At 37.9% G+C, this 72,089-nt stretch overlaps 2 protein-coding genes across 2 annotated transcripts; both read right to left on the bottom strand.

Moving 5' to 3' along the window:
• Positions 1 to 1,048: 1,048 nt before the first annotated feature.
• On the bottom strand, positions 1,049 to 20,380 carry LOC109557059 (guanylate-binding protein 6-like). The gene is made up of 10 exons (XM_019958394.2): positions 20,191 to 20,380; positions 18,243 to 18,370; positions 17,484 to 17,593; positions 17,107 to 17,303; positions 9,231 to 9,476; positions 8,232 to 8,512; positions 7,167 to 7,379; positions 3,405 to 3,507; positions 2,882 to 3,075; positions 1,049 to 1,879 (listed from the first exon to the last, which is right to left on the bottom strand). The coding sequence occupies exons 1-10, from the start codon at positions 20,378 to 20,380 to the stop codon at positions 1,658 to 1,660; spliced, it is 1,884 nt and encodes a 627-aa protein (XP_019813953.2). The 3' UTR covers positions 1,049 to 1,657.
• A 10,823-nt stretch (positions 20,381 to 31,203) lies between these two features.
• LOC109557058 (guanylate-binding protein 6-like) lies at positions 31,204 to 54,207 on the bottom strand. The gene is made up of 10 exons (XM_070781002.1): positions 54,018 to 54,207; positions 53,116 to 53,243; positions 42,217 to 42,326; positions 41,825 to 42,021; positions 40,027 to 40,272; positions 34,578 to 34,858; positions 33,683 to 33,895; positions 33,260 to 33,362; positions 32,705 to 32,898; positions 31,204 to 31,764 (listed from the first exon to the last, which is right to left on the bottom strand). The coding sequence occupies exons 1-10, from the start codon at positions 54,205 to 54,207 to the stop codon at positions 31,540 to 31,542; spliced, it is 1,887 nt and encodes a 628-aa protein (XP_070637103.1). The 3' UTR covers positions 31,204 to 31,539.
• Between the last annotated feature and the right edge of the window lie 17,882 nt (positions 54,208 to 72,089).

Below are 72,089 nucleotides of genomic sequence, written 5' to 3'. Positions count from 1 at the left end.
TAAGTAGACCATAAGAAGCATTATTATTAACAAAACTAGTGGAGATGATGGAATTTCTAGCTGAGCTATTTCAATTCTTAAAAGATGATGCTGTTAAAGTGCTGCACTCAATGCCCACAAATTTGGAAAACTCAGGAGTGGCCACAGGACTGGAAAAGGTTAGTTTTCATTACAATTGAAAAGAAAGGAAATGCCAAAGAGTGTTCAAACTACCACATAATTGCACTCATTTACACACTAGCAAGGTCATGCTCAACATCCTTCAAGCTAGGCTTCAATAGTACTTGAACTGAGAGTTTTCAGATGTACATGCTGGACTTAAAAAGGCAGAGGAACCAGAGATCAAATTGTTAACATGTATTGGATCACAGAATAATCAAGAGAATTCCAGAAAAACATCTACTTCTGCTTGATTGACTACACTAAAGCCTTTGACTGGTGTGGGTCACAACAAACTGTTGAAAATTCTTAAAGAGATGGGAATACCAGATACCTTACCTGCCTCCTGTGAAAACTGTATGCAGGTCAAGAAGCAACAGTTAGAACCAGACATGGAACCACAAACTGGTTAAGAATTGGGAAAGGAGTACGTCAAAGCTGTATATTATTACCCTGCTTATTTAACTTCTATGCATAGTACATCATGCAAAATGCCAGGCTGGATGAAGCACAAGCTGGAATCAAGATTGCAGGGAGAAATATCAATAACCTCAGATATGTAGATGACACTACCTTGATGGCAGAAAGCAAAGAGGAACTAAAGAGCCTCTTGATGAAAGTGAAAAAAGAAAGTAAAAAAACTGGCTTAAAACTCAACATTCAAAAAATTGAGATCATGGCATCCAGTCCTATCACTTCATGCCAAATAGATGGGGAAACAATGGAAACAGTGACAGACTTTATTTTATTGGTCTCCAAAATCGTTGCAGATCATGACTGCTGCCATGAAATTAAGACGCTTCTTGGTAGAAAAGGTTGACAGACATAGACATCATATTAAAAAGCAGAGATATCACTTTGCTGATAAAGGTCTATATAGTCAAAGCTATGGTTTTTCCAGTAGTCATGTATTGTGAGAATCGTACCCTAGAGAAGGCTGAGCACTGAAGATTAACGTTTTTGAACTATGGTGCTGGAGAAGACTCTTGAGAGTCCCTTGGACAGCAAGATCAAATGAGTCAATCCTAAAGCAAATAAACTCTAAATATTCATTGGAAGGACTGATGCTGAAGCTGAAGCTCCAAAAGGAGGAGAATGGGGCACCAGATGATGAGACGGTTGGATGGCATCATTGACTCAATAGACATGAGTTTGAGCAAACTCTGGAAGATAGTGAAGGACAGGGAAGTCTGATGTGCTGCAATCCATGAGGTTGCAAAGAGTCAAACATGAGTGAGCAACTGAACAACAACAAAACCAACATTTAGTCTATCTTAAGTATGTTAGATATGCTGCGATTCATGGGGTCACAAAGAGTCAGACACGACTGAGCGACTGATCTGATCTGATCTGATCTGAAGTATGTCAGGCAGTAATTTCATCTAGTAGGCACTTTTTATGCTTAAAAGCTTTCAGAATAAAACTAAAAAACATGCATACCAAAATTAGGGCAGAGCATATATCCACATTCTGTGATATACTTAAGTAAAAGCTAATGCTATTTAAACAGTGAGCTCAAGCCCTTCAGACCCCAACCAATTACTTTAGCGGGAAGAGACAGAATTGCAGTTGCTTCAGTGGCAAGTCCATCCAGAGTCTTTGAAATCCAAGAAGCTTTATCCTTTTTACTCTTCTCAATTATGTTTCTTAGGTGTTTTATCTCTGCTTTCATTTCCTCAGCTTTTCTACTAAATCCTTCAGTAAGCAGATCATTTTGAGCCTGAAATAAAGGAAGGTGGGGAGAGGAAACTGCAAACTTTTGAAAAACACATTTTTTCAAGAGTCAGACTTTGTATTTAAGAACTTTGTTAAATTGTCTCTATCTGACACATATGATTATTCTCTCTTATTAGATTATCAAAGGATAATGTTTGTGGCAGAGAATATCTTCTGAGTTAGACCTGGACAGTGAGAGGAAGAACAGTTCCCAACCTTACTAATGTTTACACACCATTAGGGTTGTGCTTGGCTGCTAAAGTCAAGCATGAGGACAAATGCATTTATATGTTCCAGCCAAAACTCTGGGTTGGAAGAGAACTATTAGTCCACTTGCACAAATTATCAGTTTCATTTGGGATGGCATGGTCACTTATATTGTGGAAATACGGGAACTTATAAGCCAATCAAGAAATTGCACATAAACATGTCTAGATGGGAAAGGAACACACCTCCCACACAAGCTATGTAGTGATTCAGGCAAGCTATTCACACCTGGAGACAACTACAGCAAGTTTAGAAGACATAACCTCCCCACATTTTTATGTCTGAACATATCAGATAGTTTTAGGTCAACATAGATCCAAATTAGAGTCTTTGTGCTTGTAAGGTTCCTGATCATTGACAGTAATCTTAGCAAAGTACCAAGTTGCTGCTAATATTAAAAACATCTGGATGGAATTGTTGTTTGATAATCCATGAAATCCCCATGAGATCATCCTAGAATCACAACTACATAGCACCTAAAACCTTGGAGATGATATTTATATTCTTTAAGTACTTAGGGGGACCAAAGTCATCATAGCCTCTCCAGGGTCTCAGTGTGGAGCAAAATTCAAAGGTCTTTTGAAAAGCCAGGATTCAAAACTTTGATTAAAGCAAATGTGGTAATGCCAGTAGTGCTTTTTCTTTTTCTTTTTTTTATTTTGCTTTAACTTTTACCCATTCGCTCTTGATGTGTCAGCTCAGTGTCTGTCAGGAACTGGTGAGACCATGCCAGACTTACCTTCAGCGTGTGTTCCAGTAGCCTTTCCTTCTCTTTCTCAAAGTTTTCTCTTTCTCTCTCCAGCTTCTCTCTCAGCTGGGCTATGTTTTCCCTGAGACTTCTGTCTTGAGCTTCCATCTGCTGTTGCTGCTCGTATTGTTTCTGTATTAGCAATTCGCGTTCCCTCTCAGTTGCCTCCTTCCTGGCTTGCTTCTCTGCCCAACAAAGGTTTCAGAAAGAGAAGCAAGTAACAGATTAGACTCAAACTCTACTTTCTTGAGATTAGAAACCAAATCAACTTTGAAAAGAGAGTGGGAAATCTCAGAATTCACCTGGTGCCACACATCAGGAGCAGATTTGAGAATATGATGGGAAAGGTCTTGACCATCTGGCTGATATCCAACCACAACTCTGTTATTTTCAGATTTAGCAGTGTGTATTCCACAGAAGAAGTGGAAGCTCATTATTTTGGAAAGATCTTTATTTGATCTGTTAAAGGGCATTGAATGAACATCCCCACCCTGCTAAGATATGAGCCCCATACCTGCTATGGCCTTTGCTGCATCAGTGAGGGCTTTATCTGACTGCAGGATGGATATCTCGATTGCCACCTGAGACTGCAGGAAGTTCTGGAGGACCTCATTTGTCTAAGGAATTAAGAAGAACCAAAGCACTTTAGATTCCTACCAAGGAGACTTGTTCTGTATAAATGAGTCCTTCTGTGTCATTTTCACTTTCTGCTTAAAATGTTCCAGGAGCTTCTTACAAAGCATTCAAGCTTCTGAGTGTCACCAGAGACTCTGCATGTCTCCTTTCAGTCCCCCGCCCAGTGCTATTTTCTTTTATCTGCCCCAGGTATCAAGCAGTCAGAATTAATTGCAGTTGTACAAACTCACAATCTCATATATTTGCATGTTTACCTGGGGCTCTTCCCTTTGGATAACATCTCAACCTAAACAACATACACAAATATTTCAACTGATATTCCCCTTCTTTTGCAGGAAATTTTCCTAAACTATATGTCCAATGTGATTGTCAGATTGTAATTCATGCTGCTGTTGTCTCCTGCTACTTGCTAGTGTGTAATCTTAGGCAATTTATTTAAGCAGTTTGTGCTTCCTAGTTCACATATAGAAAATGTGGATAATAAAACTAGATGCTTCAGAACAACTTTAGGAGGATTAAGTTTAAATTTCCAGAGAAAAAGCTTAACATTATGCCTATAGGCAATAACAGTTTTATATATATTATTTGTATTATTATTATGTTTATTATCACTACCAGTGAAGCCCAAGATCACAGGTTCATAAATGTTATCTTTCCATATTTGAGGGTCTGTTTATTTGACATCTGTCCACTTTGATCAGCCTTGAGTATAAGGATTCTGACTTTGCATCATAAATACTCAGCATGTGGCACATTAAATATCATGTTATAGGATAAAGAAAATGAATGACTTCCATTCTCTCTCTGATGGATATCAGAAATTGATACTCATTTTGGGGGAATGGCCATTTCTTCTCGAGAATAAATAACATGTAATAATGGAGTAGCTTTCATAGTAAACAAAAGAGTCCAAAATGCAGTACTTAGGTGTAATCTCAAAAATGACAGAATGATATGAGTTTGTTTCCAAGGCAAACTATTCAATACCACAATAATACAAATCTGTGCCCCAAACAATAATGCCAAAGAAGCTGAAATTGAACAGTTCTATGAAGATCTACAAGACCGTCTAGAACTAACACCAAAAGAAGATATCCTTTTCATCATAGGGGACTGGAATGCAAAAGTGAGAAGGCAAGAGATATCTAGAGTAACAGGCAAATTTGGCCTTGGAATAGAAAATGAAACAGGACAAAGGCTAATAGAATTTTGTCAAGAGAATTCAAGGTTCATAGCAAACACCCTTTTTCAACAACACAAAAGAAGACTCTACACATGGAACAATACTACCAGATGGTCAATACTGAAATCAGATTGATTATATTCTTTGCAGCCAAAGATGGAAAAGCTCTGTACAGTCAGTAAAAACAAGACTGGGAGCTGACTGTGGCTCAGATCATGAACTCCTTATTGCAAAATTTAAACTTCAATTGAAGAACATAGGGAAAACCAATAGACCATTCAGGTATGACCTAAATCAAATCCCTCATGATTATAGTGGAAGTTATGAATAGATTCAAAGGATTATATCTGATAAAGTGCCTGAAGAACTATGGACAGAGGATCGTGACACTGTACAGTAGGTGGTGATCCAAACCGTCCCCAAGAAGAAGAAGTGCAAAGAGGCAAAATGGTTGTCTGAGGAAGCCTTACAAATAGCTGAGAAAAAAGAGAAATTAAGTCAAAGGCAAAGGAGAAAAGGAAAGATATATCCATCTAAATGCAGAGTTTCAGAGAACAGCAAGGAGAAATAAGAAAGCCTTTTTAAGTGAACAATGCAAAGAAATAGAGGAAAACAATAGAATGGGAAAGACTAAAGATTTCTTCAAGAAAATGAGAGATACCAAGGGAACATTTCATGCAAAGATAGGCACAAATAAGGACAGAAATGGTAAGGACCTAATAGAAGAAGATATTAAGAAGAGGTGACAAGAATACACAGAAGAACTATACAAAAAAGATCTTAATGAACCAGATAAACATGATGGTATGATCACTCACCTAGAGCCAGACATCCCTGGAGTGTGAGGTTAAGTGGATCTCAGGAAGCATCTCCACAAACAAAGCTAGTGGAAGTATTGGAATTCCAGCTGAGCTATTTCAAATCTGAAAAGGAGATGCTGTAAAAGTGCTGCACTCAATATCCCAGCTAATTTGGAAAACTCACCATGGCCACAGGACTGGAAAAGGTCAGTTTTCATTACAATTCCAAAGAAGAGAAATGCCAAAGAATGTTCAAAGTACCACACAATTGCACTCATTTCACATGCTAGCAAGGTCATGCTCAAAATCCTTCAAGTTAAGTTTCAACAGTATGCAAACCAAGAACTTTCAGGTTTTCAAGCTAGATTTAGAAAAGGCAGAGGAACCAGAGATCAAATTGCCGACATATGTTGGATTACAGAATAATCAAGAGAATTCTAGAAAAACATCTACTTCTCTTCATTGACTACACTAAAGCTTTTGACTATGTGGGTCACAACAAACTGTGGAAAATTCTTAAAGAGATGGGAATACCAGATACCTTACCTGCCTCCTGTGAAACCTGTATGCAGGTCAAGAAGCAACAGTTAGAACTGGACATGGAACAACAGACTGGTTCAAAATTGGGAAAGGAATACATCAAGACTGTATATTATCACCATGCTTATTTAACTTCTATGCATAGTACATCATGCAAAATACCTGGCTGGCTGAAAAACAAGCTGGAATCAAGATTTCAGGGAGAAATATCAATAACCTCAGATATGTAGATGGCACCATCCTTTTATGGCAGAATGTGAAGAAGAATTTTAAAAACCTCTTGATAAAGGTGAAAGAGGAAAGTGAAAAAGTTGGCTTAAAACTCAACCTTCAAAACACTAAGATCAGGGCATCCAGTCCCATCACTTCATGGCAAATAAGTGGGGAAACAATGGAAACAGTGACAGACTTTATTTTCTTGGTCTCCAAAATCACTGCAGATGGTGACTTCAGCCATGATTTAAAGGACACTTGCTCCTTGGAAGAAAAGCAATGACAAACCTACATAGCATATTAAAAACCAGAGACACTGCTGACAAAGGTCTGTATCATCAAAGCTATGGTTTTTCTAGTAGTCATATATGGATGTGAGAGTTGGACAATAAAAATATCTGAGCACCAAAGAATTGATGCCTTCAAACTACAGTTCTGGAGAAGACTTTTGAGAGTCCCTTGGACAGCAATCAAATCAAATCAGTCAATCCTAAGGGAAATCAACCCTAAATATGCACTGGAAGGACTGATGCTGAAGCCAAAGCTCCAATAATTTGGCTCCCTGATGTGAAGAGCCTACTCAGTAGAAAAGACCCTGATGCTGAGAACAATTGAAGGCAGGAGGAGAAGGGAATGACAGAGGATGAAATGGTTGGATGGCATCACCAACTCAATGGACAGGAATTTGAACAAACTCCCAGAGTTGATGAAAGACAGGGAAGCCTGATGTGCTACAGTCTACAGTGTCACAGATTCAGACATAACTGAGAGACTGCACAACAACAAGGCTCTGAGCTGTCATGATATCCCCATGCTCTCTCTCACATGGTGTTTTGCTCTCAGATTTTCAGGAGACCCCCTGGACTCTATTCTGTAGGCTCCCCATGCTCCCCTTGTTCCTCACCTTCACTCCTTTCCTGGGCACATGGCAATAGTCCTGTTGTAATCTTTCCATTGCTTTCCTGTAGAGTTTGTGCCCTCCAGGAACAGAGAAACTCCCTGCTGAAATACTTTCCTTTAGGGTCTTCGAAATTTGATCAAGTTTAGTCTGGCAGTATTTAGCAGATGCCTCTTCATTCTGTTGCAAAAAACCTTCCTTCTTATTCTTTATGATTTCCTACAGGGTAAATGTAGAGATGTCACCAGAAGCATGGAACAGAGGAGATAAATTTTCAAGAAATCTAATAGAAAGATTGGTCTAAGGTGATCCTCATGAGAAAACCATTCTAGTGGAGCAACACAAGCAATGTAGCCAAAATACAGAGATTTTCTCCCAACTCTGAAACCTCTGTAAGACTATACAGAAGTTTCTTAATCTCCCTGAAATTCAGTTTCTTCTTTTGTGAAATCCCACTTTTGAATTAACTCTTCCCTAGTGGTTCAAGTTGGTAAAGAATCTGCCTGCATGCAGAAGACCTGGGTTTGATCCCTGTGTTGGGAAGATCCCCTAGAGAAGGAAATGGCAACCCACTCCAGTACTCTTGCCTGGAGAAAACCATGGACAGAGGAGCAGGGCAGGTTAGAGTCCATGGGATTGCAAAGAGTTGGAGACAACTGTGCGACTTTCACTTTCTTTTTTATTACTAGTAACTCTAACATCCTGTGGTTCTATCTTCAACAAAAGCAATAAGACAAATAAAAAAGAAACTAAATATAAAGAACAATCTTTGTTGAGAGAGTCTGCCCAGGGAAATCAAGAGCAATCATCTCAGGACTGAGTTAGGAGAGTTTTGAAATAATGTCACAATTCACTAAAGGAGAAATGAATGCTTGACTGATCTGTTGGATCTTGAACAAATTCCCCAAGGTTCAAAGAAAAAGGATATATGGTCCTTTAGGATTCTCTGTCCCATGAGAATCTGGGCAACTTTATCCTGAATAGGAGATAAACTATAGGATGAATATATACAATTCCAGACGTCATTCCAGAAGGGCATGAATTTGAAAGGACAAATGCTAAACACAGTACCAGGAGCTTCTTCTGGAAGTCCTGATTTTCATCCTTGAAAGACTGATTCATGAATACTACAGTGGCTTCCCTCTCACAGGCTGTGTGCACCTCCAGTAGCTCCTGGAGCGTGTCTGTGGGGAGGTTCAGTCGCTGGGTCATCTGCTCACTGTAGTAGTCAGCTGCCTTCTGCATGGCTGCTGAATTCTCCAGGTGGGCCAGAGTTGTCACTGCATTCTCCAAACAAGGAATTCCTCCACTGTTGATGGCATCTACATAGGTCACAACCAGAGTCCCCAGACCTGAGTAAAATAAGAAACATGAAAACATATCAATTTTTCACTCAGTGAGATCCAAGGTTTTGAAATTACCGTTCTAAAACCACACACACACACACACACACAAACTCACACATCTCAACTTCTACTCTCATCACTTTCATTTTTACATTTACTGTTTCATTTATTTGAGCCATAACTTTAAGGAAATGTCAAATACCTACCTTCATCCAACATAATTGGAGGTGTCTCAGAAAAATTGTTTCATAATAGCACAAATTAAGAGAATAATACTGACTACACAGGTAAACAGATTAGTAGAATAATTTAAATAATATTTGTTCCTAACTCCTAACTTTTTGATGGATTTTTCAGGGAGTCAGAAACTAATGTTTATTTTGGACTGGTTTAAACTCACTTCTAAGTAGTCTCCTTAAGAAGAACACTTGTAGTATAAGACTTCCTCTGAGAAGTATTTGATCATTTATTGACTTTTGTCATCAATGGTGGGGATCTTTTTAAATGTAGGAACCCCAGGTATCAGTTACAAGTGATTTTAGAAAGGAATTTACTAATCCCATGATGACAGATAATTTCTGAAACACATACATACTTATCTCTGGAGTATGAAAATGTAGAATTACATACTTCTTTATAAAATGAAACTACTGAAGAACATATAAATGAATGTTTAATTTATATCAGGCCATAAAGAAATACGATTTTGGAAAAGTAGACTCACGCTTCCCAGTGACCTTCACCCCTTCCCTGAGGATCTTGGTTCTTGCATGGGTAAAGATATATGAACAGAAAGTATCCGATTGTTCCTTGAATTTAGGATCCAGTTGACTTTCTAAAACTTCATCAAGATGGGCTAGGAGTTCCCTATCATTTACTGGCCGGTCAAAGACAAAACACTTCCGTTTTGGGAAAAAATGCCTGATACACTCCCTGGGTAGGTTGGCCTTTTTAACATTGGGATGTGAACCTGAGGAAGAGAGAAAACAGAAATACAATAAGCACAGTATTCAAATAAGTCAGCTAGAAATTTTAATGACTGGGGATTTTTAATTTTTGGAGTCTTCTCTGCTCATAGAACTTCTTTAATGCACTCACCCAAATTTAACTTATATGAATGACATCTCTGGAGAGAAATTTTAGGAAATATTTGTCTCAGGTAAATGTATTTTGCATCCACAGAACCAAATATACTGCCCACTTTACATGTGTGCTCAGTCACTCAGTCATGTCTGACTCTGCGACTCCATGTACTCCTCTGACCATGGAACCCTCCAGGTAAGAATACTAGAGTGGGTTGCCAGTATTATATCCAGAGGATCTTCCTGACCCAGGGATTGAACCCATGTCTCCTGCACCTCTCCTGCATTGCAGGTGGATTCTTTACCCCTAAGCCACAGAGGAAGCCTGCCTGCTTTATTGGATATTTATCAAATTTAATGAATTTAATGAATGATCAAATGTCCAGTTCAGGTAGAGTCCAACCAATGTTGGAAGTAAACTGTAGGAACATAATGAAAAGGAGCTACAAAGATAGTGGAGTAACAGTTAAAATAGGACATAAAAACTTCATTGACAGATGCAGTCAAAATTCACACACTACAAATAAGATTAGCTATTTTTCAGTAGAAACTCTGAATACTAAACGTGACTTAAATGTAATTTGAAGAATTCATGACTACTCCATAAACACATTGGTTTTCCCCAATAGTCACCAACCTAAATGTAATTCATTAAAATAATTTATTAACCCAAAATAATTATAATGAATAAATCTGTTAGAATAAAAATAATGATATGATGAGGAAAGTAAAATGAAGGATCTGTTATAAGAAATCATAAAAAAGTATGTACGCAGGTCAGGAAGCAACAGTTGGTTCAACTGTTCAACCAGCAACACACTGGTTCAAAATTGGGAAAGGAGTACATCAAGGCTGCACATTGTCACCCTGCTTATTTAACGTCTATGCAGAGTACATCATGTGAAATGCCAGGCTAGATGAAGCACAAGCTGGAATCAGGATTGCTGGGAGAAATATCAATAACTTCAGATACAGATGACACCACCCTTATGGCAGAATGCGAAGAGGAACTAAAGAGCCTCTTGATGAAGGTGAAAGAGGAGAGTGAAAAAGCTAGCTTAAAATTCAACATTCAGAAAACTAAGATCATGGCATCCAGTCCTATCACTTCATGGCAAATAGATGGGGAAACAATGGAAACAGTGACAGACTATTTTCTTGGGCTCCAAACTACTGCAAATGGTGACTGCAGCCATGAAATTAAAAGATGCTTGCTCCTTAGAAGAAAAGCTATGCCAAACCTAGACTGCATATTAAAAAGCAGAGACATTACTTTACCAACAAAGGTCCATATAGTCAAAGCTATGGTCTTTCCAGTAGTCATGTACAGATATGAGAGCTGGATGATAAATAAGGCTGAGCACCAAAGAATTGATGGCTTCGAACTGTGGTGCTGGAGAAGACTCTTGAGAGTCACTTGGACAGCAATCAAATCAAATCAGTCAATCCTAAAGGAAATCAACTCTAAATAGTCACTGGAAGGACTGATGCTGAAGCTGAAGCTCCAATACTTTGGCCACATGATGCAAAGAGCCAACTCACTGGAAAAGACCCTGATGCTGGGAAAGACGGAAGTCAGGAGGAGAAGGGGATAACAGAGGATGAGATGGTTAGATTGAATCACCGACTCAATGGACATGAGTTTGAGCAAACTCCCAGAGATGGTGAAGGACAGAGAAGTCTGGCTTGCTGCAGTCTATATGGTCACAAAGAGTTGGATATGACTGAGGGACTGAACAACAAATAGACTGAAATTGAATCCTGGGTGTATTCAGGGTGTAAAGTCACTTTTTGTAGATTATACAACTATCCAATCTCTAGAAAGTTACATCTGTCTTTGAGTAGAGTAAGGGGAATCTGTTCTTCATTGTGATATTATGCCTTACATATGTGATACTATGCCTTACATTAACATTAACAGTTCATTGTTTTCATTGTCACAAAAAATGATAAGCATAATAAGGAACACAAGTGTCTTGTTTTTGAAGAGTTTTAACACATTGTATTTGGATGTTAAGGTACAGTTTACTTTAAGTGTAACTTAATTTTGAGTAATTTTTACTCTAATTCCTAGATAAGTATACTTAGATAATTCACTTAAGCCTCATTATTTTTTTAATAATTTTATGTGAAGCTCTAGCTTATCTATACTTTAAGAGAAGTACATTTATATCTGACTTTCACAACCATCTAGAATAGTTGAAAACATATAGTTCAAAATATTTTATACTTGCATCAAATTTTTCTTTTTTTTTAATCCAAGTATAGTTGATTTACAATATTATATTAAATTCAAGTGTAAAGCATACAGGTTCAGTATTTTTGAAGGTTATACTCTTTTAAAAGTTATCACAACATACTAGGTATAACCTGTGCTATACAATATAAACTTATTGCTTACCTATTTTATATGTAGTAGCTTGTATATCTGAAAATCGTACTTCCATCCTTCCCCTTTCTCTTTACCTCCCCCAGTAATTTTTTTTCTATATCTGTGAGTCTTATTCTGTTTTCCTGTATACATGAAGGAATTTTAAGATAACAGAAATAAATGAAAAGATACATTGTGCTCTTGGATTGAAAAACATAATATTGTGAAAATAGCCATACTAGCCAAAACAATCTACAGATTTACTGCAATTCCTATTAAAATACCCAGGACATTTTTTCACAGGACTGAAACAAATAACCCTAAAATTCAAATGGAATCACAAGTGATCTTAAATTGCTAAAGCAACTTTGAGAAAGAAGAGCAAGTCTGAGGTATGACCCTCCCAGACTTCAGACTATATACAAAGATACAGTCATCAAAACAGCATGGTAGCAGCACAAAACAGACACACAGATCAAGGGAATAGAAGGAATAAACTCATGCACCTACAGTTAACTAATGTACAAAGGAGGTGAGATTATGCACTGGAAAAAGTCTTTTCAATAAGCCGTTGTGGGAAACTGGACAGCTACATATAAAACAAGGACATTAGTCCATTTCCTCACACCATATATAAAAAGAAACTCAAAATGAATTAAAGATGTAAAAGTAATAACTAAAGCATAAAACTCCTAGAAAAAAGCATAGGCAAAACACTCTTTGATGTAAATAGTAGCTATATTATTTTTGAATCACTCTTCTATCCTATCAAAAGTGAGCAGAGGACCTACATAGACATTTTTCCAAACTAGATATACAGAGCCAACAGGTACAGGGAAAGATGCTCAACAATGATAACTATTAGAGAGCTACAAATCAAAAACAGTCTACATATATTAATAATAAATACTGATGAGGATGTAAAGAAAAAGGAATACTCGAACACTCTTGTTTTTGTTCTGTCCCGAAGTCATGTCTGACTCTTTATGATCCTATGGACTGCAGCATGCCAGGCTTCCCTGTCCTTCACTATCTCCCAGAGTTTACTCAAACTCATGACCATTGAGTCGGTGATCCCAACCAACCATCTTATCTTCTGTCACACCCTTCTCCTCCTGCCCTTAATCTTTCCCAGCATCAGGATCTTTTCCAGTGAGTCAGCTTTTCACATCAGTGGCCAAAATATTGGAGCTTCAGCTTCAGCTTTCAGTCTTTCCAGTGAATATTTAGGCTTAGTTTCCTTTAAGATTGACTCATTTGGTTACCTGGCAGTCCAGGGTACTCTCAAGAGTCTTCTCCAACACCACAGTTCAAAAGCCATCAATTCTTTGGTGCACAGCCTTCTTTATGGTTCAACTTTCACATCCATACATGACTACTGGAAAAACCGTAGCTTTGACAATATGGACCTTTGCTGGCAAAGTGATATCTCTGCTTTTTAGTACACTGTCTAGACTTGACATAGCTTTCCTTCTGAGGAGCAAGCATCTTTTAATTTCATGGCTGCAGTCACTATCAACAGTAATTTTGGAGCCCAAGAAAATAAAATCTGTCACTGCTTCCACTTTCCCCCCTTCTATTTGCCATAAAGTGATGGGACTGGATTCCATGATCTTAATTCATTGAATGTTGAGTTTTAAGCCAGCTTTTTTCACTCTCTTTTCTCACGCTTATCAAGAGGTTCTTTAGTTTCTCTTTACTTTCTGCCATTAGAGTGGTATTATTTGCGTATCTGAAGTTGTTGACTTTTCTCCCAGCAATATTGATGCCAGCTTGTGATTCATCCAGCCTGGCATTTCGCATGATGTACTCTGCATAGAAGTTAAATAAGCAAGGTAGTAATACACAGCCTTGATGTACTCCTTTCCCAATTTGGAACCAGCCTGTTGTTCCATGTCTGGTTTGAACTGTTGCTTCTTGACCTGTATACAGGTTTCTCAGGAGAGAGGTAAGGTATTCCTGAATCTAAGAATTTTCCAGTTTGTTGTGATCCACACAATCAAAGGCTTTAGCATAGTCAGTGAAGCAGACGTAGATGTTTTTCTGGAATTCCCTTGCTTTTTGTATGATCCAGCAAATGTTGGCAATTTAATCTCTGGTTCCTCTGCCTTTTCTAAATCCAGCTTGTACATCTGGAATTTCTCTGTTTATATACTGCTGAAGCCTAACTTGAAGGATTTTGCAAATTATCTTGCTAGCATGTGAAGTGAACACAATTTTGTGGTAGTTTGAACATTCTTTGGTATTGTCCTTCTTTGGGGTTGGATGAAAACACTTTCTCCAGTCCTGTGTTCCTTGCTGAGTTTTCCAAATTTGAGTTTTCCAAATTTGATATATTGAGTGCAGCACTTTAACAGCATCATCTTCTAGGATTTTAAGTTGCTCAGCTGAATTCTATCATCTCCACTAGCTTTGTTTCTATCAATGCTTCCTAAAGCCCACTACCTCTCCTGGTTACTCAACTAGTAAAGAAACCACCTGAAGTGCAGGAGACCTGGATTCAATCCCTGAGTTGGGAAGATCTGCTGGAGAAGAAAATGGCAACTCACTCCAGTATTCCTGCCTGGAGAATACCATGGACAGAGAAGCCGGGAATATAGTTCATGGGGTTGCAAAGAGTTAGACATGACTGAGTGACTAACACTTTCACTTTCAAAGCCCACTTGACTTCACATTCCAGGATGTCTGGCTCTAGGTGAGTGATCATACCATCGTGGTTATCCGGGTCATTAAAACCCTTTTTGTGTCTGGTTTTTCTGTGTACTCTTGCCACATCTTCTTAATATCTTCTGCTTCTGTTCGGTCCTTACCATTTCTGTCCTTTAGAGTGCCCATCCTTGCATGAAAGTTTCCCCTGATATCTCCAGTTTTCTTGATGAGATCTCTAGTCTTTCCCACTCTATTGTTTTTCTCTATTTTTTTTTTCTTTTACAGTGTTCACTGAAGAAGATTTTTTTCTCTCTTCTTGCTTTTCTTTGGAACTCTACATTCACTTGGGTATATCTTTCCCCTTCTCCTTTGCCTTCCACTTCTCTTTTCTCAGCTATTTATAAAGCCTCCTCAGACAACCATTTTGCCTTCTTGATTTCATTTTCTTTGGGATGGTTTTGGTCACTGTCTTCTATATAATGTTACTAACCTCTGTCCATAGTTCTTTGTGCACTCTGTCTACAAGATCAGATTCCTTGAATCTACTCACCACTTCCACTGTATAATCATAAGGGATTTGATTTAGGCCATACCTGAGCGGCCTCGTAGTTTTTTGTGTGCTGTGTTTAGTCAGTCAGTCGTGTCTGACTCTTTGTGACTCCTCTGTCCATGGGGATTCTCCAGCCAAGAATACTAGAGTGGGTTGCCAATTCCCTTCTCCAGGGGTCTTCCCAACCCAGGGATCAAACCCAGGTCTTCTGCATTGCAGGCAGATTCTTTACCAGCTGAGCTCACAGGGAACCCTGAATTTTTTCTACTTTCTTCAATTTAAGCCTGAATTTTGCAATAAGGAGTTCATGATCTGAGCCACAGTCAGCTCCAAGTTTTGTTTTTGCTGACTGTATAGAGCTTCTCCATTTTTGGCTGCAAAGAATAAAATCAATTTGATTTTGATATTAACCATCTGGTGATGTCCACATGTAGAGTTGTCTCTTATGTTGTTGGAAGAGGGTGTTTGCTATGACAAGTGTGTTCTGTTGACAAAACTCTGTTAGCCTTTGCTCTACTTCATTTTGTACTCCAAGGACAAACTTGCTTCTTACTCCAGGTATCTCTTGACTTCCTACTTTTGCATTCCAGTCCCCTATGATGAAAAGGACATTTTTTTGATTGTTAGTTCTAGAAGGTCTCATAGGTCTTCATAGAACTGTTCAACTTTAGCTTCTTCAGCATTAGTGGTTAGGGCATAGATTTGAATTAGTGTGATGTTGAATCATTTGTCTTGGAAACAAGCCAAGATCATTCTGTCATTTTTGAGATTCCACCCAAGTACTGCATTATGGACTTTTTTGTTGACTGTGAGGGCTATTCCATTTCTTCTAAGGGATTCTTGCCAACTGTAGTAGATATAAAGGTCATCTGAATTAAATTCACCCATTCCCATCAATTTTAGTTTACTGATTCCTAAAATGTCAATGTTCATTCTTGCCATCTTCTGCTTGACCATGTGCAATTTACCTTGACTCTTGGACCTAACATTCCAGTTCCTATTTGACTTTGTTCTTAGTAGCATCAGACTTTACTTTCACCAACAGACACATCTACAACTGACCATCTTTTCTGCTTTGGCCCAGCCTCTTCATTCTTTCTGGAACTATTTCTATGCTCATCTCCAGTAGCGTGTTGGAAACCTTCTCACCTGGAGGGATCATCTTCTGGTGTCACATCTTTTTGCCTTTTCATATTGTTCATGGCATTCTTGAGGCAACACTGGAGTGGTTTGCCATTCCTTCCGCCAGTGAACCAGGTTTTATCAGAACTTTCTACTATGACTCATCCATTTGGGTGGCCCTGCATGGCATGACTCATAGCTTCATTGAGTTATGCAAGCCCCTTCACCATGACATGGCTGTGATCCATGAAGGGATAAACACTCTTGTAGGAATATAAATTGGTACAGCCACCATGGAAAACAATGTGGAAGTTTTCAAAAACTAAAAAATGAACTTCCATATAATTCAATAATGCCATGCCTGGATATAAAGCGTGGGGGGAAAAAACCCACTAATTTGAAAGGGTACATTCCCTCTAATGTTCATAGCAGCACTATGAAACAATAGCCAAAATGCTGAAGCAATCTATGGAATAATACTTGGCCATTATAGAGAACAAAATTCTTTGCAGGAACATGGATAGACCTAGAGAATATTATGCTAGTGAAATAAGTCAGACAAAGAAAGACAAATGCTATAAGATATCACTTAAAAAGCAAATACACATAGTTCTGAATAATTTCATTTGACTTAAACCCTATTCTTCAGTGAACAAAACTCTAGTTGCTAGAACTTATCAAGGAGTAACAACCTATTTCCCAGGCACCATTTCTATGAGTCTTGACCTATAGTTTCAAATACAGATGCTATCACAGAGATGATGGGCAGTGTTTCATAGCTTTGACCCTCTTTAGGACCATCCACACCCAAGCCATTTTCTGATACCTTTAATCAGCTTCAAGGCGTTCTCCAGGTACTCATCTTCTGTGATAGGGTCATCATTTAATTTAAGCTCCAGGGTGAAATCCCGTACAGTCCAGATAAAGTCTGGAAAAAAACTCGCGAACTCTACGGAATCTCTTACTCCATCCATTTTTGGAGAGGACTTGGCCCTGATGAGTTCTGTGAGCTCTGTCACATAACTAGCACTTGGTTAAGAAAAATAATACATATGAAGAATTCCCACATTTTTCTTATAAAAAATTATAAGCTCTCTCTTTTGACCTGGGTCCCCTCTCCTACAACAAAGTCAATTCAACCACAGGGAAGGGGAATCTGGTTTGGTCTCCATTCTCATCAATTTTTCAGTAAAACCAGGATACTGCAATTTCTCCAAGGCATCATTGTTGATGGTGTTCATGCTGTTGTAGACGAAAGTGCTGCTCAAAAGCACAGCCAGGGCAAAGATCCATGAGTCGTTCTTAGAGTCACCCTGGAAAACATATGAAAGCAAGCACTTAGCCATCTTCTCTTCAAAAACTGATTCAGTTATTTGTTTAATATCTTTTATTTGTTATTTCAGATAATTAATATAATGTTGTAGAAAGAAAAAACCTTGAAAACAGAATTAAAGGAACGACTTAACTTGGGCAATTATACTGACATTTTTTGTGATCTCTGTTCCCCATCAATAAAAATTCAGATAATATATTCCTCCAAGTGTCCCTTTTTTTCTGAATGGGATGAAATAAGATAATATAGGTTAAAAAAAGAAAAGTAGAATACCTCTTAATCAATTCATTTTTCAATAATACGTGACACCACATGCTCATTTAACAAAAAAGTAAACCACAAAATGTACACTTTGCTGGTCACAACTGAATGCTCAGAATAGATGCAGTTAAAATAAATATTTATGAAAACTGTTACTAAATGTTACACATTTTTCTTAGACATAGGGAGCAAATATAAATGATAATAGATATATTATCTCATGGTATTTACAAATATTTAAAAACAAATACAACAAAGATAATAATATATTCAAATATCTTACATATTAGTAGTGAATCAAAGCAGTAAAACCAATAGCCATTATAGTAAAAATAATGGATCTGTCACACGGAATAAATCTGTCTTACCTTTTCCACATCCCCCAGGCCCTCAGTGTCCAGAAGGACCAGGATATGCTCTGATTTGGAAGGGTGAGGCACACACCACATCCAGATGCCCTTGGTTTTAGACTGCACTGTGGAGCCCAGAGGGAAACCTGCAAAGGGAGGGAAGAAAGCAACATTCAGTGACAGCAGATTGTCCAAACAGCCAAGCATCTACAAAGTCCAAATTGTTAGAATATGGGTATCCCAGTACACAAGATGGTACTTTCTCTGTTTCAATAATGTTCTAATTTTTATGTCTTCTATTCCTAGAAAGAAGGAATATTAATAGTGAGAATGATGCCAAGCAATGGCTCAAGATGGAGACAAACAGATATCCATGAATCAGACAAAACATAGGTCCCTGATAACTGTAACAAGAATACTTTGAAAGAAAGATGAGACTCAAAGCCCAAGAGAATTGAATTGATGAAAGACATAGGAAGGGGAAAAGTGGAAAAAGGAAACTAAGATAATATTTTTGCCACAAAAAAAAAACTTTTTTAATAAGGGACAGGGATGCTAGCCATAATATCATGTGAAATCCAGTAAGGATTTTTTAAGACAGATATTCAAACATTTTCTCATGTTGATGGTAATAGTCCATAGAAAAATAAAATGTGTTTTTGAGACAGAGGAGACACAAAAGCAGGAAATAGTGCTTGAGGAGGTCTGAGAAGGTAGGATTTTTGACCATTCAGTTCAGTTCAGTCGCTCAGTCGTGCTTGACTCTTTGCAACCCCCTGAACCACAGCGCGCCAGGCCTCCCTGTCCATCACCAGCTCCCAGAGTCCGCCCAAACCCACATCCATCAAGTCAATGATGCCATCCAACCATCTCATCCTCCGTTGTCCCCTTCTCCTCCTGCCCTCAACCTTTCCCAACATCAGAGTATTTTCCAGTGAGTCAGCTCTTCGTATCAGATGGCCAAAGTATTGGAGTTTCAGCCTCAACATGAGTCCTTCCAATGAACACCCAGAACTGATCTCCTTTAGGATGGACTGGGTAGATCTCCTTGCAGTCCAAGGGACTCTCAAGAGTCTCTTCTCCAACACCACAGTTCAAAAGCATCAATTCTTTGGTGCTCAGCTTTCTTTATAGTCCAACTCTCACATCCATACATGAATACTGGAAAAACCATAGCCTTGACTAGATGGACCTTTGTTGAAAAAATAATGTCTCTGGTTTTCAATATGCTGTCTAGGTTGGTCATAACTTTCCTTCCAAGGAGTAAGCATCTTTTAATTTCATGGCTGCAATCACCATCTGAAGTGATTTTGGAGCCCAGAAAAATAAAGTCAGCCACGTTTCCACGGTTTCCCCATTATCTGCCATGAAGTGATGGGACCAGATGCCATGATCTTCGTTTTCTGAATGTTGAGCTTTAAGCCAACTTTTTCACTCTCCTCTTTCACTTTCATCAAGAAGCTCTTTAGTTCTTCTTCACTTTCTGCCATAAGGGTGGTGTCATCTGCATATCTGAGGTTATTGATATTTCTCCCTGCAATCTTGATTCCAGCTTGTGCTTCATCCAGCTCAGCGTTTCTCATGATGTACTCTGCATATAAGTTAAATAAGCAGGGTGACAATATACAGCCTTGACGTACTCCTTTTCCTATTTGGAACTAGTCTGTTGTTTCATGTCCAGTTCTAACTATTGCTTCCTGACCTGCATACAGGTTTCTCAAGAGGCAGGTCAGGTGGTCTGGTATGCCCATCTCTTTCATAAGAGAGATTTTCCTTAACATGAATAAAGCAAAGAATATGACAACAAGTTATAGTAAGGTACTGATTTAGTGGTGAGAATTATAGCTGGAAGTTTGGTTTATTGAGAGGAATTTGGTTCTCCCTGCACATGATCAGGTAAGAAAATTAAGAAGCTGGGATGTACCTGGATTCAAGTAACTGGCTCTTAATGTAGTACAACACTCACCATGGTTCTGTCCTGCAAGACGGTTCATCAAGTAGGATTTGCCGGTACGATACAGTCCTACAATGGCCACCACCACCACTGGCTGAGAAATGTTCTCAAGAATCTGTAGAGCTTTCTGATTCACTGAAAGCTGTGCATTTTTGTTTTCTACCAGACAGATGGGATCCATCATGTTGGGTCCAGATGCCATGGTAACTTGACAACCTAGGAGAGATTCCTAGTAGAAATAAGATTACAAAGTTATTCTGTGACTCTGAGGTATCCAAAGTACTTATTATTTAGGAGTGGGTGAAACTACTGTGCTTTCTGTGAGACAAAATGTAACCTAAATTAGCATATTACAGAGGGTTCTTCCATCATTTCCCCAAATCTCTGATGATGTTGGTAATGAAACAAAGTATTATCACTCTCCATATTTTCACTACTATAATAATAAAGATACACATAATTGTCACCATGCATTGAGGGCCCACAATATCCCAGGCCCTATGACACATACCTTATATACCCAGCTACATTGATACTATAAGTATCAGCCTACAAGTTACAAAATATTATCTCCACTTTGAAAATGAGATACATGTGTCTCACAAAGCCTAATGTAGTAAGTCATAGATCCTGGAGTGAAAACTTAAGACAATTGAACAAAATGAAGACTAACAAACTCTAGGCTCTTGTTTCCCAAAAGAGACATCATAAACAAAAAAGTCACCTAGAACAACCATGTAATTATTCTGTTAAATAGTCAAAGGTTTAAAGCAACCAAACAAGTACCTGAATTTAAAAAGCCCTGTTAAAATGGTAGGAAAATATGTGGTATTTTCTCTTGTCCTTGGTCCACACAGTACTCAATGAGGTGTAATCTTTGTCTGAGGGAGGTAGTAATCCATTTACAACTTTTATCCAGAAAGAAGAGAACAGAATTTATTTATAGTATTCTAACCTATCTGAGAGTTACCAATCCTAGTCTCTGTACTACTTCACATGGATCTCGGCCAAAGGTTGGGAAGGAATATGTAGTAGCATAACTTAATTATCAGTTGTAAAGAAACAGTAGAAAATGCAGAGAGACAAAAGCCTGGGGCCAGAGATTAACAATAAGGACATCAAAGAGACCATCTAAGGAAGCATTCCAGTTTCCAATTTCCTTCTTCAAATTAAATGGAGCAGAGCAGACTATTAACAATCTTATAATCTATTATGAGCTTCCTAAAGGACTGGTGTCTCCTTCTACTAATTTGGATCTCAGGTAGAGAGCAGCAGAGAGAATTGATTGAGAAAGTTGAAGAAAGGCTAACCTACAGACCTTTGTGACCAGACAATATTTGTATGCGGCATTGTGATTTATAATAAGAAATATTTATTTGGCCTTTATCCCTGTTCCTGACAGGTAGCTCCTAAATCCCTTGCAATTTCCCAAGTGACGGGAGTGGTGGATGCATCTTTGTTATATCGTTTGGTTTTCCCCCAGTACCTGAAATAGCTATAAAGGGATAAAGAGGAAAGAAGAGTTTTGTTATTCATCAAAAGCTTCTTTCAACCACAACAGTTTATATTAATGAAATGATTGTCGAAATCCCCTAGATAATCACAGAAAGGAGGCTGGTTGCCAGCGGAGCTGCCCTTCTTATTGGAAAGTTAAAACTTTCAGCTTTATCCCCCAACCTCTGGGGAGCAGGGAAGGACTGAAGGTTTAATCACCAGTTACCAATGACTTAATCATTCCTATTTTGTAAAGCCTTCATAAAACATTTTAACTAAAGAAGCTAGGGGAACTTCAGTTTTGGTGAAGATGGTTAGGTGTCAAAGGGTGGCATGTCTAGAAGGGGCACAGAAGCTCCATACTTTTTAAATACCTGGCCCTATGAATCTCTTCTATCTTGTTGTTTCAGGGATTGTATCCTTTTTTAGTAGATCAATAAGATAGCAAGCGAACAGTTTTCTCTGTGTTCTGTAGAGCACTCTAGCAAATTATTGATTCTGAAGAGGAGACATTTGAGCCTCCAGTCTGTAGCTGGTTAGTCAGAAGTACAGGTGACAATCTAGACTTGCAATTGACAGATGAAGCAAGGGAAGTCCTGAGGGACTGGGCCCTTAACCTCTAGGTTATAGAGTAACTCTTGACAGTTACTATCAGAACTGCTTAGTGTGAAGAAAATGCTATGGTGACCAGAAGTAAAGTGTAAAGAACAGATTGTTGAGAGGAGAAATAGAATATTTCCTTTTCAGAATGGAGACAAACAGCAGAACATCTAAAGATCCAAAAAGACACTTTAAAAATTAACACACTTAAAGCAGCACATCCATGAAAGAATTGAAAAAGCCATACACAGGTCCAAGGAATATGGATGCCCAGAAATGACCTAAAATGACTAAAATTTTTCCTTAGATAATTCCCAAGTCTCAAAACCAAGGGCAAGTTCAGTAAAAGACTTCCTTGGCACAAGCCAGAATTAATACAATGGGAAAGTTGGATAGTTTTATAAATGCCCAATTTTCAATAACAACAAAAATCATAAGGCATACAAAGAAATAGGAAATCATGGCCTATCAAAGGAATGAAATAAATGGCAAAAAACATCCCTGGAGAAACTTATACACTAGATGTTCTAGGCAAAGACTTTAAAATTATTTTCTAATTACCCTAAAAATTAAGGGAAAAAACTAAAGAAAATCAAATAAGCAATATGTGAGCAAAATCAGTAGAGCAACAAAAATAGAAATTATAAAAAGTAACTAAACAAAAATTCTGAGGCCAGAAAATAACTGAATTTAGAAATTTTCTAGAGAGAATCAGCCTTCAGCAGGCAGAAGAAAGAATCAACAAACTTGAAGATAAAACATTTGAAATTATCAAGATTCAGGAACAGAAGGAAGAAATAATTTTTAAGAGACTTGTGGGGTACCAATATTTACATTATGGAAGTCAGTGAAGAAGAAGGCAAGAGGAAAGGCAAAGAGATTATTTGAGAAAACAAAGGCAGGAAAAAAAAAAATGTCAGTGTGATGAAAGCCATGAGTCTACAAATCTCAACTCAAAAAACCATAAATCCATTGAGACTCAAGCTGAGACATAGTCAACTGTCAAAAGGCAAAAAGAGAATCTTGAAACCAAGAAAGAAGCTACACATCACATCTAATAGGACAATCAACCAACTTTCTCAGCAAAAACCTTGGAGGCCAGAAGGCAGTGGAATGATACATTTAAAGTATTGAAAGTTGAGGGGGGGGAAAGTCCTTGTCAGATAAGAATTCTAATACAATTCTCCTTCAAAAACGAGGTAGAAATTAAGGCATTTCCAGAAAACAAAAGCTGAGAGCTTCGTTACTATTGGACCTGCTTTACAAGAAATTATAATGTGAGTCCTGCAGGTTTAAATAAAAAATATTAGACAGTAACTGGAATGCATATGAAGATATAAAGATGTCTGGCAAAGGATTATAAGTAAACATAAAAACTGGTATTATTGTAATTTTGGGTTATAACTCCACCTTTTATTTTCTACAGTATTTAGAAAACAAATACATAAAAATTATAAATCTATGTTAATGAATGGACAATATTTATTTTTTTTAATTTTATTTTATTTTTAAACTTTACATAATTGTATTAGTTTTGCCAAATATCAAAATGAATCCGCCACAGGTATACATGTGTTCCCCATCCTGAACCCTCCGCCCTCCTCCCTCCCCATACCATCCCTCTGGGTCATCCCAGTGCACCAGCCCCAAGCATCCAGTATCGTGCATCGAACCTGGACTGGCAACTCGTTTCTTACATGATATTTTACATGTTTCAATGTCATTCTCCCAAATCTTCCCACCCTCTCCCTTTCCCACAGAGTCCATAAGACTGTTCTATACATCAGTGTCTCTTTTGCTGTCTCGTACACCGGGTTATTGTTACCACCTTTCTAAATTCCATATATATGCGTTAGTATACTGTATTGATGTTTTTCCTTCTGGCTTACTTCACTCTGTATAATAGACAATATTTAAAGATGTAATTTTATTTTATCAAGAACATAAAGTGGCAGGGGAGACAGAGAAATAATTTAGTAGGATTTTTGTATGAATTTGAAGTCAAGTTTTTATCCATTTAAAATTGATTTTATAACATAAAAGTATGATATGTAATTCCATGGCTATCACAAAGAAAATATCTTTAGAATATATGCAAAAGGAAGGTGAAGGGAATCAAACTATGTCTACATATGTCTACTACAAAAAGAACTAACCATAAAAGAAGGCATAAATAAAACAAATGAAGGACAAAAAAGTGAAAAAGAAATAACAAAATAGTAATGAAAAGTTCTATCTTATGAATAATTTCTTTAAATGCAAATTGATTAATCGCTTCCCTGTCAACTGTAAATGCATTAATTCTCCAATCAAACCAGTAGATTGGCAGAATGGATTAAATTTTAGAAGTGGTCCAACTATATGCTATCTATAAAAATCTTACTTTAGGTCTAAGTACACAGAGATTGAAATTGAAAAGAGGAAAGAAGACATTCACAAATAATAGCAGGAGATTTTAATATCCTACAATCAATAATGGATAGAAAAATCAGACTGAAAGTTAATAACAAAGTAGAGGCCTTGAACAACACTAGATTAATTCAATCTAACAAAACTTCATCAAACAAGAAAAGAATACAGATTTTCCCAGATGCACATTGAATATTTTCAAGGACAGAATACATGTTATGAAAAAAAAAGTCTTCATAAACTTTTAAATGCTTGAAATCATACAAAGTTTCTTTTCTGACCACAATGGAATAAAACTAGAAATAAATAGCAGGAATAGAGCTGGGAAGTTCACAAATATGTGTAAACTAGATAACACCATTTTAACAAATGGGTCAAAGATAAAATCACAAGAAATATTATATAATACTTATTGAAAAATGAAAATAAAAGCACACACAAAAAACTTACAATATGTAGCAAAATCAGAGCTAAGTTGGAAAATTATACTTGTAAATGATTACCAAAAAAAAAAACCAAATATGAAGAACCCTGAAATCATCAACCTGACCTTACTATTTAAATAAATAGAAAAATAAGCAGAATCCAGGACTATCAGAGTAAATGATACGAATTATCGTGGAGATAAAGAAAATTAATAACATTAAAATAAGGCAGGAATTTTTTTTAAAAGAGTTAGTTCTTTGAAATAATCAATAAACAAACCCTTGAACTAGTGAATGTGAAAGTTGCTCAGTCGTGTCTGACTCTTTGTGACCCCATGGACTGTATAGTCCATGGAATTCTCCAGACCAGAATAATGGAGTGGGTAACCATTCCCTTCTCCAGGGGATATTCCCAACTCAAGGACTGAACCCAGGTCTCCTGCATCCCAGGCAGATTCTTTACCATCTGAGCCACCAAAGAAGCCTTAATATCCCTTAATGGGTGTGTGAATTAATCAGTGTTAGCACTGACCACAGCCATGAAATTAAAAGACACTTGCTCCTTGGAAGAAAAGCTATAACAAACCTAGATAGCATATTAAAAAGTAAAGACATCACTATTTTGACAAAGGTCAGTATAGTCAAAGCTGGGTTTTTCTAGTAGTCATGTACAAATGTAAGAGTTGGACCATAAAGAAGACTGAGCACTGAAGTACTGATGCTTTTAAACTGTGGTGTTGCCACATCAACAAATTGAAAAATAAAAGCCATATGATTATCCCAATAGATGCAGAGAAAGCCTTTGACAAAATTCAACATCCATTTATGATAAAAAAAAAAAACTCTCCAGAAAGCAGGAATAGAAGGAACATACCTCAACATAATAAAAGCTATATATGACAAACCCACAGCAAACATTAATCTCAATGGTAAAAAATTGAAAGCATTTCCCCTGAAGTCAGGAATAAGACAAGGGTGCCCACTGTCACCATGACTATTCTACATAATTTTGGAAGTTTTGGCCACAGCAATCAGAGCAGAAAAAGAAATAAAAGGAATCCAAATTGGAAAGAAGTAAAACTCTCACTGTTTGCAGATGACATGATCCTCTACATAGAAAACCCTAAAGACTCCACCAGAAAATTACTAGAGCTAATCAATGAATACAGTAAAGTTGCAGGATATAAAATCAACACACAGAAATCCCTTGCACTCCTATACACTAATAATGAGAAAATAGAAAGAGAAATTAAGGAAACAATTCCATTCACCATTGCAACGAAAAGAATAAAATACTTAGAAATATATCTACCTAAAGAAACTAAAGACCTATATAGAAAACTATAAAACACTGGTGAAAGAAATCAAAGAGGACACTAATAGATGGAGAAATATACTATGTTCATGGATTGGAAGAATCAATATAGTGAAAATGAGTATACTACCCAAAGCAATCTATAGATTCAGTGCAATCCCTATCAAGCTACCAGTGGTATTCTTCACAGAGCTAGAACAAATAATTTCACAATTTGTATGGAAATACAAAAAACCTTGAATAGCCAAAGCAATCTTGAGAAAGAAGAATGGAACTGGAGGAATCAACCTGCCCGACATCAGGCTATACTACAAAGCCACAGTCATCAAGACAGTATGGTACTGGCACAAAGACAGAAATATAGATCAATGGAACAAAATAGAAAGCCCAGAGATAAATCCATGCACATATGGACACCTTATCTTTGACAAAGGAGGCAAGAATATACAATGGAAAAAAGACAATCTCTTTAACAAGTGGTGCTGGGAAAACTGGTCAACCGGTTGTAAAAGAATGAAACTAAAACACTTTCTAACACCATACACAAAAATAAACTCAAAATGGATTAAAGATCTAAACGTAAGACCAGAAACTGTAAAACTCCTAGAGAAGAACATAGGCAAAACACTGTCTGACATACATCACAGCAGGATCCTCTATGACCCACCTCCCAGAATATTGGAAATAAAAGCAAAAATAAACAAATGGGACCTAATTAAACTTAAAAGCTTCTGCACAACAAAAGAAACTATAAGCAAGGTGAAAAGACAGCCTTCAGAATGGGAGAAAATAATAGCAAATGAATCAACTGACAAACAACTAATCTCAAAAATATACAAGCAACTCCTGCAGCTCAATTCCAGAAAAATAAATGACCCAATCAAAAAATGGGCCAAAGAACTAAATAGACATTTCTCCAAAGAAGACATACAGATGGCTAACAAACACATGAAAAGATGCTCAACATCACTTATTACCAGAGAAATGCAAATCAAAACCACTATGAGGTACCATCTCATGCCAGTCAGAATGGCTGCAATCCAAAAGTCTACAAGCAATAAATGCTGAAGAGGGTGTGGAGAAAAGGGAACCCTCTTACACTGTTGGTGGGAGTGCAAACTAGTACAGCCACTATGGAGAACAGTGTGGAGCTTCCTAGAAAACTGGAAATAGAACTGCCTTATGACCCAGCAGTCCCACTGCTGGGCATACACACTGAGGAAACCAGAATTGAAAAAACACGTGTACCCCAATGTTCATCGCAGCACTGTTTACAATAGCCAGGACATGGAAGCAACCTAGATGTCCATCAGCAGATGAATGGATAAGAAAGCTGTGGTACATATACACAATGGAGTATTACTCAGCCATTTAAAAAAATGCATTTGAATCAGTTCTAATGATGTGGATAAAACTGGAGCCTATTATACAGAGTAAAGTAAGCCAGAAAGAAAAACACCAATACAATATACTAATGCATATATATGGAATTTAGAAAGATGGTAACAATAACCCTGTATGCAAGACAGCTAAAGAGACACAGATGTATAGAACAGTCTTTTGGACTCTGTGGGAGAAGGAGAGGGTGGGATGATTTGGGAGAATGGCATTGAAACATGTATAATATCATATAAGAAATGAATCACCAGTCCAGGTTCAATGCAGGATACAGGATGCTTGGTGCTGGTGCACTGGGATGACCCAGAGGGATGGTACGGGGAGGGAGGTGGGAGAGGGGTTCAGGATGGGGAACATGTGTATACCCGTGGCAGATTCATGTTGATGTATGGCAAAACCAATACAATATTGTAAAGAAATTAGCCTCCAATTAAAATAAATAAATTTAAATTTAAAATAAATAAATAAACTGTGGTGTTGGAGAAGACGCTTGAGAGTCCATTGCATTGCAAGGAGATCAAACCAGTCAATCCTAAAGGAAATCAACCCTGAATATTCATTGGAAGGACTGATGCTGAAGCTGAAGCTCCAAAACTTCGGCCACCTGATGCACCTGATGCAAAGAGCCAGTTCATTGGAAAAGACCCTGCTGATAGAAAAAGACTGAAGACACAAGGAGAAGAGGTGACAGATGATGAGATAATTAAATAGCATCACTGACTCAATAGACATGAGTTTGAGCAAACTCAAGGAGATAGTGGAGGACAGAAGAGCCTGGCATACTACCATCTATGGGATTGCAGAGTCGGAGATGACTTAGCAATTGAACAGCAACAATGCAGTTAACAACCTCTAAAAGACTTTGTCTTTCTTTAAATGATCACTACATGTTGGTTCTATTATTTTTATTGAAAGGAAATAAAAACAGTATTTCAAAGAAATGTATGCACTCTCATGTTTATTGATGCATTCCTCACAATTGACACCATAGGAAAATAACCTAAATGCTCCCTAATGCTTGAAAAAATAAAAAAAGACTTGACACATGCACACAATGGAACACAATTTGGCCACACAAAAAAGGAGGATATCCTGTCATTGGAGACAACATGGATGGACTTCTAGAACACCTAAGTGAAATAAGTCAGAGAAATACAAGCACTGGATGATATCCCATATGCATCCAATTTGAAAATGTCAATTTTTTTCTTCTTGTTCTTCAATTCAGAGCATCTCTAAGAGATTAGAACACATATTTGATTTGAGTTGTCAGTGGAAACAAATATTTATATAGTATAGTTTGCCTTTACATTAAACTTTTCAATTTATTGGTCACATATTCATTGATATAAAGTTTCTTGCTTTAAAAGGGCAAAGTCATTCTTCCTTTTGAACATTTGAGGCCACAACTGGATGGAACCATTTAAACTCTTCAGTAAAGATGTGTTAACATTTTTGCAGAGGCACAGACTGTGATATACGAGGACTCAGAGGAAGGTGTTATGCCAGAAAAGTTTCTTTCATTCTGTTAGCCTTAAATCACCTTAAAGACATTTATCTGGTGTCTAAAATCTGAAGTATTACCACAGACCTTTTGAGTATTCATGTCTTTCTGGCAATTGAAAACAGTCACACATGTATCCTTTTTTTTTTTTTCCAAGCTGATACTTATTCTGTACATTCTTTGCCTAAACATACCCCATGGAGATATACAAAAATATATATATAATTGTTCTTGTCCTCAAAGGAACTTTACTTTTATTTGAAAATAAGTACCAGGGTTAGTTACACCTGGTCACATCCAACTGGCTGCCATGTCCAATCATGTTATCAATTGAATGCTTGTGTTCTTCAAAATTCATCTAATGAAACCCTAAATGCCAAATTTTCCCCAGTATGATGTTATCTGGAACTGAGACTTTTAGGAGGAAATTAGGCATGAGGTTGAGACCTTCATGAATCTGATTAGTGCCCTTAAAACAAAAACATATCATAAGAGTTTTCTTTCTTTTCCCAATATGTGAGGACACAACAAGAAAACTACCATCTGTAAAGCTGGAGTAGGATGCTTACCAAGAATCCAACAATGCTGGCACACTGCTTTTGGACTTACAGCCTCCAGAATGGGAGGAATAAACATTTGTTTTGCTAGCCACCCAATCTATGGTAATTTGTTATAGCAACCTAAGATAAGACAAACTATGATGCTCATTACTATCATTGCATGTACTTGACTTCTGATTATTTAAATGCCAACACTTGGCCTCCATCATCAGGGCATATCATCCCCAATAACATCAGGGCACCCATTTCTGCAGTGGTAAATCCCCGCTTCTGCACTTGCCTACTGCAGCCAGGCCACCACTGAACATTCAGCTGTGATGGGATTCCTCTCATCAGGGCATATTCTTAATGTTTAGTGATCTGCTTCTACTATCTGAAAAGTATAATTCAAACATAGGAAGTAAATACTACTCTAGCTGTGATTTCAAAGGGTAACAGGAAAGTTTATACCTATTTTTGAAGCAAATACAAGGAATTAAAAGCCAAGGACAAAATGAAAGCAAGGTTAGGATGCAAATTTTATACCTTTTAGTATTCTCATCTAATTCATTGAGCAGGCTAATGTCATTTCTAGAGGCAATGAGCAATTTCATCATCTAATAGCAAATTTCACATTTTTTGTTAGTATTATAATTGTATTACATTTTATGCTTTCCTAGTAACTTATTTACAAAATGGTAATACAATCTTTCTGAAATATGGAGTATATAATGAAAATCACGTGCCCCTTCCACATGCTGTTCTCCTCAGAAAGAATCAATGATTCCAATTTCTAATAAATCTTTCCAGAGATGTTTTATCTCTACATACATATGGGTGCCCATATCTTTTTGCAGTGAAAATATTATCCATAATACTTGTACCTTATTTTTTCACTCTATAGTATATCTTCAAGTTTGTTCTATATTCATACAGATGGAGCTGCATTGTCCATTTATTCGGAGAAGGCAATGGCACCCCACTCCAGTACTCTTGCCTGGAAAATCCCATGGACGGAGGAGCCTGGTGGGCTGCAGTCCATGGGGTCGCTGAGTCGGTCACGACTGAGCAACTTTACTTTCACTTTTCACTTTCATGCATTGGAGAAGGAAATGGCAACCCACTCCAGTGTTCTTGCCTGGAGAATCCCAGGGACTGGGAAGCCTGGTAGGCTGCTGTCTACGGGGTCGCACAGAGTCGGACACGACTGAAGCGACTTAGCAGCAGCAGCAGCAGCAGCAGCAGTCCATTTATTGGCTAAATACAAGGTATTTCAGTATTGCACATACATAAAGTATATTACCAATTTTTATAGATGGACATTTAACTAGATTCCTGATGGACATTTAACTAGACTCCAATCTTTTGCCTTTAAAAGTAGTGCTTTGATGAACCTCTTTCATGTATGTATGTATATATATATGTGTGTGTGTGTGTGTGTGTGTGTGTGCACTCAGATATATAATACATGATTTTCCACATACAGATACATATCCTAAAAGTGAACCTGCTATTTCAAAATGTCCATATTTATTTTATCTAATATGGGCCAGACATTGATATCCTCTAGTAGCCACTTTTTATATTTGAAGCTTTGCTGAACAAAAATGAAAAGCATGCATAACAAAAAGAGTCCAGAACATATACCCATGCTCCATAATTTCTTTGAAATGAGAGCTACTTTTTAAATAAAGAGCCTATCCCTTTCACAATCTGCCCAAGAAGTTTAGCTGGAGAACTCAATATTGAAGTGAGCTCATCACCAAATTTGTCCAAGGCTTTTGTAACCCAGGGAGTATCCTTTTCTTTAGTATCATCAATCATATTTTTTAACTGATTTATTTCTGCACTCATCAACTCAGATTTCTCTCTAAAACCTTCATTAAGCAGAGTTTCTTGGACCTAGAAATAAAGCAAAGAGGGAAGTAATATGTTTTAAATTCTCATTTTTTTCAAAGACTACATTTTGCATTTAAGAACTTTGTCAAACTATCTTTGTTTTACTCATAAAATTGTTCTCTCTTACTCAATCAAGAAAGGGGAGTTTTGTAACAGGGACTATCTCCTGGTTTTGACAGGACTATTAAGAGAAAGTGTAGTTTACAGCCTTACTAATATTCACACACTATTGGGTTTTGCCAGGAGGCTAAGCCTCACATGAGGACAAATGTTATGCATTTCAGATAAATGTTATGCATTTCAGAGGTAACCTTGGATCAGGCTGCAATAATTCTCAGGATGGTGAGAATTATAGAAATCTGCTATAAGGACATCCAAGTGGACAATGATAGAATTCTCTTTATGCCATACAGTATCTTGGGTATCTCTCCACCCCTGGAGGCAATGCAGCAAGTTTAGAAGCTGCCACATCCCAGTGTTTTTAAGTTTGGACATTTTTGATAGTTTTATTGCAGCATAGCTCTATCTCAGGGCCTATGGCTGAGAACAGAGTTCCTGGTAATTGGCAGGGATCCTGAAAGCAAACTAGTTGCTGCTCATATTAAATATATACTGTTGGAATATCTGTCTAATTGAGCTTCCCAGGATCATTTAAAATTTCCCCAAATAGCTACTTAAACCCTATTTATAAATTCCAAGGGTTTGAGGAATCAATACTCGTCCTGAACTCTTCAAAGTCTACATGTATAGTAGAAATTAAAGCCTTATTTTTTTATTCTTAATATTTTTAATTATTTAGGAATAATTCTAATGGTTTTAATGAATCAGAAGCAGTAAATGGCAATGATGCTTCCTCCATGTCTTGCTGTAAACTTCACCCATCCCTTCCTGATGTCCCAGGGTAATGACCATTGAGCACGACTAAGGCCACAGCCTGACTTACCTTCATCTTATGCTCCAACATCATATTCATCTCTCTCAGTAGGTTTTCTTTTTCTTTCTCCAGCTTCTCTGTCAGCTGGGCTATGTTTTCCTGGAAACTCTTCTTTTGCGCCTCCATCTCCTGCTGCTGTTCTTGCAGTTTCTGTTTCAGCAGCTCCCGTTCCTTCTCAGCTATCTCATTCCTAGCCCGCTCTTCTGCCCCAGGAAAGTTCAGAAAGGAATAAAAGTAAGATGAAGACAGATCTTTATGCTCCAGAGCTCAGAGACCAAACCAAATTAGAAAGAGAGGAGAAATCTCTGAATTCCCACTGCCATACCCCACACCCCAAACCCTGTGTCCACACCATCAAGAGCACATTTCAGAATGTGATGGTAAAAACTGTTTGGCTGACATCTAACCACATCCAACCACATCTCTTGCTGTTTTCAGATGTAGTAGAGTTGTTTCACAGAAGGAGAGGAAGTTCCTTGTATCAGGAAGGCTTTGCTCTTGTACCTATTAGAGGTCACTGCAGGAACCTACCCATCCCACTGTGAGCAGAGTGCTACCCCATACCTGCTACAGTCTTCTCCCCATCAGTGAGTGCTTTATCTGCCTGCAGGATGGATTTCTCTAATGCTGCTTGTGACTGAAGAAAGCTCTGGAGGACTTCATTTGCCTGGGGAACCACGAAGGAGCATAGAACTTAGATTTCCACTGAGAAGATTAGTGCTGCAAAAACATGTATGTAATTTTTGCTTCATGTTTAAAATTCTGTGGTGGTTCCCTACAGCAAGTCCAAGCTCCATACTCATGTTTTGAGAATACATATCTCTACTCTCCTCAGGAATAAATTTCAAGTAGTGGATCTTAAGAGCTAAAGCTGCCATGATATCTCCATGCTCTTTCATTGCCCACACCTAGTTCTGTGCTCTCAGATTTTCAGGAGACCCCTCTAGACTCTATTCTGTAGACTCCCCATGCTCTATGTGTCCTCACCTTCACTCCTTTTCTGGGCACTTGATGATAATCCTGTTCAAACCTTTCCTTTGCTTTCCTGTAGAGTTCATAACCTCCAGGAACAGAAAAAATGCCCGCTGAAATACTTTCCATTAGGGTCTTGGAAATCTCATCAAGTTTAACCTGGCAGTATTTGACAGATGCCTCTTCATTCTGTAACACAAAATCCTCCTTCTTGTTCTTTATAATTTCCTGGAAGTGAAATGTAGAGGGATGTCACAAGAAGAATGAAAAAGAGGGGATAAAATTTCAAAGAATTTGATAGAAAGAATGATCTAACTGCTGTCCTCATTAGAAAAATATTTTGCTGGAGGACACAAAATTAAAAAAGCAATCACAAGTTCTGATTTACTCCCAACCCTGAAAACTCTCTGAAAGACCACAGGAAAGTTTCTCAACCTCCCTTCAGGTTCTTCATCTGAAATGTTGGTGTTGCATTATCTAATCTCTACAGTTCATTGCAGCTATTGATTCTATATTCAATGCTATAGCAAGGAGCAACCTAGGTTGAAAATGGCCTGGCATAAGGGTCTGATTAGAGAAATTTGGATTCTTCTTCATGGGATGATGTTCACAGAAAACTAAAGCAACTTAAGAATGACTTTTGGGTGTTCCAGACATATTTGGAATCCAAAGATATATATACTTTAGGAGGATATATATACTTATTTTTCATCAGAAAACTAGAGAGATTTCTAGATAAACTACTGAGGTTTAACAGAATAAAAAACAAAATATACTCCTTTGTAACTCTATCCTTCCTGAGAACACAGACTACTTTTGAGTGAGGGGTGAGCCATGTGGCTGGTAGTGGCATTTCTAGGTTTCATTCATCAAGGGGAGGGGAGAAATGGTAACTATTAAGACGAGTTACCACAAGATTCTTCTGGAATTCCTGATTTTCATCCTTGAAGGAGCGCTCCATGAAGATGGCAATGGCTTCCTTCTCACAGGCTGCGTGCACCTCCAGCAGCTCCTGGAACGTGTCTGTGGGGAGGCTCAGTTGCTGGGTCATCTTCTCACTGTAGTGGTCAGCTGCCTTTTGCACAGCTGCTGAGTTCTCCAAATGAGCCAGAGATGTGACTGCATTCTCCAAACAAGGTACAGCTCCATTGTTGATGGTATCCACGTAGATCACAACCAACTTTACCAGCCCTGAAAAGGCCATCAAATTTAAGGGATAAATATCAAGTCATTGGTCCATAAAATACAAGATTATGAGATTACATTTCTAAAGTATCTGTCTCTCTCTCTCTCTCTCTCTCACACACACACACACACAGCCATATCTCCTTTTACTATCATCACCTTTGTTTTCCTACTGACTCTTCACTTTTATGGTTCTTGGGGGTAAAAAAGAATTGAAAATCTACCTGTATCCAACCTAAGGAGTATCTGAAAAATATAGTATCCTACTAAAACCTTAAAAGCAAAATAGCTTACATAGGTATTCAGATAAGACAGGGTATATCAGATTTTATTTATTCCTAATTCCGAGGCTTTAAAGGTACTTTCAGAGATTTATAGGCTAGTACTGATATTTGAACCACACAAAACTCTCAAAATATTTTTTGTTTTCTCCTTGCAAAGAACTTTTATTGTATAAGGTTTCCCCTGAGAAAATGGCATATTCTGTTTTTATACTGAGATAGTGATTTTTATTCTGAATAGAGAAATTTTTCAAATAAATGGAAGTCACAGATATCAGTGACAAAATTTGCAGTTTATGGGAGAGATTTATAGTTCCCCAGATATTGTTCAGTTGCTCAGTCCTGTCCAACTCTTCATGACCCCATGGACTGCAGCATGCCAGGCTTCCCTGTCCTTCACTAACTCCTGGAGCTTGCTCAAACTCAAGTTCATTGAGTCAGTGATACCACCCAACCATCTTGTTCTCTGTCATCCCCTTCTATTCCTGTATCAATCATTCCCAGCATCAGGATCTTTTTCGATGAGTCAGTTCTTTCCATCAGGTAGCCAAAGAATTGGAGCTTCAGCTTCAGCATCAGTCCTTCCAATGAATATTCAGGACTGCTTTCCTTTAGCATTAACTGGTTGAATCTCTTTGCAGTCCAAGGGATTCTCAAGAGTCTTCTCCAGCATCACAGTTCAAAAGCATGAATTCTTCGGCACTCAGCCTTCTTTATATGATCCAGCTCTCACATCCAAACATGACTATTGGAAGATCCATAGCTTTGACTATACAGACCTCTGTCAGCAAAGTAAAGTCTCTGTTTTTTTTTTAATATGCTGTCTATGTTTGTCACAGCTTTCCTTCCAAGGAGCAAGCATCTTTAATTTCATGGCTGCAGTCACCATCTGCAGTGATTTTGGAGCCTAAGAAAATAAAGTCTCTCAATGTTTTCATTGTTTTACCATCTATATGCCATGCAGTGATGGGACCAGATGCCTTGATCTTCATCTTTTGAATGCTGAGTTTTAAGTGAGCTTTTTCATTCTCTTCTTTCACTTTCATCAAGAGGCTCTTTAGTTCCTCTTCACTTCCTACCATAATGGTGGTGTCATCTGCATATCTGAGGTTATTAATATTTCTCCCAGCAATGTTGATTCCAGCTTGTGCATCATCGAGCCTGGCATTTCGCATGATGTACTCTGTAAATAAGTTAAATAAGCAAGGTGACAATATACAGCCTTGATGTAGTCTTTTCCCAATTTGGAACTAGTCCATTGTTCCATGTCTAGTTCTAACTGTTGCTTCTTGAGCTGCATACAGATTTCTCAGGAGGCAAGAAGGTGGTCTGGTATTTCCATCTCTTTAAGAATTTTCATTTTGTTTAAATTATTTATTTAATTGAAGGATAATTACTTTACAATATAGTGATGGTTTTTACCATATATCAACATGAATTGGCCATGAGTATACATGTCTACTCAAATCCTAACCCCCTTCCCACTTCCCTCCCCACCCTATCCCTCTGAGTTGTCCCAGAGCACCGGCTTTGGGTGCTCTGCTTTATGCATCAAACTTCCACTGGTCATCTGTTTTACAAATGGTAATGTACAATTTCAATGCTATTCTCTCAAATCATCCAACCCTCACCTTCTCCCACTGAGTCCAAAATTTCTTTATATCTGTGTCCCCTCTGCTGCCCTACATGTAGGAAAGTCATTACTGTCTTTCTAAATTTTGCAAACATGCATTAATATATAGTATTTGTCTTTCTCTTTCTGACTTACTGCACACTGTATAATAGGTTACAGTTTCATCCACCACATTAGAACTGATTCGAATGCATTCCTTTTTATGGCTGAGTTTTTTCATTCCAATCCCAAAGAAAGGTAATGCCAAAGAATGCTCACACTACTGCACAATTGCACTCATCTCACACACTAGTAAAGTAATGCTAAAAATTCTACAACCCAGGCTTCAGCAATACGTGAACCATGAACTTCCATATGTTCAAGCTCATTTTAGAAAAGGCAGAGAAACCAGAGATCAAATTGCCAACATCTGCCAGATCATCAAAAAAGCAAGAGAGTTCCAGAAAAAACATTTATTTCTGCTTTATTTACTATGCCAAAGCCTTTGACTGTGTGGATCACAATAAACTGTGGAAAATTATGAAAGAGTTGGGAATACCAGACCACCTGACCTGCCTCTCGAGAAACCCATATGCAGGCCAGGAAGCAACAGTTAGAACTGGACATGGAACAACAGACCAGTTCCAAATAGGAAAAGGAGTATGCCAAGGCTGTATATTGTCACCCTGCTTATTTAACTTATATGCAGAGTACATTATGAGAAATGCTGGGCTGGAAGAAGCACAATCTGGAATCGAGATTGCTGGGAGAAATATCAATAACCTCAGATTTGCAGATGACACCACCCTTAAGGCAAAAAATGAAGAACTAAAGAGCCTCTTGATGGAAGTGAAAGAGGAGAGTGAAAAGATTGGCTTAAAACTCCACATTCAGAAAACTAAGATCATGGTATCCGGTCCCATCACTTCATGGGAAATAGATGGGTATACAGGGGAAACAGTGGCTGACTTTATTTTGGGGGGCTCCAAAATCACTGCAGATGGTGATTGCAGCCATGAAATTAAAATATGTTTACTCCTTGGAAGGAGAGTTATGACCAACCTAGATAGCATATTCAAAAGCAGAGATATTATTTTGTCAACAAAGGTCCTTCTAGTCAAGGATATGGTTTTTCCAGTAGTCATGTATGAATGTGAGAGTTGGACTATAAAGAAAGCTGAGTGCCGAAGAATTGATGCTTTTGAACTGTGGCATTGGAGAAGACTCTTGAGAGTCCCTTGGACTGCAAGGAGATCCAACCAATCCATCCTCAAGGAGATCAGTCCTGAGTGTTCATTGGAAGGACTGATTTTGAAGCTGAAACTCCAATACTTTGGCCACCTCATGCGAAGAGTTGACTCATTGGAAAAGACCCTGATGCTGGCAAGGATTGAGGGCGGGAGGAAAAGGGGATGACAGAGGATGAGATGACTGGATGGCATCACCAACTCAATGGACATGAGTTTGAGTAAACTCCGGGAGTTGGTGATGGACAGGGAGGCCTGGCATGCTGTGGTTCATGGAGTTGCAAAGAGTTGGACACAACTGAGCGACTAAACTGAACTGAACTGAATATTCCATTGTGTATATGTGCCACAACTTCTTTATCAATTCATCTGTCAAGGGACATCTAGGTTGCTTCCATGTCCTAGCTATTGTAAGCAGTGCTGCAATGAACACTGGAGTACATGTGTCTCTTTCAATTCTGGTTTCTTCAATGTATATGCCCAGCAGTGGGATTTCTGGGTCATGTGGCAGATCTATTCACAGTTTTCTAAGTAATCTCCAGACTGTTCTCCACAGTGGTTGTACCAGTTTGCATTCCCACCAACAGTGTAAGGGGGTTCCCTTTTCTCCACATCCTCTCCAGCAGTTATTGTTTGTAGACTTTTTCATGATGGCCATTCTGACCAGTGTGAGATGATACACAAAAGTGGTTTTGATTTGCATTTCTCTAATGAGAGATGTTGAGAGCATTTTTTCATGTTTTTATTAGCCATGTCTATGTTTTCTTTGGAGAAATGTCTGTTTAGGTTTTTTTGCTTAGGTTTTGATTGGGTCGTTCATTTTTCTGGTATTGAGCTACACGAGTAGCTTGTGTGTTTTGGAGATTAATTTTTTGTCAGTTGCTTCATTTGATATTATTTTCTTTCATTCTGAAATCTGTCTTTTCACCTTGCTTATAGTTTCCTTCCTTGTGCAAAAGTTTTTAACTTTAATTAGGTTCTATTTGTTTATCTTTTTTTTCCTTTGTTCTGCATCCTATCTTTGTTTTTATTTCCATTACTCTGGGAGGTGGGTCATAGAGAATCTTGCTGTCATTTATTCCAAAGAGTGTACTGATTATATTTTTATGGGGCTGTGGGATGCTCAGTCTCTAGGTCATCTTCTCACTGTAGTGGCCAGCTGCCTTCTGCACAGCTGCTGAGTTCTCCAGATGAACAAGAGTCATCACTGCATTCACCAAACTAGGTACAGCTCCATTGTTGATGGTATTCACGTAGGTCACTACCAACTTTCCCAGCCTTAAATAGGTCATCAAATTTAAGGGATAAATATCAAGTCATTGGTCCATAAAATACAAGATTATGGGATTACATTTCTAAAGTCTCTCTCTCTCTTTCTCACACACACACACACACACAGCCATATCTCCTTTTACTATCATCACCTTTGTTTTCCTACTGACTCTTCACTTTTATGGTTCTTCGGGCCTTGGGACTAAGAAAAAAATTGAAAAGCTACCTGTATCCAACATATTAAGGAGTATCTGAAAATATAGTATCCTACTAAAACCTTAAAAGCAAAATAGCTTATGTAAGTATTCAGATAAGACAAGGTATATCAGATTTTATTTATTCCTAATTCTGAGGCTTTAAAGGTACTTTCAGAGATTTATAGGCTGGTACTGATTTTTGAACCACACAAAACTATCAAAATATTTTTTGTTTTCACCTTGCAAAGAACTTTTATTTTATAAGGCTTCCCCTGAGAAAATGGCATATTCTGTTTTTATACTGAGATAGTGATTTTTATTCTGAATAGAGAAATTTTTCAGATAAATGGAAGTCACAGATATCAATGACAAAATTTGCAGTTTATGGGAGAGATTTATAATCCCCCAAATAAGATAATTATAAAATATACACATTTTTTTCATGGAGTGTGAATGTCCATAAGCCCAGAATTCCATATAAAATTCAATAGAAATACTGAAAAACACATTATATAAAATATCTGCAGTATATTGTTACTCATAATAATAGGAAAAAAAGACTTACAATTTCCAGTGACCAGGACTCCCTCTCTGAGTGTCTTGGTTTTTGCATTGGTGAAGATGTAAGAACAGAATTTTTTTATTTGTTCCTGGAATTTAGGATTCAGTTGGTATTCAGACACATTCTCAATATCAGCTAGGAGTTCTTTGTCATTTGTTGGTCGGTCAAAGACAAAACACTTCCGTGTTGGAAAGAACTCCCTGATGCACTCTTTGCATAAATTTGATGTTTGTACCTTCATATTCTTGCCTAAGGGACGGAGAAACAGAGATTAAAGCAGAAATAGTCTTACAGCAAGAGAGCCAAAAGTGTTCACGACAGATTTGTGTATTCTTGTTGACTTTTATGGTAATAACTCCTTTAAAACAGACATTCAGTACTTCTTTGCACATCAGACTTACACCAATGATATAACCAGAGAGATATTTGGGGAGATGTCTAATCCAGTAAAAGAAACCTATAGCTAGCATCCCCAGAACTGAACATGGTAGAATATTTCTTTATTAGATGTTTGCTGTACTAATGGTTAAAAGAATAAAAGGTCAAATATAAATGTTTGCTCTACTTAGTCTTATGTAAGAACTGATCTCTGGGACCAAAAAGAAGAGCCACAAACAGGATAGTGGACAATATCAGAAATGTTAGGAATGACATTTGATTATTGAAGGAGAACTATTTTGATGTTAAAATTATTTGTACAAAGCTACATATTTTTAGCAAAAACCTCTGAAAGGTAAGTGTAACTGAACTGATATTTTAAGATGTCGCCATTAATCTATAAACTCTTTGTGATAAAGGATTATGTTTGCTTTGACAGTGGTCCTCTTCTGTCTAGTCAATTTCCCAATAACTTTTTGAAAAACCATAAATAGAAATATGAAAGCAAGAAATAAGTAGATTAGAATTAATATTCTTCTCAGGTTTCACAAGGTGCACATCACTATGAATGTTACCCTTTACACTAACAAGTTGGTGGTGGTCGTTTAGTCACTAAATTATGCCTGACTCTTGCAACCCCATGAAATGTAGCCTGCCAGGCTCCTCTGTCCATAGGATTCTCCAGGCAAGAATACTGGAGTGGGTTGCCATTTCCTTCTCCAGGGGATCTTCCCAACCCAGGAATTGAACCTGGGTCTCCTGCTTTGCAGGCAGATTCTTTAGCAACTGAGCTACGAAGGAAGCCCTTAAAGTAACATACTATTTGCAAATTATATAATGAAAAAGCAAGTGGGAATTAAAAGAAGCTGTGGTTTGAAAATGAAATGAACGTTCTGATAATTATCAGAAATATTGATAAGTCATAGATTAAAAAGCACACTCCAGGTTTATTTAGAACGTAAAGTCATTTTGTAGATTATATAACTATACAAGAATTAGAACAATTTATCCCTTTTTGAGAAGAATAACATGTAACTGTGTGAAATTTTTTTTTTATTACACAGACTTTCTCTTTGTAATTTCTTATATTGCAATTATCTAGTATATTGTTTTCCCTACTGGAGAAAAGCAGAAACTAAAATAGGGAGCACAAGTGTCTGACTTCAGAAGGATTTAGCACTGAATGTAATCTCAGTGCTAAATTAAAACTTGTATAAAGAAAAAATTGGCTTTGAATAATTTCACTCATACTTTTCTTAAGTAAACTTAAAATTCAATCCCTAGAGCTTTGCAACCCAGTTTCTAATCACCATTTCTACAGATGTTAATCTCAAATATAAATGCGACCCTAGAGATGATGGACAGTATTTAGTAGATCCCACACTCTATTCAAACACCCACTGCCTAGGCCATGCCCTGTAACCTTTAGTCAGCTTCAAGGCATTTTCCAGGTATTGATCTTCTGTGATAGGATGACCATTTAACTTTAGCTCCAGGGTGAAATCCCGTACAGCCCATATAAAGTCTGGAAAGAAAGTCACAAATTCTGTGCAATCTTCTTCTCCATCAGGGCTGGGAGAGGACTTGGCTTTGATTAGTTTTGTGAGCTCTGTCACATAACTAGGACTTGATTAAGGAAAAGAAATTCCTTACTCACAATTCCCACATTCCTAATAAAAAATTAAAAACCTTCTCTTTAGTTCTGAGTCCCCTTTGCACCATTAAAGGCAATTTTGTGACAGGGAAGGAAATGTGATTCCATCTCCATCCCCATAAATTCAGTGAAACTTGATAGTTCAGTTCCTAGAAGGATACTGCAAGTGCTCCAGGGCCTGGTTGTTGATGGTGCTCATACTGTTATAGATAAAGGTGCTGCACAGAAGCACGGCCAAAGAAAAGATCCATGAGTCATTCTTGGAGTCACCCTAGAGAGTACATTAAAACAATAGATTTAAGAGTTTACTTGTAAATTAGAAATTTATTCATAGACTTATTCTATCATGTCCTTATTTATTATTTCAGCTAGCCTAATCACCAAGCAAAGAAATTGTTTGAAGACAGACATATTGGCTTTGACAATTACAAAGGCATTTCTTGTGATTACAACAGTGAGTGAAGTGAAGTTGCTCAGTCGTGTCTGACTCTTTGTGACCCCATGGACTGTAGCCTACAAGGCTTCTCCATCCATGGGATTTTCCAGGCAAGAATACTGGAGTGGGGAGCCATTTCTTTCTCCAGGAGATCTTCCTGACCCAGGGATTGAATCCAGGTCTCCTGCACTGTAGGTAGATGTGTTACCTCCTGAGCCACCATATTTTCAAATAAAAGAAGATTCTTCATAGGGATTTCTTTGTCCTCAATTAGAGGAAATAAAATAACAGTACTGGTGTATAATTAGTTATTCTTTGATGAATGTTAGAACATATTCATTATGCACACATGTATTAATCATAAGTGATATAAAATAAACATAGTTGGCATAACTGGGTATTTAAATTATATCCAAACAATAAATAAGCTACTGTACATTTCCCAATATTCTTGGATTTAAAAATGCAGCAAGTTTGAGTTAAGATGATAGAATTGGAATAGTAGGACCTGGGGTTTACTTCTTCCAACAAGCACATTAAGAATAAATCTACAAGTGGACCCATTCACACAGAGCACATGCTGAACACTAGTAGAGGACCTCATACACCTAAAAGAACAAGAAAAGTTCTCCACATAATTGGGTAGGATCCTTAAGAAAAGGAAGAATAGAAAGAGGAAATGGGAGGGGACCAACATCCTGGTGGGGAGCTGATGGAAAAAAGAGGTTGCCATACCTAAGGAAGCTTCCTCACCAGTGGTGAGATCAGTTGAAAAAGTAGGGGAGTTTGGGGGCTATTAGAGTAAAGTGCAGATGGTGGTCTGTGGCAGGCAGAACAGAGAGTTATACAGATGGTCCATGCCACAGCCTTGTGTGCTCCAGCCTGAGATGTGTGTCTGCCAATGTTGGGGTGGACTGGGTGTTGAAGCATGGGGTTTGGGGAGTGAACCTAGGAAAAGGGCTGCTACAGGCTGCATGGAGACAGCCTGAGGGGATGGGAGTGAGGAGCTCCACAGATAGGAATACTCTTCCTCTAAATGCTCTTAGAGGAAGCACAGACTGCCATGGAAGCAAGGTGCCATTTGTTGAGTAGCACACAGAGGGCAGGGCCACCCTCATGGCCTCTCTCCCCAAACTCCAGCCCCTGACTCTGTGGGCACTTGGAGGACTCCTGTCAGAGCAAGTGTGTGTGCCCTAGTCATTGCTGCCTTGTCCTACTTACAACTGAGTGAGCGTGTGTGCCTGGTCAGTTGCAACCTCGTGCCCCTCCCACCTTAGTGAAAAAATGTGGTCTAGTCAGTAGCTGCCTTCACCCCTTCTCTCCTGGGTGTGGTTGAAACCAAAGCTGAGCCCCAGGGGCTGTGGGGCTAAGGAAGAAGAACTGAAACTTCTTTTTATAGTTGCAGAAGCCAAGGGTTAAACTCCCATGAATGGCTTGGAAAAAGTGCCTATAGACATCTGAATGGACAGTGATTGCTCCCACAACTGAGATGGGTCTCGTTTTAGTGACTGTGGACTGTGGACCTTTCAACAGGGCCCTGTTCTCCAGAGGGATAAGACCCAGCTCCTCCCACCAGAGGGCAGACACCAGTCCTTCTCAACAGGAAGATTACGTAAACCCCTGGATTAAATTCATCCACCAAGGGACAGATACAAGAAGCAAGAACTATGATCCTGCACCCTGCAAAATAAGATCACAAGCAGAGTAAGTGAGACAAAACAGAGATTACAGAGATTAAATTACAGAGATTACAGAGAAATACCATGCAGACAAAATTAAAAAAGAAAGTGAAAGTGAAGTCGCTCAGTCATGTCTGACTCTTTGTGACCCCATGGACTGTAGCCTACCAGGCTCCTCCATCCATGGAATTCTCCAGGCAAGAGTACTGGAGTGGGTTGCCATTTCCTCCTCCAGGGGATGTTCCCAACCTAGGGATCAAACCCAGGTCTCCCACATTGCAGGCAGACGCTTCACCATCTGAGCCACCAGGGAAGCCCAATGCAGACAAAGGAGCAAGGTAAAAACCTATAAGACCAAATAAATGAAGAAGAGACTGGCAATCTACTTCCAAAAGAATGACTTCCCTGGAAGCTCAGACAGTAAAAAAATCTGCCTGCAATGCAGGAGGCCCCCTTTCAATCCCTAGGTTAGGAAGGTCCCCTGGAGAAGGGAATGGCTACCCACTCCAGTATTCTTGCTTGGAGAATCACATGGACAGAGGAGCCTGGTGGGCTACTGTCCATGGGGTCACAAAGTTGAACCAGGCTGAGCAACTAACACTTTCACTTTCAAAGACAGAAAAGATGATTCAAGAAAAAGAAAGGAGGCATTAATTGAGAAGATAAAAGAAAATTTTAATAAAGATGTAGAAGAACTAAAGAACAAACAGTAATGAATAATAAAATAACTGAAATAAAAATATATATATACTAGTAGGAATCAATAACAGAACAACTAGAGCAAAAGAATGAATAAGTGACCTGGAAGACAAATGGTGGAAATCTCTGCTTTTAAAACAAGATAAAGAAAAGAAATGAAAATAAATGAGGAAAGTCTCAGAGATCTCTGTGTCAACATTAAATGTATGAATATTCTAACAATAGGGATCTCAGAAAAAAGAGAAAAGGTATGAGAAAATATTTGAAGAAATTTTAGTTGAATTCTCTAACAAGAGAAAGGAATAGTCATCCAAGTCCTGGATGTTCCATATAGGATAAGTTCAACAAGAGACATGTTGAGACATATATTAAACAAACTAACAAAAATTAAATACAAATAAAAATATTAAAAGCAGCAGGGGGAAAGCAACAAATAACACACAAGGGAATCTCCATAATGTTATCAACAGATTTTTCAGCAGAGACTCAGAAAGCAAGAAGGAAATGGCATGATATATTTAAAGTGATGAAAGGGAAAAACCTACAACCAAGAATATTATACCTAATAAGGCTCTCATTCAGATTTAATGCGAAATCAAAAGCTTTACAGACAAGCAAAGCTAAGAGAATTCAGTGCCACCAAACCAGCTTTGCAACAAATGCTAAAGGAACTTCTCTATGTGGAAAACACAAGAGAAAAGGGGAAAAAGGAAGGAAAGAAAAAAGACCAACAAAAAACAAACCCAAAACAATTAAGAAAATGTTAACAAAAACATATATATTGATAATTACATTAAATGGAAATGCACTAAATGCTCCAACCAAATGATATAGACTGGATGAACGCATGCACAAACAAGGCCTGTATAAATACCATCTACAAGAGACCCACTTCAGACCTAGAGAAACATACAGACTGAAAGTGAGGGAATATAAAAAGACATTTCTTGTAAATAGAGATCAAAAGAAAGCTGAAGTAGCAATACTTATATCCAACAAAGTAGACTTTAAAATAAAGACTGTTATGCAAAATAATGAAGGATACTACATAATGATCAAGGGATTCAATCCAAGAAAAAGATAGAACAATTGTAAATTTATATGCACCAACACAGGAGCACCTCAATACATAAGGCAAAGGCTAAAATCCTAAAAAGGGGAAATCAACAGTAACATAATAATAGTGGGGGCCTTAAATAATCCACATACACCAATGGGAAAATCATCCAAAAAAAAATTAAGAGGGAAATATAAGCCTAAGATGACAGACCTAAGCCTAATAGACCTAAGATGGTCTATTAGGCCAGATAGACTTAATTGATATTTATAGACCACTCAGTCCAAAGGACCAGGATACACTTTTTTCTAAGTACATGAACAACATTCTCCATATTATAGATCAAATGTTGCATCACAAATCAAACCTCATTAAATTTAAGAATGGTGGAATCATATCCTGCATCTTGTCCAACCACAACACTGCTGCTGCTACTGCTGCTGCTAAGTTGCTTCAGTCATGTCTGACTCTGTGTGACCCCATAGACAGAAGCCCACCAGGCTCCCCCGTCCCTGGGATTCTCCAGGCAAGAACACTGGAGTGGGTTGCCATTTCCTTCTCCAATGCGTGAAAGTGAAAGGGAAGTCGCTCAGTCTTATCCGACTCTTAGCAACCCCATGGACTATCGCCTACTACTATCTCTTCCACCCATGGGATTTTCCAGGCAAGAGTACTGGAGTGGGGTGCCATTGCCTTCTCCGAACCACAACACTAAGAGATCGGGAATTATCAATAATCAGAGGGAAAAAAACTGTAAAGAACACAAACACATGGAGGCTAAATATTTAATAATACATTATTAAATAATCAATGGATCACTGAAGAAATCAAACAGGAAGCCAAAAAAATGCCTAGAGACAAATGACAAAATCATGATGATCCAAAAGTTTTGGAGTGCAGTAAAAGCAGTTCTAAGAGGGAGGTTTTACCAATACAATCTTACCTTGAGAAACAAGAAAAATCTAAAGTAAACAGCCTATCATAACACCTAAAATAACTAGAGAAAAAAACAAAACCCGAAGTTAGAAGGAAATAAGTCACAAAGATCAGAGAAGAAATAAAGACAAAAATACAATGGCAAAGATCAATGAAACTAAAAGCTGGCTCTCTGAGAAGATAAACAAAATTGATAAACCTTTAGCAAGACTCCTCAGGAAAAAAGGGAGAAGATCCAAATCAATAAAACTAGAAAGGAAAAAAAAGACATTCCAATGGACACTACAGAAACACAAAGGATTATAAAAGATTACTACAAGCAACTATATGCCAATAAAATGGACAATCTAAAAGAAAAGGACAAATTCTAAGAAAGCTACAACTTTCTAAGACTGAACCAGGAAGAAATAGAAAATATTAACAGACCAAGCACAAGTACTGAAATGGAAATTTTGATTAAATATCTTTCAACAAGCAAAAGTCCAGAACCAGATGGCTTCACAGGTGAATTCTATCAAACATTTAGAGAAGTATTAATATCTACTCTTATGAAACTCTTTCAAAAAATTGCAGGGGAGGAATACTCCCAAGCTCATTCTATGAGCCATCACCACCTTGATACCAAAACCAGACAAAGATATCACATGAAAAACACATACAAACATCACTGATGAACATAAATGCAAAATCCTCAACAAAGTACTAGTTAACTGAATCCAACAACACATTAAAAGATCATACACCATGATCAAGTGGTTTTAGTGCAAGAATTCAAGGATTTTTCAATATTTGCAAATCAGTGTGTTACACCACATCAACAAACTGAAGAATAAAAACCATATGATCATCTCAATAGAGGCAAAAAAAAGCTTTTGACAAAATTCACCAACAAATTATGATAAAAAAGATAGAAAGTGGACAATAGAGGAAACCCAGCTCAATATAATAATGGCCATATATGACAAACCCAAAGCAAACATCATTCTCAATGGTGAAAGACTGAAATCATTTCCTCCAAGATTAGGAGCAAGGCAAAGATGTCCACTATTGCCACTATTATGCAACACAGTTTTGGAAGTCTTAGCCACAGCATTCAGAGAAGGAAAAGAAAGAAAAGGAATCCAAATTGGAAAGAAGTAAAATTGTCACTGTTTGCAGATAATATGATACTATACATGTAAAACCCTAAAGATACTCCCAGAAAACTCCTTTAGGTCATCAATTTTTTTCCTGGTAAAATTCCAGAATACAAAATTAATACACAGATATCTCTTGTGTTCCTATACACGTACAATGAAAAATCACCTAGTGTAATTATGGGAACAATTCCATTTCCCATTGCATCAAAAAACATAAAATAGCTAGGAATAAACCTATCCAATGAGGCAAAACATCTGTACTCATAAAACTATAAGATACAAACGAAAGAAATAAAAGATGACACAGATGGATTGGTATAATGTGTTGTTGGATTGGAAGAATGAATATTGTTAAAATGAGCATAACACCCAACACAATCTACAGATTCAATATAATTTTTGTCAAATTACCAATGGCATTTTTCACAGAATCACAACAACAACAAAAAATGTTCAAATTTGTGTGGAGACACAGACCCTGAACAGCCAGAGCAATCTTGAGAAAGAAAAATGGAGCTGGAGAAATCAAGTTTCCTGGCTTCAGACTATACTATCAAGCTACAGTCATCAAAACAGTGTGATACTGGCACAAAAATAGAAATATAGATCAGTGGAACAGGACAGAAAACCCAGAAATAAAGCCATGTGCCTATGGTCAATTTATCTATGACAAAGGAGGCAATACTGCACAATGATGGAAAGGCAATCTCTTCAACAAATGGTGCAGGAAAAACTGGAGAGCTACAAGGAAAAAATGAAATTAGATTATTTTTCAACACCACACACACAAAAAAAAAACTCGAAATGGATTAAAGACCTAAATATGAGCAGGACACTATAAAAATCCTAGAAGGAAACATTGGCAGAACAATCTCTGAGGTAAATTGCAGCAATATCTTTTTTGATCCATCTCCCAGAATAGTGGAAATAAAAACAAAAATAAACAAATGGGACCTACTTAAGCTCAAAATCTTTGGCACACCAAAGTAAACAGTAAAAAGATGAAAAGACCACCCACAGATTCAGAGAAAATATTTGCAAATGATGTGACCAACAAGGGATTAGTCTTCAAAATTTATAATCAGCTCATACCACTTAACAGCATCAAAACAAACAACCCAATCAAAAATGAGCAGAAGACCTACATAGACATTTCTCCAAAGAAGACATACAGATGGCCAAGAGGCATATGAAGAGATATTCAACATTGCTAGTTCCTAAGTTCAGTTCAGTTCAGTCCTCAGTCATGTTTGACTCTTTGCGACCGCATGAAGCGCAGCATGCCAGGCCTCCCTGTCCATCATCAACTCCTGGAGTTCACTGAGACTCACGCCCATCGAGTCAGTGATGCCATCCAGCCATCTCATCCTCTGTCGTCCCCTTCTCCTCCTGCCCCCAATCCCTCCCAGCATCAGAGTCTTTTCCAATGAGTCAACTCTTCGCATGAGGTGGCCAAAGTACTGGAGTTTCAGCTTTAGCATCATTCCTTCCAAAGAAATCCCAGGGCTGATCTCCTTCAGAATGGACTGGTTGGACCTCCTTGCAGTCCAAAGGACTCGCAAAAGTCTTCTCCAACACCACAGTTCAAAAGCATCAATTCTTCGGCACTCAGCCTTCTTCACAGTCCAACTCTCACATCCATACATGACCACAGGAAAAACCATAGCCTTGACTAGATGGACCTTTGTTGGCAAAGTAAGGTCTCTGCTTTTGAATATGCTATCTAGGTTGGTCATAACTTTTCTTCCAAGGAGTAAGTGTCTTTTAATTTCATGGCTGCAGCCACCATCTGCAGTGATTTTGGAGCCCCCAAAAATAAAGTCTGACACTGTTTCCACTGTTTCCCCATCTATTTCCCATGAAGTGGTGGGACCGGATGCCATGATCTTAGTTTCGTGAATGTTGAGCTTTAAGCCAACTTTTTCACTCTCCACTTTCACTTTCATCAAGAGGCTTTTGAGTTCCTCTTCACTTTCTGCCATAAGGGTGGTGTCATCTGCATATCTGAGGTTATTGATATTTCTCCCGGCAACCTTGATTCCAGCTTGTGTTTCTTCCAGTCCAGCGTTTCTTCCAGTCCAGTGTTTCTCATGATGTACTCTGCATATAAGTTAAATAAGCAGGGTGACAATATACAGCCTTGACGTACTCTGTTTCCTATTTAGAACTAGTCTGTTGTTCCATGTCCAGTTCTAACTGTTGCTTCCTGACCTCCATATGGGTTTCTCAAGAGGCAGGACAGGTGGTCTGGTATTCCCATCTCTTGAAGAACTTTCCACAGTTTATTGTGATCCCCACAGTCAAAGGCTTTGGCATAGTCACAGGCAAATTTGGCCTTGGAATATGGAATGAAGCAGGGCAAAGACTATAGAGTTTTGCCAAGAAAATGCACTGGTCATAACAAACACCCTCTTCCCACAACACAAGAGAAGACTCTATACATGGACATCACCAGATGGTCAACACCAAAATCAGATTGTTTATATTCTTTGCAGCCAAAGATGGACAAGCTCTACACAGTCAACAAAAACAAGACCAGGAGCTGACTGTGGCTCAGATCATGAACTCCTTATTACCAAATTCAGACTTAAATTGAAGAAAGTAGGGAAAACCACTAGACCATTCAGGTATGACCTAAATCAAATTCCTTATTTGATTTAGTGGAACTGAGAAATAGATATAAGGGACTAGATCTGATAGACAGAGTGCCTGATGAACTAGACGGAGGTTCATGACATTGTACAGAAGACAGGGATCAAGACCAGCCCCGTGGAAAAGAAATGCAAAAAAGCAAAATGGCTGTCTGGGGAGGCCTTACAAATAGCTGTGAAAAGAAGAGAAGCGAAAAGCAAAGGAGAAAAGGAAAAATATAAGCATTTGAATGCAGAGTTGCAAAGAATAGCAAGAAGAGATAAGAAAGCCTTCCTCAGCGATCAATGCAAGGAAATAGAGGAAAACAACAGAATAGGAAAGACTAGAGATCTCTTCAAGAAAATTAGAGATACCAAGGGAGCATTTCATGCAAAGATGGGCTCAATAAAGGACAGAAATGGTATGGACCTAACAGAAGCAGAAGATATTAAGAAGAGATGGCAAGAATACACAGAAGAACTATACAAAAAAGATCTTCATGATCCAGATAATCACCATGGTGTGATCACTGACCTAGAGCCAGACATCCTGGAATGTGAAGTCAAGTGGGCCTTAGAAAGCATCACTACCAACAAAGCTAGTGGAGGTGATGGAATTCCAGTTCAGCTATTCCAAATCCTGAAAGATGATGCTGTGAAAGTGCTGCACTCAATATGCCAGCAAATTTGGAAAACTCAGCAGTGGCCACCCGACTGGAAAAGGTCTGTTTTCATTCCAATCCCAAAGAAAGGCAATGCCAAAGAATGCTCAAACTACCACACAATTGCATTCATCTCACACGCTAGTAAAGTAATGCTCAAAATTCTCCAAGCCAGGCTTCAGCAATATGTGAACCCTGAACTTCCAGATGTTCAAGCTGGTTTTAGAAAAGGCAGAGGAACCAGAGATCAAATTGCCAACATCCACTGGATCATGGAAAAAGCAAGAGAGTTCCAGGAAAACATCTATTTCTGCTACTTATTAGAGAAATGCAAATCAAAAATACAAAGAAATATCACCTCACACCAGTCAGAGTGGCTATCATCAAGAAATCCTCAAATTATAAATGCTGAAGAGTGTGTGGAGAGACAAGAACCCTCTTACACACCTGGTGGGAAGATAAATTTGTACAGCCACTCCAACTGTATGGAGGTTGCTTAAAAAGGTAAACATAGAGCTGTCATATGACCCTGCAATCCCACTCCTGGGCATATACCTGGAGAAAAATATGATCTGAAAGGAACACACTCCCCAGTGTTCATTGTAGTCTGTTTACAATGGCCAAGACATGGAAACAACCTAAATGTCCATCAACAGAGGACTGAATAAAGATGTGGTACATATGTACAATGGAATATTACCCAGCCATTAAAACAATGAAACAATAATATTTGTAGCAACATGGATGGCCCTACAGATTGTCATACTGAGTTAAGTAAGTCAGACAGAGAAGGAAAAATATCTTATGACATCTCTGATATGTGGAATCTAAAAGGAAATTATACAAATTAACTCACAAAAGAGAAAGAGACTCACAGACTTAGAGAACAAACTTATGGTTGCCAGGGGGAAGAACATGTGTAAGAGATAGGTAGAAAGTTCGAATGGGATAAACACATATTTAAAGTTGGTAACCAACAAGGATTATGTGTGTAGCACATGGAACTCTGCTCAATGTTACGTGGCAGCTTGGATGGGAGATCAGTTGGGGGAAAATGGATATATATATATATATATATATATATATATATATATACATACGTATGGCTGAGTTCCTTTGCTGTTCATCTGAAACTATCATCACATTGTTAACTGGGTATACCCCATTACAAATTAAAAGTTTGATAACAAGTAAACACATGATTTCCAACTCCTCTTTGGGCAGAAATGGAAAACTACATAAATTTAGATATCATATTCAAATAATTATCAAAGTAAGTCAAATAGAAGACATAATTTATTTTGTCCACTAGTACAAAGCTAAAATAACAAAACTTCATCTTAAAATATTTCTAGTAGGACAAACACTGACTTTTTATCAGGCGTTACATTTAAGTGCATCTTCTTCCTCTCTCCAACCTGTTTCTTTTTCAATCACACTTTATTAAATCTGACAGCACACATGTGGTCTTGTCAACTAGACTAAAGACATTTCGAAAACATGACCATTAATTTAGTCACTGATGTCTACAGCACTGAGCCCAAAGGCTTGGAACTAAGCTGTATGGTACTTATTTACTAAATTTAATTGAATCATCCACCAAGTGCCAATAAATAAAAAGTTTTATCTAACATTTTTACTTAACATCTTTACAAAAAAGATTTTTACCTAAAGGTTCAAACAAACCAAGATTTGCTTCATTTACTACGCCTGAATTTCTAAATTTTACAAATACATCTCAGTAACTAAATTACAAAGGATCATAAAAACATAAGGAGAAAATACAGAATAAAAAGGATTCATCTGTGACTCCCTATCTTACCTTTTCAACATCTCCCAGGCCCTCAGTGTCCAGAAGGACCAGAGTGTGGTCTGATTTGAAAGGGTGAGGCACACACCACATCCAGATGCCCTTGGTTTTAGACTGCACTGTAGAGCCCAGAGGGAAACCTGCAAATGAAAAGAGAAAGCAACATTCAGTGACAGAGGATAATCTAAATAGCCCAGGGCTATGAAGTCAGACTTACTGGAATGCAAGTACCCCAGGATGCACTATTCTGCTTTCTCTATTTCCTCAAGAATGTCCTACTTTTGTGTTTCATCTATTTCAGGGAGGAGGAATATTAATTGTGAAAATTATGCCAAGCATGGGTTCAACATGAAGACAAAAACGTATCCATGAAGCAGACAAAAAGGAGGTAATTGATAACCATTATAAGGGCATTTTGAACAAATGGTGAGGTTCAAAGCCAGAGAGAATTGGATTGATGAGAGACATAGAAAAAGTGGAAAAAATTAAAATTATTTTTTTGCCAGACCAAATAGTATTTTTAAAAGGGGAGTTACCCAAAAAGATATAAAATTCAAGAAGGAACATGATAGATATTCAAACACAGTTATATATTATTGGGAATATTTCATAAAAAAGTAAAATGTGTTTCAAGATAAAGCACACTACAAGGCAAGAACCCAGTGCTTCAGCAAGTGAAATAAGGTAGAATTTAGGGCATTAGTAGGAGAGATTTTTGTTAACAGGAGTAAAACAACAAATATGGTAACAAATGACAATAAGGTAGTGATTTAGTGGTAAGAATTTTAAGGTTAAGTTTAAGGTTGGTTTATTGAGGGGAATCTGATTCTCCATTCACATGCACAGGGAAAAAACTAAGAATATGAGGTATAGTTGGAGTCATGCAATGACCTCTGCCCCAGTACAACACTCACCATGTTTCTGTCCTGCAAGACGGTTCATCAAGTAGGATTTACCCGTACGATACAGGCCTACAATGGCTACTACCACCACTGGCTGAGAAATCTTCTCAAGAGTCTCTATAGCTTCCTGGTTCACTGACAGTTGCTCGTTGTCATTTTCTACCAGAGAAATAGGGGCCATCATGTCCCATCCAGATGCCATGGCTACCTGCAAACTTAAAAGAGTCTCCCTGCAGAAATAAAATTACAAAGTTTTCTCCAATTCCAAGTTATTCAAAGCACACACCCATTTAGGACTGAGTGAGACTTCCTTAATTTCCATGAGACAGAATGTAACCTAGAAATAGCATACTGCAGAGGGAATCTTATATCATTCTCTCAAACCACTAATGATATCATTAATAAAAGAAAAGGTAACATTACTCTCCATAATTTCACTTCAACAGCAAGAATTTAATTCACATAGTTGTTACCATGCACTGAAGGCCTCCAATATGCCAAATCCTACGATACATACTTGACAATGCTGCTGCTGCTGCTAAGTTGCTTCAGTCGTGTCCAACTCTGTGCGACTCCATAGACGGCAGTCCACCAGGCTCCCCCATCCCTGGGATTCTCCAGGCAAGAACACTAGAGTGGGTTGCCTTTTCCTTCTCTAATGCATGAAAGTGAAAAGTGAAAGTGAAGTCGCTCATTCGTGTCTGACTCAATAGCCAGCCATTAATACGCTGGTACTTATTGGAATCTACAAATTAGAAATTATTATATACCTTTACCAAGGGGATAAATGGGCCTCACAAAATCTGAGTGAATAAGTAATAGAACCAGGATTATATTCTAGACAATTGAGCAAATGGCAGACTGGAAAGCTCTAAACTCTTGCTTCTCCAAGCGGACATCAAAAACAACCAAATTTTTGGCTAAAATAACTTTCTGGTAGTTCTATGAAACAGTTGAGAGTCTAAAACAATCAAATAAATACCCAGTCAGGAAGCCACATTTAAAATGGTACAGAAATTAGTGGTGTTTTTGTTGCCTTTAGCCCAACAACACCAGGGTGGTGCAGTCTTTGTCAGAAGGAGATAACCCATTCTCTAGTTTCATCTCTTTATCCAGAAGAAATGGAGCAGATCTTATTTAAAACATTATAACTGTAAGTGCATGGTTATAGGGTTCTCAGAAAAAGAGGAACTTATTTTAGACTTTCAACTGTTTCATAGAACTATCAGATGTTATTCTAACCAACAATTTGGTTGTTTTGCTGTCTCATCGGGGACACAAGAGTTTTGTGCTGTTGTTTAATCACTAAGTCTTGTCTGACTCTTTGCAACCCCGTGGACTGCAGGAGGCCAGGCTTCCCTGTCTTTCATGATCTCCCAGAGTTTGCTCCAATACATGTCCATTGAGTCAGTGATGCCATCTAACTGTCTTATCCTCCACTGCACTCATCTTCTCTTGCCCTCAATCTTTCCCCCCATCAGGGTCATTTCCAATAAGCCAGTTCTTTGCATCAAGTAGCCAAATATTGGAGCTTAAGCTTCAGCATCAGTTCTTCCAATGAATATTCAGAGTTGATTTCCTTTAGGATTGACTGGTTTGACTTCCTTGCTGTCTTCTCCAAGAGTCTTCTTCAGCACCACAATTTGAAATCATCAGTTCTTTGGAGTTCAACCTTCTTTATGGTCTAATGCTCAAATCCATACATAACTATTGGAAAGACCATAGCTTTGACTATATGAACCTTTGTGGCCAAAATGATGTCTCTGCTTTCATAGCAAACAGCCTCTTCCAAAACACAAGACATGACTCTAAGCATGGACATCACCAAATGGTCAATACCAAAATCAGATTGAGTATATTCTTTGCAGCCAAAGATGGAGAAGCTCTATGCAGTCAGCAAAACACAAGACAAGGAGCCGACTGTGGCTCAGCTCACAAACCCCTTATCAAAAAACTCAGACTTAAATTGATGAAAGTAGGGAAAAACACTAGATCTTGCAGGTATGATGTAAATCAAATCCTTTATGATTATACAGTGGAAGTGACAAATAGATTCAAGGGATTAGATCTGATAGATAGAGTGCTTGAAAACCTGTAGACAGAGGCTGGTAACATTGTATAGGAGGCAGTGATCAAAACCATATGCAAGAAAAAGAAATGCAAAAAGGCAAAATGGTTGTCTGAGGAGATCTTACAAATAGTTGAGAAAACAAGAGAAATGAAAGGCAAAGGAGAAAAGGAAAGATACATCCATCTGAATGCAGAGTTCCAAAGAATAGCAAGGAGAGATAAGAAAGCCTTCTTCAGTGCAAAGAAAAAGAGGAAAACAATAGAATGGGAAAGACTAGAGATCTCTTCAAGAAAATTAGAGATACCAAAGGAACATTTCATGCAAAGATAAGCACAATAAAGGAAAGAAATGGTATGGATCTAAAAAAAGCAGAAGATATTAAGAAGAGGTGGCAAGAATACACAGAAACACTATACAAAAAAGATCCTCATGAACCAGGTAACCACAATGGTGTGATAACTCGCCTAGAACCAGACATCCTGGAGTGCAAAGTCAAATGGAAAGCATCACTACGAACAAAGCTAGTGGAGGTTATGGAATTCCAGTTGAGTTATTTCAAATCTTAAAAGATGATGCTGTGAAAGTGCTGCACTTAATATGCCAGCAAATCTGGAAAACTCAGCAGGGGTCACAGGACTGGAAAGGTCAGTTTTCATTCCAATCCAAAGAAAGGCAGTGCCAAAGAAAGTTCAAACTACTGCACAATTGGACTCATCTCACATGCTAGCAAAGTAATGCTCAAACTTCTCCAAGTCAGGCTTCAACAGTAAGTGAACTGTTTCAGATATTCAGGCTGGATTTATAAAAGACAGAGGAACCAGAGATCAAGTTCCCAACATCAATTGGATCACAGAAAAATCAAGAGAGTCCCAGAAAAACAGGTGCTTCATTGACTATCCTAAAGCCTTTGACTGTGTGGATCACAACAAACTCTGGAAAAATCTGAAAGAGGTGGGAATATCAGACCACCTGACCTGCCTCCTGAGAAATCTATATGCAGGTCAAGAAGAAATGGCTAGAACCAGACATGGAACAAAGGACTGGTTCCAAATTGGGAAAGAAGTATGTCAAGGCTGTATATTGTCACTCTGATTTTTTAATTTATATGCAGAGTACATCATGTGAAATGCCAGACTAGATGAAGCAAAAGCTGGAATCAAGATTGCAGGGAGAAATATCAATAACCTCAGATATGCAGATGACACAACCCTTATGGCAGAAAGCGAAGAAGAACTAAAGAGCCTCTTTATGAAAGTGAAAGAGGAGAGTGAAAAAGTTGGCTTAAAACTCAACATTCAGAAAACTAAGATCATGGCATCCGGTCCCATCACTTCATGGCAAATAGATGGGGAAACAGTGGCTGACTTTATTTTTCTGGGCTCCAAAATCACTGCAAATGGTAATTGCAGCCATGAAATTAAAAGACACTTGCTCCTTGGAAGAAAAGCTATGACAAAACTAAACAGTATATTAAAAAGCAGAGACATTACTTTGCTGACAAAGGTCTGTCTAGTCAAAGCTATGATTTTTCCAGTAGTTATATATGGATGTGAGAGTTGGACTATGAAGAAAGCTGAGTGCCAATGAATTGATGGTTTTGAACTGTGGCATTGGAGAAGACTCTTGAGAGTCCCTTGGACTGCAAGGAAATCCAAACAGTTCATTCTAAAGGAAATCAGTACTGAATATTCATTGAAAGGACTGATGCTGAAGCTAAAGATCCAATACTTTGGCCACCTGATGTGAAGAACTGAATCATTGGAAAAGACCCTGATAAGGGGATGACAGAGGATGAAATGGTTGGGTGGCATCACTGACTTAAGGGACACGAGTTTGAGCAAGATCTGGGAGTTGGTGATGGCAGGGAATCCTGGCATGCTGCAGTCCATAGGATCGCAGAGTTGGACACGACTGAGCAACTGAATGAACTGATGGCTTGTCATGGTTTTTTTTCCAAGGAGCAAATATCTTTTAATTTTATGGCTGCAGTCACCATCTGCAGTGATTTTCGAGCCCAAGAAAATAAAATCTGTCAGTACTTCCACTTTTTCCCCTTCCATTTGCCATTAAGCGATGGCACCAGATGCCATGATCTTAGTTTGAATGTCTAGTTTTAAGTAGGTTTTCACTCTCCTCTATTCTCAGGCTCTATAGTTCCTCTTCAGTTTCTGCCTTAGGGTGGTATCACCTGCATATCTAAGGTTTTTGATATTTCTTCCAGCAATCTTGATTCCAGCTTGTGAGCCATCCAGTCCACCATTTTGCATGATGTACTCCACATATAAGTTAAATAATCAGGGTGACAATATACAGCCTTGACATACCTCTTTCCCAATTTGAAACCAGGGCATTGTTCCATGTTTGGTTGTAACTGATGTTTCTTGTCCTACATACAGGTTTCTCAGGAGGCATGTAAGGTGTTTAATATTCACATCTGTTTGAGAATTTTCCACAATTTTTTGTGATGTACACAGTCAAAGGCTTTAGCATAGTCATTGAAGCAGAAATTGATGTATCTTTGGAATTCCCTTGTTTTTTCTATGATCCAGCTGGTGTTGGCAATTTGATCTCTGGTTCCTGTGTCTTTTCTAAATGTCAGCTTGTACATCTGAAAGTTGTTGTTTCATGTACTGTTGAAGTCTACCTTGAAGGATTTTGAGCACGATCTTGCTAGCATGTGAAATGAGCGCAACTATACGGTAGTTTGAACATTCTTTGGCACTGCCTTTCTTTGGGGTTGGAATGAAAAATGACCTTTCCCAGTCCTGTGGTCACTGCTGAGTTTTCCAAATTTGCTGACATATTGAGTGTAGAATTTTAACAGCATCATCTTTTAGAATTTGGAACACCTTAGCTGGAATTCCATCACCTCCACTAGCTTTGTTTGTAGTGATGTTTCCTAAGGCCCACTTGACTTCAATTTCCAGAATGTCTGGCTCTAGGTTAGGGACCACACTATCATAGTTACCTGGGTCATTAAGACCTTTTTTTGTATAGTTCTTCAGTGTATTCTTACTACCTCTTCTTAATATCTTCAGCTTTTCTTAGGTCCTTGCCATTCCTGTCCTTTATTGTGCCCATTTTGCATAAAGTTTTCCCTTGGTATCTCTGATTTTCCTGAAGAGCTCTCTAGTCTTTCCCATTCTATTGTTTTCCTTTTTTTTTTTTTTTTTTTTTGCATAGTTAACTTAAGAAGACTTTCTTATCTCTCCTTGCTACCCTCTGGAACTTTGCATTAAGTTGGGTATATGTTTCCCTCTCCTTTGCCTTTTAATTTTCTTCTTTTCTCAGATATTTTTAATGCCTTCTCAGACAATGTTAGCCTTTTTGCATTTCTTTTTCTTGGGGAGAACTTTGGTTACCACTTCCTGTACAACGTTGGGAACCTCTGTCCATAGTTCTTCAGGCACTCCATCTACCAGATCTAATCCCTTGAACCTATTCTTCACTTCCACTGTATAATTGTAAGAAATTTAGGTTATACCTTAAAGGCCTACTGGTTTTCCCCTATTTTCTCCCATTTAAGCCTGAATTTTGCAATAAGGATCCAATGATCTGAGCCACAGCCAGCTCCTGATCTTGATTTTGCTGACTGTATAGAGCTTCTCCATCTTCAGCTGCAAAGAATACAATCAGTTGATTTCAGTATTGACCATCTGGTGAGTCCATGTGTAGAGTCAACTCTTGCGTTGTTGGAAGAGTGTTTGCTATGACCAGTGCATTTCTTGGCATTTCTCTGTTAGCCTTTGCACTGGTTCATTTTATACTCCAGAGCCAAATTTGCCTGTTCCTCTAGGTATCTCTTGACTTCCTACTTTTGCATTCTAATCCTCTATGATGAAAATGAGACCTGTTTTTGGTGTTAATTCTAGGTCTTATAGGTCTTCATAGAATCATTCAAAGCAAGAGCTTAGAGCTACACTGACATAAGAGAAATCATTTTTTATCTGTCATTTTGTGAGATAAACCTGGCCATGATGCTTCCTCTTGAATAGATTTCAGTAATTAATGATCTTAAGGTAAGAGAAAGAATGCAGGAAAAAAGCAAAAACTGTTGCAAAAACAATAGTTCAGCAATAAAACATAGTCCTAGATCCTACTCAAGAAATATACATACCAATCTGATACATATTTTTGAGTCCAACAGCAACTAGCACCTCCACCCAAGTGGAGGATGGTAGCTACATGATGAGACCCTAGAATGGTCAGAACTTAAGGAAAGGTGATTTTCACCTTTTCTGACCCTTGTGACTTCCATCAACTAAGCTTGAACTCTGTCAACCTTGCCCTAATTTGGTGTTGAATTCTCTCTACTCAAGCCCCTTCATGAATATGCATATACCCTTAGCTTAAAACTTCTCCAATTTTGCTGTTCAAGGAGACACTGCTTTGGGAAATATCCTCAGTGTTCTCCTTTATTGTTGCATGTAATAAATCCTTCTCCCAATCTTTGTCTTCATTGTCTTTTGGCTAGAGACCCACCAAGAGGCAAACCAAGGATTTGTGTAATATAACCTGTCTAAACTTCCTGATGTTCAAGCTGGTTTTAGAAAAGGCAGAGGAACCAGAGATCAAACTGCCAACATCCGCTGGATCATAGAAAAAGCAAGAGAGTTCCAGAAAAACATCTATTTCTGCTTTATTGACTATGCCAAAGCCTTTGACTGTGTGGGTCACAATAAACTGTGGAAAATTCTGAAAGAGATGGGAATACCAGATCACCTGACCTGCCTCTTGAGAAACCTATATGCAAGTCAGGAAGCAACAGTTAGAACTGGACATGGAACAACAGACTGGTTCCAAATAGGAAAAGGAGTTCGTCAAGGCTGTATATTGTCACCCTGTTTATTTAACTTATATGCAGAGTACATCATGAGAAACACTGGACTGGAAGAAACACAAGCTGGAATTGAGATTGCCGGGAGAAATATCAATAACCTCAGATATGCAGATGACACCACCCTTATGGCAGAAAGTGAAGAGGAACTCAAAAGCCTCTTGATGAAAGTGAAAGTGGAGAGTGAAAAAGTTGGCTTAAAGCTCAACATTCACGAAACTAAGATCATGGCATCCGGTCCCACCACTTCATGGGAAATAGATGGGGAAACAGTGGAAACAGTGTCAGACTTTATTTTTCTGGGCTCCAAAATCACTACAGGTGGTGACTGCAGCCATGAAATTAAAAGACGCTTACTCCTTGGAAGGAAAGTTATGACCAACCTAGATAGCATATTCAAAAGCAGAGACATTACTTTGCCAACAAAGGTTTGTCTAGCCAAGGCTATGGTTTTTCCTGTGGTCATGTATGGATGTTGAAAGTTGGACTGTGAAGAAGGCTGAGCACCAAAGAATTGATGCTTTTGAATTGTGGTGTTGGAGAAGACTCTTGAGAGTCCCTTGGACTGCAAGGAGATCCAACCAGTCCATTCTGAAGGAGATCAGCCCTGGGATTTCTTTGGAAGGAATGATGCTAAAGCTGAAACTCCAGTACTTTGGCCACCTCATGCGAAGAGTTGACTCTTTGGAAAAGACCCTGATGCTGGGAGGGATTGGGGGCAGGAGGAGAAGGGGACGACAGAGGATGAGATGGCTGGATGGCATCACTGACTCAATGGACATGAGTCTGAGTGAACTCCAGGAGTTAGTGATGAACAGGGAGGCCTGGCGTGCTGCGATTCATGGGGTTGCAAAGAGTCGGACATGACTGAGCAACTGATCTGATCTGATCTGATCTGAAAGGCTACATTTTCATATCTTTGTCTACCTCACATGGATCCCAGGCAGGGATAGAGGAAGAGTAGGTAACAACATAACTTGGATATCAGTTGAAAAGAAGCAATGAAAATTGCTTAAGAAAAACACAAAGAAACAGATTCACAAAGATTGGGGCAAGAGATAACTGTTAGGACACAAAAAAGACCATCTAAGGCAGCATTCTAGTTTCCAATTCCCTTCTTCAAACCAAATAGAACTGAGAAACAGTATTTACAATGTTTTAACCTGTCATGGGCAACCTGAGGAACTGGTCTCAGTTTCATCTACTATTGTAGAAAATTATTGTGCCTGAGGAAAAGATGATGGGAAAATTCAATTTATAGCCAGTTAGTCAGAAGCACCGGAGAAGGTGATGGCACCCTACTCCAGTACTCTTGCCTGGAAAATCCCATGGATGGAGGAACCTGGTGGGCTGCAGTCCATGGGGTCGCTGGGAGTCGGATATGACTGAGCGACTTTACTTTCACTTTTCACTTTCATGCATTGGAGAAGGAAATGGCAACCTACTCCAGTGTTCTTGCCTGGAGAATCTCAGGGGTGGGGGAGCCTGGTGGGCTGCCGTCTATGGGGTTGCACAGAGTCGGACACGACTGAAGTGACTTAGCAGCAGCAGCAGCAGTCAGAAGCACAAGAAAAACCAGAACTTGTAATAGGCATCTGAACTCAGTGATAGTCTTGTGGGACTGAACACTTAACCAGAAGCTTATGGAATAACTTTAGTAATTAGTGTTAGAATTGCTTGGTTTGACCGAGAAAACCAGAATTGAAGGAGACCACAATGTTTCATTGCAACACTATTTACAATAGCTAGGACAGGGAAGCAACCTAGATGTTCACTGGCATATGAGTGGATAAGAAAGTTGTGGTACATATACACATGGAATATTACTCAGCTATTTAAAAAAATGCATTTGAGTCAGTTCTAATGAGGTGGATGAAACTGGAGCCTATTCTACAGAGTAAAGTAAGTCAGAAATAAAAACACCAATACAGTACATTAATGCATATATATGGAATTTAGAAAGATAGTAAGGATGACCCTATATGCAAGGCAGCAAAAGAGACACAGATATAAAGAACAGAATTTTGGACTCTGTGGGAGAGGGCGAGGGTGGGATGATTTGAGAGAATAATATTGAAATATATATATTACCATATGTGAAATAGGTGACCAGTCCAAGTTCGATGCATGAAACAGGACACTCAAAGCCGGTGCACTGGGACAACTCAGAGAGATGGAATGGGGAGGGAAGTGGGAAGGGGGTTTGGGACAGAGGGACACATATACACCCATGGCTGATTCATGTCAGTGTATGGCAAAAACCACCATAATATCGTAAAATAATTAGCCTCTAATTAAAATAAATTAATTAACTAAAAAAAATTTTAAAAGAATTGCTTGGTGTGAAACAAATACCTATACATCTAGTGACCAGAAGTGAACAATAGTTTTGAGAGGAGAAATGGAATTTTACCTTTTCATGGTGGAGACAAAAAAACAAGTGATCAAAAGTGCCAAGGAGATACACTTCAGGATATTAAGATATTTAAATGCAAAACATATATGGAAAAATTGAAAAAAGCCACATTGAGACCCATGAAAGATACATATTCAGAAAAGCCTGAGGCCTTCAGAAAAGGCCATAAGGCATCTCTTTAGGTTATTCTCAATACTCAAAATCAAGTACTAGCTTAGAAAAAGACTTCTTGGCAGAAAGTCAGTATGCAAAGAACAGGGAAGGTGGATGCTTTTGTAAATTCTTAATTTTCAGCATCAACAATAAAATCATAAGGCATATAAATAAATAGGAAAATATGACCAAATGAAAAAAATAAGCTGGTAGAAAACATCTCCAAAGAAACACATGCATTGGATGTCCCAGGCAAAGACTTTAACAAGTGTGCTTACAAACTAAAGGGAAACAGACAAAGAACTAAAGAAAGGAGGAAAACAACATGTGAACAAAATCAGAAAATCAACAGAGACAAACCACACAGAAATTCTGAAGCTGGAAAATAATTGAATTTAGATATATTCCAGAGGCAATCAGATTTGATCAAACAAAGGAAATAATCAGCAAAGCTAGAAAACAGGACATTTGAAATTATCAATTCTCAGGAACAGAAGAAAGGAAGAATTTTTTTTTTTAACTGAATATAGCCTAAGAGATTTATGGGATATAGTCAAGTAGACTGATATATGCATTATGTAAGTCCCTGAAGGAGAAGGTAGGATGTAGGGCAGAGAGATTATTTGCTAAATAATGGCCAGAGAAATTCCCAATCTGGTGAAAGATAAAAAATCTACAAATACAAGAAGCCTAAGAACCCAAATAGAATAAATCCATAGAAACTCATGCTGAGACCAATTATAAAGAAAATGTTAAATAACAAAAAGAGGATCTAGAAAGCAACTAAAGAGAAACAACCTATTTCTTCCAATTCAATCAGCCAATTTCTCAGCAAAAGTCTTGGAGGTTAAAAGGCAATAGAATTACATATTTAAAGTGCTAAAAAGGGGGTAAAATTCAGTTAATCAAGAATTCTATTTCCACCACAATCATCTTTCAGAAATGAGGAGGAATTAAGAGATTTCCAAATTAACAAAAGTGGTGATATTCATTATTATGATATTCATTTCATATGGGTGTGCCCTATAAGAAGTGCAAACACGGGTCCTTCAGTTTGAAATAAAAGAATATTAGACAATGTCTGGAAACCATATGAATATTTAATGTTTTCTGGGAAAGGGAATATGTGAGTAAATATAAAACCAAGTTTATTGTAATTTTCTGTTGTAGCTCCACTTTGTATTTTCTATAGCATTTAAGAAATAAATACATAAAAATTACAAATCTTTGTTAATGAATAGAAAATGCATAAAAATGTAATTTTTGTCAACAAAAACTTAAAGCAGAGAGAAGGCAGAACAATTAAAGAGTAGAGTTTTTGCATGCATTTGAAGTTAAGTCTGTGTCTATTCAAAATAAATTTTCTAGCATAAGAGTGTTACATGTAATCCTTATGGCCGTTGCAAACAAAAAAAAATCTATAGAATATATGCAAAAGGAAAGGTGAAGAGAGTAAAAACTATCATTACAAAAAATCAACTAATCATAAAAGAAGGCAGAAATAAAGAAAATGAGGAATAAAAAGCAGTGACACATGGAAAATAAATAGCAAAATATATTAAAAAAAATTTTCCTTATCAGTAATTACATTAAATGTAAATGTGTGAAACTCCTGCAATCAAATGTAAGTGGGTTAATTCTCCAATATAAAAGCATGGATTTGCAGAAGCATATCAAAAAACAAAGGTTATCCAAATAGACAGTCTATAAGCAATCCACTTTAGAGCCAAAGATACACATAGATTGAAACTGAAAGTTTGAAAAAAAAAGATATTTTATGCAAAAAGTAATGGAAAAAGAGTTTCAGTAGCTATAACAATATGAACTTAAAAAAGGGTGTATAAAAACCCTGTTTCAAGAGACAAAAAGACCAAGTCACCACATCATTAAGATAAGACAATTTTAAGGTGATATGCCCCAAACATCTGGGCTTCAAAATATACAAAGCAAACGGTGAGAGAATTGAGCAACAGACCACTCAACAATAATAGCAGGAGACTTTAATGTCCTACCTTCAGTAATGGGTAGAAAAACCAGACAGAAGATCAGTAACAAAACAGAGGCCATGAACAACTCTATAAATCAATTGGAAGAGGGCAACAGAGGATGAGATGGTTGGTTGGCATCACAGATTCATTGGGCATGAACTTGGGCTAACTCTAGGAGATGGTGAGGGAAGGGAAGCCTGCATGTTGCACTCCATGGGGTTGCAAAGAGTTAGACAAAACTTGGCAACTGAACAACAACCACAAGTACCCAACTGAACAAGAGAATACACATTTCCCAACTGCAGATGAAATATTTTGAAGGATAGAATACATGTTATCAAACAAATGCATTTTAATAAATGTTTAAAAGACAAATTACACAAAATACCTTTAATGACTACAGTGAAATAAAACTAGAAATAAATAGGAGGAGTAAAACTGGAATAAGTATGTGGAAACTAAACAAACCACTTTTAACTAATAGGTCAAAGATGAAATCTTAAGTATTATATAATAGAGACAAATGAAATAAAAGCACTACATAACAAACCTTACAATGTATAGCAAAATGGTGTTAATATGGAAAGTTATAACTTTAAATGATTACGACAAGAGGAAAAGAATCCATTAATCAACAACCTAAATTTACCACTTAAATAGAAAAAGAAAAATTCTGGGGCTAGCAGAACAAATGAAATAAGAAAGGTTAGAGCATAAATTAAAAAAATAAACAATAGAAAACAAAAGAAAAAATATTTTTTAAAAACTACTTCCTCAAAAAGATAAAAAAATTTTACAAATACTGAGCTAGTCTGACTAGGGAAAAAAGAGATGACTGGATGACAAAAAGAAAAACAAATATCAAAGTGGTTACACAGTTACAGATTCTATAGAAATAAAAAGAATTATACTATGAATGAATGATGTATGCCAATAAACTTGGATAACTTAGATGAAATTGACCAACTCCTAGAACATAAAACCTACCAAGGTTGAATAATAAAGAAATAAGAAATCTGCATAGACTTATAATGAGAAAGGAGATTGAATCAAAAAGAACTTCCAACAAAGAAAAGCCACAAGCAGATGGTTTCACCGGTGACTTCCAACATTTAAAGAACTAACAATGCCAGTTCTTAAGTCTTTCAAAAAATACTGAAGAGGAGAAAATATTCCCTTACTCATTCTATGATAAAAGTATTACCATGATACCAAAGCCATGTGAAGATACTACAGGACAAGGGAAAGCTAAAGTAATATATTTTATAGTGATTTATGCAAAAATTCTCAAGAAAATACTGCTGCTGCTGCTAAGTCGCTTCAGTCGTGTCCGACTCTGTGTGACCCAATGGATGGCAGCCCACCAGGCTCCCCCATCCCTGGGATTCTCCAGGCAAGAACACTGGAGTGGGTTGCCTTTTCCTTCTCCAATGCATGAAAGTGAAAAGTGAAAATGAAGTCGCTCAGTCATGTCCGACTCTTCGCGACCCCATGGACTGTAGCCTACCAGGCTCCTCTATACATGGATTTTCCAGGTAAGAGTACTGGAGTGGGGTGCCATAGTAAACCAAAATTGGCCACATATTAAAAACATTATACACTATGACAAAGCAATGTTTATTCCTGAAATGCAAGGATGTTTCCCCATACAAAATCAATAAATATGTAACACCATATTAGAAGAATAAAAGAGAAAAAGATTACAGGTTCATCAATGCAGAAAAAGCATTGGACAAAATTCAACACTTTATTATGATCAAAAACACTCATCATTTAGGAATAGAAAGAGACTACCTCAACATAATAAAGGCTATATATGAAAAACTCACCGGTAACTTCATACTCTATGATAAAATACTAAAAACTTTTCCTCTAAGATCAGGAACAAGACAAGAAATCCTGTTATTGCCATTTTTATTCAACATAGTATTAGAGGTTCTAGCCAGACCAATTAGAAAAGATAAAGAAATGAAAAACACACAAATTAGAGAGGAAGAGATAAATTATGTCTACTGCAGATGACATGATTTTACATGTAAGAACTCTAAAGATTTCACAAAACACTATTAAAACAAACAGATGAATCCAGCAATGTTGTAAAATATCATGTAAACACATAAAAATCAGTTGTTTTTCTATACATTGACAAATGAAAAGCAGAAAGGAATTTAAGAAAACTTCATTTTAAATATTATAAAAAAGAATAAAACACTCAAGAATTAAGTTAACCAAGGAGGTGAAAGACTCACACAATGAAAACTATCAAAGTTTGCAGAAAGACATCATAAGTAAATAGAAAGTCATTTTGTGTTCATGGATTAGAAGACTTAAAATTTTTAAGATGCAAATACCAGCAAAATGATCTACAGATCCATGAAACTCCTGTCAAATCTGAACAATATTTTTTCACAAAAATAAAGGTCTTTGAATTTTTAAATGAATATAGAATCTCAGGGAATCCTAGATAGACAAAAGAATCTTGAAAAAAATAAGTAAATTTGGAAGTATCACACTTCCTGATTAAAAAATTTACCATAGAGCTACACAAACAAAAAAAGTGATTTTCAACAAGGGCGCCAGGACCATTCAATCTGGAAAGCAGTCCTTTCAACAAATGTGACTGAGAAAAGAATGAAAATAAACCATGAAAAGAATGAAGATAGACAATCACCTTAACATCATGTATAAAAACTAACTCAAAATGTATCAAAGACCTAAATATAAGAGCTAAAACTATTAAAAATCTTAGAAGAAGCACAGAGAAAACCTTCATGTCATTAGATTTGGCTTTCTTGGATATGACACCAGAGCATAGGCAAAAATTGTCAAAAATAATAAAATGGGCTTCATCAAAACTAAAACTTTACTGCATTAAGAGTAACAGGGCAAACCACAGAATAAGAGGGAATATTTCCATACCATACATCTGATAAAGAGTTAATACCCAGAATATAGAACACTTAAAACTCAACAACCATAATGAGATTTAAAAGTGGGCAAAAGACTCAAATCGAAATTTTTCCAAAGAAAATACACAAATGGCCAGAAAGCACATGCAAACATATTCAGCATTACTTATCCTTAGGTGGATGTAATCAAAACCACAATGAGCTATCACCTCATACACATTAGGTTACTATGAAGAAACTAACCAACCAACCAGCCAGCAAACAAGTGCTAGCCAACATGTAGGGATATTGGAATACATGTGCTTCACTGGTGGGAATATAAAATGGTGCAGTCACTGCAGAAAACATTATAATGGATCATCCAAAAAATAGAACATAGAGTTACTATTTGATCCAGCAATTTCACTTCAAGGTACACAAACAAAAGTATTAAAAGAAGGAACTTAAACAGATATTTATATACTTATGTCCATAGCAACTGTGTCCACAATATCCAAAAGGGGAAAACAAATCTAATGTCAATCAAGGGATGAATATATAAACATAATGCAACATATCATACTATGGAATGCTATTCACCTGTAAAAACAAGGAAATTCAGATACATGTTACATTGATAAATCTTGGAGACATGATGCTAATTGAAAAAAGTCAGACACAAAAAGACTAATATTTTATGGTTCCACTTATATGTGGTGGCTAAAACAGTCTAATACAGACAGAAAATAGGATAGTATTCACCATGGGCTGGGGCAGGGTCTGCGGGAGAGGGACATTTTTGTTTAAGTGTATTGAGTTTTCATTTGTTGTTGCTGCTGTTTAGATACTAAGTTGTGAATGACCCAGTGGACTGTAGCCCACCAGACTCCTCTGTCCATGGGATTTCCCAGGTAAGAATACTGGAGGGGGTTACCATTTCCTTCTCCAGGTCATCTTCCCTATCCAGGGATGGAACCCATGTCTCTTGCATTAGCAGGCAGATTCTTTACCACTGAGTCATCTGGGAAGCCCAAGTTTCTATTTGGAATAACGTAAATATCTGGAAATGGACAATGGTGATAAAACCGAAAGTGTCAACCACTTAGTCGACTGTAGCCTTCCAGGCTCCTCTGTTCATGGAATTCTCCAGACAAGAATACTGGAGTGGGTTGCCATTCCCTTCTCCAGAGGATCTTCCTGACCCAGGGATCAAATCTGCATCTCCCACATTGCAGGCAGATTCTTTACTGTATAAACCACCAGGGAAATTCTATTTGGAATGATGTAAATATCTGGAGATGGACAGTAGTGATCGTGTCTGACTCTTTGTGACCCCATGGACTATACAGTCCATGGAATTCTCCAGGCCAGAATACTGAAGTGGGTAGCCTTTCCCTTCTCCAAGGGTTCTTCCCAACCCAGGGATCAAACCCAAGTCTCCTGCATTGCAGGCAGATTCTTTACCAGCTGAGCCACAAGGGAAGCCCAAGAATACTGGAGTGGGGAGCCTACCCCTTCTCCAGCAGATCTTCCTGACCCAGGAATCAAACCAGGGTCTCCTGCATTTCAGGTTGATTCTTTACCAACTAAGCTATGAGAGAAACCCAAATATCTGGAGATAGACAGTAGTGATAGTTGTACAAAAATGTGAATGCAGTTAGTGCTACTGAATTGTACTTTTAAATATGATAAAATGATGAATTTTATGTTAAGTGTATCCAGTCTAGAGCAACAAATTACTTGGCAGAATAATCTTCCTCAAACACATTGGTTGTCTTAGAATTCCTTTATCAATAATGTGCAGTAGCTTTCTAGTGACTATCATACACCAAATGTGCACTCTACTGCTTATTGGTTCCCAAGTGCTCATTTTTCATCTGCAGGTGTAGAAGAATGATAAGTACAAAAGGCAGTAGCTGTGTGGTAATTAGGCCAATTTAAAGCTTGAGAAAACTATATGCAGGTCAGGAAGCAACAGTTAGAACTGGACATGGAACAACAGACTGGTTCCAAATAGGAAAAGGAGTATGTCAAGGCTGTATATTGTCACACTGCTTATTTAACTTCTATGCAGAGTACATCATGAGAAACGCTGGGCTGGAAGAAGCACAAGCTGGAATCAAGATTGCCAGGAGAAATATCAATAACCTCAGATATGCAGATGACACCACTCTTAGGGCAGAAAGTGAAGAAGAACTAAAGAGCCTCGTGATGAAAGTGAACAAGGAGAGTGAAAAAGCTGGTTTAAAGCTCAACATTCAGAAAACTAAGATCATGGCATCCGGTCCCATCACTTCATGGGAAATAGATAGGGAAACAGTGGAAACAGTGTCAGACTTTATTATTGGGGGGCTCCAAAATCACTGCAGATGGTGATTGCAGCCATGAAATTAAAAGACGCTTACTCCTTGGAAGGAAAGTTATGATCAACCTAGATAGCATATTGAAAAGCGGAGACATTACTTTGCCAACACAGGTCCATCTAGTCAAGGCTATGGTTTTTCCTGTGGTCATGTATGGATGTGAGAGTTGGACTGTGAAGAAAGCTGAGCACTGAAGAATTGATGCTTTTGAACTGTGGTGTTGGAGAAGATTCTTGAGAGTCCCTTGGACTGCAAGGAGATCCAACCAGTCCATTCTAAAGGAGATCAGTCCTGGGTGTTCATTGGAAGGACTGATACTAAAGCTGAAACTCCAGTACTTTGGCCACCTCATGCGAAGAGTTGACTCATTTGAAAAGACCCTGATGCTGGGAGGGATTGGGGGCAGGAGGAGAAGGGGATGAAAGAGGATGAGATGGCTGGATGGCATCACCGACTTGATGGACGTGAGTTTGAGTGAACTCCGGGAGTTGGTGATGAACAGGGAGCCCTGGCATGCTGCAATTCATGGGATTGCAAAGAGTCAGACACAACTGAGCCAATGAACTGAACTGAACTGAAAGCTTGCAACCTCCCTTTCAAAAAGGGAAGGCAGGAGAATGTCCTGTATAGTCCTTAGCTGAGAAGGGTCAGGTTTTTTGCAACTCCCACAAATGAGGATAAGAATAAGAAAAAAATAATGCAAATATCATTTTATATTATCCTGAAAGACATATGCACGTATTTAGAGAGAAAACAAATTTGGCAAAATGTTACCAAAAGATAAATTGAGTTGAAAGAGATATGTGATTTCCTCATAATGTTTTTTTTTTTTTTATTTAGTTTTTGGCCATGCCCCTCAGCATGTGGGATCTTAGTTACCTAAGCAGAGGTCGAACCTGCAGAGGAAGTGCAGAGTCTTAATCACTAGACCTCCACAGAAGTCTCTCCTTACAATTGCTTTTTTTTTTTTTTTAATTTATTTTTAAACTTTACATAATTGTATTAGTTTTGCCAAATATCAAAATGAATCCGCCACAGGTATACATGTGCTCCCCATCCTGAACCCTCCTCCCTCCTCCCTCCCCATACCTTCCCTCTAGGTCATGCCAGTGCACTAGCCCCAAGCATCCAGTAATCGTGCATCGAACCTGGACTGGCATCTCGTTTCATACATGATATTTTACATGTTTCAATGCCATTATCCCAAATCATCCCACCCTCGCCCTCTCCCATAGAGTCCATAAGACTGTTCTATACATCAGTGTCTCTTTTGCTGTCTCGTACACAGGGTTATTGTTACCATCTTTCTAAATTCCATATATATGTGTTAGTATACTGTATTGATGTTTTTCCTTCTGGCTTACTTCA

This window comes from Bos indicus, chromosome 3 (assembly GCF_029378745.1).
Source record: "Bos indicus isolate NIAB-ARS_2022 breed Sahiwal x Tharparkar chromosome 3, NIAB-ARS_B.indTharparkar_mat_pri_1.0, whole genome shotgun sequence".
Classification (NCBI taxonomy): domain Eukaryota; kingdom Metazoa; phylum Chordata; class Mammalia; order Artiodactyla; family Bovidae; genus Bos; species Bos indicus.
Note: the sequence above shows the minus strand (reverse complement) of the source record. Positions and strands in the feature narration are given on the sequence as shown.

What these genes read in the sequence shown, in the direction of transcription:
- LOC109557058 (XM_070781002.1), bottom strand. Translation starts at nt 54,207, where the DNA reads ATGGCATCTGGATGGGACATGATGGCCCCTATTTCTCTGGTAGAAAAT. An exon ending in TCTTGCAGGACAGAAACATG is followed by an intron (nt 53,244 to 54,017) that starts GTGAGTGTTGTA and finishes TTTCATTTGCAG; the next exon opens with GTTTCCCTCTGGGCTCTACA. An exon ending in TGCCTTGAAGCTGACTAAAG is followed by an intron (nt 40,273 to 41,824) that starts GTTACAGGGCAT and finishes TCCGTCCCTTAG; the next exon opens with GCAAGAATATGAAGGTACAA.
- LOC109557059 (XM_019958394.2), bottom strand. Translation starts at nt 20,380, where the DNA reads ATGGCATCTGGACCCAACATGATGGATCCCATCTGTCTGGTAGAAAAC. An exon ending in GATGCCTTGGAGAAATTGCA is followed by an intron (nt 17,304 to 17,483) that starts GTATCCTGGTTT and finishes ACCAAGTGCTAG; the next exon opens with TTATGTGACAGAGCTCACAG. An exon ending in TGCCCAGGAAAGGAGTGAAG is followed by an intron (nt 3,508 to 7,166) that starts GTGAGGAACAAG and finishes TTAATTCCTTAG; the next exon opens with ACAAATGAGGTCCTCCAGAA.